Consider the following 72089-nt stretch of genomic DNA (forward strand, 5'->3'; position numbering starts at 1 on the left):
TCATACTCAGGAATAAGGCAGGACATGATAACAATGCATGATTGGATACATGCATGAGGATCAGCTTTTAAGGTTAAACGTGATGCAGAAACTAGGACCAATAAGTAAGACCCTTAGAATATATAGAACTAAATATATATTCATATATGAATATGCATACTTACATATGAATTATGAATATATGTGTGTATATTTAATCCTGTATATTTAATATTTAAATAAACCAGGAAAAATGATAATCACTTTATATGAACATTATATTTTAATAATTGCACATATTTTTAAAGCTATTTCATGCAAAGTATGCATTCCCAGTAAACCAACCAAAGTTTTAATTGCTGTTTTTTATTATGTTACACTTAGCAAATTTAACTAACAATAGGAATGTCAATCAAAGTGTAATTATGGGCTACACAGCACACAGAGGCATGAAATATAATTTCTTTGCTGAAGTTAAAAATTCAAGCAAGTCTGACAAAATTGTAAAGCTATGTCCAATTTTCTTGTATTCCCATAAAATTAGTAGACATTAAGAATTTAATTTTTATTGTTCCCTTTGGTGCTTCGTTGCAGATGTGCGCAAGTTATGAACTTTAGAAAAAGTAGAGTGTGCAGCAGGATCTTAATTAATTCGCCGCATAAATTTTTCTCACTGTGCTCATTTCTTTGCCTACTATCAGCTTCATAAAGGGATCCAGACAAGTTTCACATACTCAATTTTGTTCTTAGGAACATTAACTTCCTTTAATCTAGAACGCTTCACCATTAAAAAAAAAAATACATGTTTATATTACATTGACTCTTTGAAGATATAGACCATTTTCTTCTGTCAACTGGTCCATATTTTGGATGTATTTGTTTTTAAAAATGATTAGATTCAAGTTAAACATCCTTGGTGAGCTACTGCGTAGATGAGATATTGTGTTCTACGTATTACATCACATCAGGTTCAGGACACGCATAATGTCACAGCCTGTCCCATTATTGATGCTAGGAAAGATCACTTTGTTAAAGTAGTTCCTGAAATATCGCTCCCGTATAAACATAGTCCACCCCGCACTCCCCGCCCCCCCCAAACTGCTAGTAATCTGAAGAGTGATATTTTGACATTTTACAAATTTCGTACGTTTTAGTAATCCATTATTTAATTGATGTAACATTCTTCATTGTGTAATTACATGGAAACTGCACAATGGCTATCTTCTAATCTCATTTTTTTTTACATATATCACTTGATATTCTTCTGTTAAGAAGGTGCTGGCATGGCTCAGTCAGTCTAGCGTCCGGCTTTGGCTCAGATTATGATCTCAAAGTATGTGAGTTTGGATCTGCATAAGGCTGGATGCTGTCAGTGCAGATCCCGCTTCAGATCTTCTGTTCCTTTCTCTCTGTCCTTTCCCCACTCACACACACACACTCTCTCCCTCTCAAAAATAAATAAAACATTAAAAATATTTTTTTAAAAAAACAAGAGTTTTCCTTTATTAAATGGAGATGAGCTTTGATTCCAACTAAAAGTAACAGATAAATACTAAACCATTGTCCTTTAAATTAAATTTACTTAAATTTGTCAATGGCATCTTTATATAAATGAGACAAAGTTCTTATGTTTGAAGTAAGGAATTGACTAAAAGTTTCTTTAAATTCTCTTACAGGGTACGTTTTTCATTGTGTAGTTCACAAACTCATGGAGAGTTTTAATGGCAATTTCTCCTAAGGTGACCATATGAGAAAATCACAGTTTTATCAACTGAATCCAGGTAATCCCCACAAAATCTTAGCCTTTTTCATCAACAAGAACTGGAACCTGATGATAAACAATATCCCTTACTCGTAAGAGTATAAAAATACAGCCTTAGTATCAGAAGGTTATTGTTGTGATCACCAATATGTTCCTACTTGTATGACCTTGGATGAGTCATATAAAAGTGCTTTCAGACTAATTTTATATTTGTATAAAATAATGAGGAAATTGTTTTATAGGGATGCTAGTAAAAACATAATTTATGTGCAAGTGATTCTTACTCACTTGTTGGGAGTATAAGGGAAAACTGCTTTGAATATGGTTTGGTAGTATATACTAAAGTTAAATGTGTGCCTACCTTATAACCCTGCAATCAAACTGTTAGGTATATCATCATCAGAAATGCATATATATTCACAATAATATATAGATAAGGATATTGATAATAACACGGTTCATGAAAGTCAGAAACTGAAAATTAACCAAATGCCCAGGAGAAGGAATAATTCATGATATAGTCATTAATGAGAATTATATGATAACAAAAATGAGCTACATATAATTTTACAAAAAAATCACAAATATATTAAATCACAAATAAAATCACAAATATAAAAAATCACAAATATATATATTAAATATAATCACAAATATATAAAGATTATTCTGTGTCAGAAGATTTTTCCTTCAGGAAAAGTGTAGACACAAGGGACACTCTGAATTAGTTATATTTAGCGTTACTCTGCTTCCAGATTGATGGATTTTTAAAATTAATCATAGGCCTGTTTACCTTTTAAAAATTAATTGAACTCTACAAACATTGTCCTTTTTTGTATTCATGTTGTACTTTTAAAGAGTATTACAGATTTTATGCAAAACATCAAAGTGTTTGACATATAGAAGATGCTTGGTAAATGTTCCCTCCCCCCTTTCCTGCAGTAAAGCTGTGGGCACAAAAATCGTAGGCGATCCCTTTGGCCAAAGCTCCATCACTTTTCACAAACACAATTGGCTTCATTTTCCTGTACATTTGTGTTTAAAAGACAAAGTGCAATTTGTCCATGTACTAATTTCCAGGAGAATTGTCTGTGAATAAATCTTGTGAATAATATTAAAGTAGAGAACACTCACTTTAAAACTTAGAAATGACATTTCAAAGTCCCAGGGGAATTACATAGAACCCATTCTGCAGATTACCCATTAATAATGAGATATATAGCCTAAAACAGAGTGGTTTTGAAATACTTTGTGATGCTGTATTGTCAAATGTTAATAGATACATTGTTTTCAGGTTTTAAAGTTTTTAAAACATAGTTGCCCACTATACCATTGTATGGTTACAATTCAAGAATGAAATAAAAAAAAAGATCTGTACTAGTTTAAGTTGAAATCTGCAAATTTATTTGTAAATATGATTAATATAGAGTAATTTACATAATAATTACTTCCCTCCAAAAGGCATGTTTTATGTTTAATAACTGATTTTCTCCAATTACCTACATGTATATGATGAAAATATTTAGAATTGAAAATGTGGATTTTAGTAAACTTAAATTATAAAGTTGTAGTTTATATATAATGTATATCTATATATTTCACTTTTATCCATAGAAATAAAAATCTTTTGACATTTTAATTTTAGTGAGAGTAGGTCTGCATAACTCAACATAACTTGGTTTAAAACTGACATTTTTCCGGGCTCTGGGCTGATGGCTCAGAGCCTGGAGCCTGTTTCTGATTCTGTGTCTCCCTCTCTCTCTGCCCCTCCCCCGTTCATGCTCTGTCTCTCTCTGTCCCAAAAAAATAAATAAACGTTAAAAAAAAAATTAAAAAAAAATTGCTTTTAAGGGGCGCCTGGGTGGCGCAGTCGGTTGAGCGTCCGGCTTCAGCCAGGTCACGATCTCGCGGTCCGTGAGTTCGAGCCCCGCGTCGGGCTCTGGGCTGATGGCTCAGAGCCTGGAGCCTGTTTCTGATTCTGTGTCTCCCTCTCTCTCTGCCCCTCCCCCGTTCATGCTCTGTCTCTCTCTGTCCCAAAAAAATAAATAAACGTTAAAAAAAAAAAATTAAAAAAAAATAAAACTGACATTTTTCTTAACATTGGTGATACAGATGAACACTAGTCATTTCCTCATTGAACTGATTTATTATCGAAGTGAATTAATGTTTTAAAAGATTTATAAGTGCTATGGGCAATATGCAAAGTTATATTTTATGGGAACATGTTTATTTAATTTAGGTTTTTAAGTAATTAATGTTAATTAAAATGGTGATAAGGAAAAATATAGACATTTTTACACATGCCCTTTCATTATCTCTATTAGTGCATGGGTATGCGCATGTAGCTTTGTTACATAAATACAGAATCTACTGTCTACATTATGAAATTTAAAAATCCTTACTGCAACACAGAAAATACATATTTGTATTTCTACATTTTTTAGTGTAAAAAGTAAATCAATTGGAGCATATTTACATTAAATAACAACATGAAAAATAAGATCTCTCAGAATTATATATTTTGTTTTACAAGGCACTAGCCATTTAATTACATTTAATTACAAATATTTGATATTGACCCAATTTTATGCTAATCCCCAAGACATTTAACTTATGAATTGGCAATGCGCATTATTTTATGCTGTTTAAATGTCACAGGATCTGATTTAACTATACGTAAAAGCTGGTCCCTCCTGGAAACAAAATATAGAGTATTAGTGAGAGAAATGTTAATTCCTTCAGAATTCTGCTTTACCATGTTTACCAATCACAGATGCTCAATTTTAAATATTCATCAACACGAAGGTCATACATTATAAATGATTTCTGAGAGAGTTAGATAAAATGTAAGTAGTGAAGTGTTTAATGGTAATAAAGAGGAACTATTGAAAACTATCTTTCAAACAAAGATAATAAGAATTAGAACATGTTACTGAATTTAGCTGAAAGACTACTTGGGGTCAATTCTGGTAGATATTTTATAATCCATTCCTGTTTATTCTACAGCTATTTCTAAATATAAATGAAGGGACTTAATTTACTATAATAATTGAAATTGGAATGATAAAAGTAAAATAGTCTATTAAACTCTGGACATGGTAACTCTACACGCTATATTAATCAATTATTTCTAAAGGTCTCCTTGTGGTGATGATACATATTACTCATTATATCATCTAACTTGTCATAACTATATAATAATTATATACAAAATACATATTTTTATGTATTAATGACAAATACATATTTATGACAAGTGTATATTTTCTATGTCATAACTATATAATAATTTTCAACTACATTTTTAAACGCAGATCTTTTTAAATTCTGACAATCTACTAAGTTCCTGCAAAGTTTCCCCTCATGGTTCCTTTGCTTTTTCATTCCCTTAGACCACACCTTCTATAGTCCCTCTATGTCTCTCCTTTGTTTCCATACTAGACACATTTATCAAGTTTATTAGAGTATTTCACCTGGACTATTGTAATAGAGTCTTGTCTGATCTTCCTTGTTTTATTTTTAATATCTTCCCACAGCAATCATTTCTCCCACAGCAATCAGACTTAACTTATTAAACATAAATCATTCTACCTACCCTCTTAAACCCTTCCAATAACATAGTAGGCAATTTTAATTTTAAAATATGTCTTTATGCTAATTTTTATAGTCTTTATTTATATTAAGTATTTGAGGCAATTCCTCCTACTTCACGAAGCGGGCTCAATATGAAATTGTCGGATCCTCTTTTCCAGGTTTCCTTGCAGTGTGGGAACATGATGTAGGCTCTGGCAATCAGATACAACCGCCCATGGGTTAACTTGGAAGCTATATCACTGTCTATCCACATTACAGTATAAACTCTGTTAGAGACAGGACTTCATCTGGTTTGCTTACTGTTTAATCCCCAGAACCTTGACCAATTTCTGTCTAATGATAAGACTAGAAAAGTTAATAAAGTGCATTCATGAATAATGATAAACATATTCTCTATAAATAAAATTGAATCCTAATTAGAATGGCATATATATTTTAAACTATAGAAATATATCAAAGCCCACCGGATCATTTTCATGTCTTTCAAGTTCGCTTATTATATAAATGTGATGGGAAATTATTTTGCAAGTGCAAACATTACTCAAATTTTATTTATTGAAATTAAAGTGCGTAAAGAATTTTCCCAGGATCTTTTTTAATTTTTAAATTTGCTTTAAAAGTAGCATTTATCTTGTGGCAATATCATTAAAAAACATAGAATTTAAAAGAAACTGAGAAGGGAGATATAAAAACAGTGTGATGTACAAATGATTTTTTAAATGATAATGCAAGGCCCATTAAACAACCTATAATATGATGTGTTATACTCATTTTTGTTAATATTAAAATGTGTTTTCATTTATTCATTTACTTACTTTAATTTTTATTGAGGTACAATTGACATTTAGGTTAGTTTCAGATATACAACACAATGATTCAATATTTGTATATATTGCAAAATAATCACCAAAATCAGCTAGTTAACATCTGTTACTGTACAATTACAAAAAAGCTTTTATTTCATATGAAGACTTTAAAGATATACTCTCTTTAAAATTTTTTTTAATGTTTATTTATTTTTGAGACAGAGAGAGACAGAGCATGAACAGGGGAGGGGCAGAGAGAGAGGAAGACACAGAATCCAAAACAGGCTCCAGGCTCTGAGCAGTCAGCCCAGAGCCCGACGGCAGGGCTCGAACTCACGGACCGCGAGATCATGACCTGAGCCGAAGTCAGACGCTTAACCGACCAAGCCACCCAGGCGCACCAAAGATATGCTCTCTTAGCAACTTTCAAATATGCAATACTGTATTACTAACTATAGTCCCCATGCTGTGCATTACATCCCATGACTTGTTTATTTTATAACAAGGTGTATGCCTTTTGATGTGAAAAGTTCCATTTTCTGAAGCATTGAAGCAAGAATTGAGAAAATTAGTAACCAAGACAAGAAAACTTTGGTGCAGTAAGAATTTAATGTATAAATTTCTAACAAAATTTAAAGGACTTTGAAAAAATTTTCATTTTATTGGTTGCAATGTTACTGGACTTTCTTAAATTTCATGTACCAGGGAGAAAACAAATTCCATTATAGGGTTACTAAATTCCATCACCTTCTCTTTCTCCTTTCCCTCTTCTCTTCCTTTTCTTTCTCGTCTCATTCTTCTCATTCCTCTTCATCTTCTTATGCCTTTTCTCTTTCATATTTTTATTCTTGCTTCTCCTCTTCTTCCTTCTCCTGCATTTTTCTTTTTCTTCCTCCCAAGTTACAGCATTAACAAAAAGCAGTAGCAAAACAAAACTGATTTACAAATGAACTACAGTATCAGGGTGTCAGGGTGGCTCAACCATCTGACTCTTGATTTCAGCTCAGGTCATGACATCAAGGTGGGTTAGGTGGATTCTCTCTCTGCCCCTCCCACACTTGTGCATGCAGCTCTCCCTCTCTCTTTCTCAAAATAAATAAATAAACTTAAAAAAAAAAGAACTACGGTGGCTTAGTTGGTTAAGCTGCTGACTCTTGATCTAGGCTCAGGTCATGATCTCACAGCAAAGCCTCCTTGAGATTCTGTCTCTCCTTCTCTCCGCCCCTCCCCTACTTGTACTCTCTCTCTAAATAAGTAAATTAAAAAAAAAAAATAGAACACATTATCAACGTGGTAATCTCATATTTTAATTTTATTTTTTTAATGTTTATTCTTGGGAGACAGAGCATGAGTGGGGGAGGGGCAGAGAGAGAGAGAGAGAGAGAGAGACAGAGAGAGACAGAGAGAGGGAGACACAGAATCCGAAGCAGGCTCCAGGCTCTGAGTTGTCAGCCCAGAGCCTGACACAGGGCTCAAACCGTTTGAGCCGTGAAATCATGACCTGAGCTGAAATCAGATGTTCAACCAACTGAGCCCCCCAGGTGCCCCATAATCTCATATTTTAATAATAATTGGTCTATTAAAGAATTTTAGAGGTGTGAGTAAAAGTTGAATAATTCGTTAATTTAATAATAATGCTTTTGTAAGATCTATAGTCCTACTAAAATGTCATAAGTAATAAAGGAACAAAAATAAAGACTCAAACAAAATTCGTATTACATAAAATATAAGTAGCACAAAGGTAGCTATTGTATCTGAAAAATAAAGGAAATATATATTTCCTTTATTTATAAAGGATATATTTCCTTTATTTATAAAGGAAATATATATCATATAAATATATAAAGGAAATATATATCATATATATGATAAACTTACTGACATTATGCTTTTGAAGGAAAATAAATTAAAGCAATGCTCCATAATTCTTTGGGTCATATATCCCTTTCAAATTTCTTGAAACTTTGGGTTTTGTCTAAGAAACAAAAATGCATTATACATGAGTTTATTTATTTTTTTTTATCAGTTATACCTCAATACTGTTAAAATTAATCTATCTTGAATGAATTTCTGTGTTTTACTTTTGATCTCTGTATGGACTATATTTTTTGTTTGTTTGTTTTGACTGCTCCCCAAACACAATTTACTAAAGTAGCCAATTAATTAATTCATGTAAAATTATTAGGCAAACATACTAACTTACTAAATAAGATAATATGAATTTACTATACTGTAATTGGCATATTTAATTTGATTTGAGGATATTTAAGGTAAATTAATTGGTCTCTTTTCTGCTGTAACAATACAATGGCTTAATAATGAGCCCTGAATATCTGAGTCCAATCTACTATCAGATTGGACCTAAAAGAAGGTCTTCCAAGCACATGTACAAAAATAAAAAAAGGAGAAAGTATTCGTATCAGTAGGAAAAACAAACTACTCTATAGCCAAAAAGCCTATAAACTGTCAGAGGATAGCATAAAGTATAGAAAGTAAAAGTAACAAAATCGAAAAAAAACCAGGCTTTTCATTAAAACGTACATGATAAACAAAGAGAAATCTTACCACGCGTGTGCAAATTAATTATAAAGCCTTAGAAACAGAAAGTAGGAAAAGGGCATAAAAATAAAAGTTAAAAATTAAAAATTTTCACAAAACTTACAGAAAAAAATGTATTTAACCTCACTATCAGAAAAAAATGGTAAGTGTGCTCCTTTTGCTTTTACAATTTGTAAAGTTTTTAAAATACACAGATTTGAGAGAAAATGGTGAAGATTAGAACTGTCAAATATTAGTAGTGGATGTGAAAACAGATACAACCTCTGCAGAAAACATTTTTTTAATGCAACAAACGGCTACATTTGTTTTAGCTGCTCTAAAAAGAAACATAAAACACTCCTCAGAGAACTAAAAAAGATACAAAATACTGTGACAGGGACAAAATAGAAACACATATTTCTCACATAACAGTCTAGAGATACATAATCTCAAGACAGGTAGTTACTTTTAATTCATAAGATCATTCAGTGACTCATATTCCTTCCATTTTATTTCTTTGCCACCACCACTGAAAAATGTGCTGTCATCTGCATGAACAAATATAGGTCATCACCACATCTGTGCAACAGGAGAAGGAAAAGTTAGATAATCACATGTCTAACATGTTAAGGTCAAGATCTAGTAGACGTAATTATGTCTCACTGTTGCAAACTTAGACACATAACCCATAACTATGTGAAAGTAACATTGGCTAACGAGGAGGTCTCTAGCTAGCTGATTAAGTAGCATAACTTTATTGTTAGTGATAATTTCTTATTTTCAATGAGTTCTATGTAAAAGTTACCACACCCAAAAGCCTTTTTGGTCATAGTTCTTAAACCTGTAGACTATCCTCCTATATTTAATATTGCCTCTGCTTTCTCTCTAATCATCAATTCAATGGTAATAACTTTATGCCTTTGGAAAAGTCTTATTTTCATCTGTGCAGCTGGACGGGCAACCATTGTTTACATAAATAAAAATAATGCAATTCACTTCAAAAAGACTGAGCAACAGAGCTCCTGCTTTTGGTTGTAGAAGAAACTCCTACTGTTAGCAATAAACAATCTTTTTTTTTCTGATACTGAATCCTCAAATTCTGTACTTTCACAAAATTTTTATTGCATGTTGAAGGCAAAACACTTCTTGTATAGGAGAACTCTCTTTCCTTCCAATATGCTTGCAAACTGGCATTCTGTCTACTTCCTGAAGAGTTATAGCCTCCATAAGCTTGTAATTTACTTTCCAAGTTATTCCAGGTAGAATTTCCATCAAACTTTTGCAATGATATAACAAAGATCATAAGTCTTCACGTCCTCATTCATTGTTTCCTTGTTGTCCAATGACAAAATAGCAAGCCATTGACATATTTTCAAGTATGTTCAAGGGATACTTTAATTTCTTTATATGTAATAGCTAGGTGAAAAGTTAAGCTGATATAGCAAAGATACTACAAAATAGAGTTAAATAGTAGCAATTTCATTATACTTTACACAGTGGTCCTATGCTAGGCTGGTGGTAGTGGGCAAGAATCCAGAGCAGAAGATAGTTCTGAAACAATTTCAGTCATGCCACCATTCCAATTTTATCTCTGCTTCCACTAAAATTGCTACTATGATTCAGAAAATGAAAAGAGAGAAAGAGCCCAATCAATGCACTTAGTAATGTAGTCAAGAAACAGAATAATAGAAAACTATAAATAAAAATAAGTGAATGAAGTCTTAGTAGCAAAGAACTCCACCAATTATATACTTACATAGAACCAGTGGATACAAGCTCCAACTTTAATCTGTGGCCAATATCAATCCTACCTCCTCTGGTTTTCATTATATAAGTATTGGTTTCAACTCATTTCTTTCCTCAATTTTATCAAACATTTGATAATTAAAAGATTTACCTTAATATCATATATTTAAAATGACTATTAAAACATGATTTATTGTGGGAGAGATATTTGTTGATAATGATTGGTAATTAAAAATAATGATATTTATTGGTAATTTAATATCCATATGCTCTCCCATATTTCTTAGCATCTTTGTAGATATATTTGTCCGTAGGAGTAGTTATGACCAATAGGAAAATTAGAAATAATTCTGTTCCGTCTATGGAGAAGCATTTAGAGGACTATAATCAGAATTACAAGTTACTCAGCTCTTGTTGTATTGCCCACAAAAGATTGACACTGAGATGACAGAATAACAAGGGAAAATCCAAGCAGTCCTGATCACCGAGTCACCACGTGAACAATGCATACCCTGCAGAGTCATCAGACATACATCAGAATTTGCATTAGTGTAAAATAAATATTTGTTGATGCTTAAGCATTTCTTTGTACCACCACATATTCTTGCATAGTCTAAACATGAGTTGGTACAGGATGTGGGGTACAAAATATGCAACATTGGCCTAACTTGCAAATCGTAGACCATAAGGAACATGATAATAGAGGCTGAATATGACAGAGACTGATGTTATACCAAGGCTGTCGCTTACGAATACTTGGAAGGCGGGTTATTAGTAATGAATACATGGCTTCAGGGGAAGAGATTGGAAACAAGAAATGTAGTAATGTATCCTGCTGACTACCCTGCCTCTTAGCAGTGGAAATTCTGTGATCTTTTTCTGCCCAGATTCTTGTCTTCTCACCTTAAGCTGATAATTAGCAAATAACAACAGAATGCCAATTCACTTCTCTGAAATTCACCCCTCACTGGGATATTGGCTGTATAAGTTCTATTTTCCTGACAAACACAAATATTTGTGTGTGTTTGTGTGTATCGTATATGTACCCCTTCCTTAGTTCCTCATTGTTGGAGCAGCGGTATCCCAAAAGCTCATCCGTCTTAGAACTAGAATCCTCAAAGATAAAACATTTTATAATGTGGTAATCAATCAAATAATCATAATTAAGTAACTAATTTAAATCAAATTTTAAAAACATTTTTCCTGTTTTTTCTTCTAAGAATAGTCTGTGAGCACCACCAAAAACAGTCTGCCAGTAACTTATTAACACTATCTCAAATTTGTAATTTTAAGAAGCCCCCACTGAAAGGAACCAAGCTCCATGACATTGTACTGAGTCCATATTTCAGCAGGATGCTGCTGAAACAACTTTGTGCCAAATTCTAGTATGTTTATGAGAATGGATGCAAGTAGTTGAGATTTATTAGAAGTAGTAGTGGTAGTTATATACAGTGAAAATGGTTTTATAAGATTTTGATTCAGAATAATACACAAAAAGTTCAAAGGTAACAAACGTATCAAATGAAATTTCATATTGAATAAAACTAAATATGATAACTTAGGTTTAGTATTTGTGGATATTAGTAAGAAAGGTGATTACATATTTTTGGCAGATTCTTTATAATGCATATGTGTCTGGAAGGGTGTGGTGGGTCAGTGCGTGAGTAAAATTACCAGAAAATATTAATACATTTAACAAAAATATTAAGGCCTAATCAATAGACCAATAATCATGATTGCCAACTTCAAAAAGTTTGTGTATGAGTGCCAAAATGATAAATTAACCACATGTCCTAAGGAATAAGATCAACTACATGGATTCAATCTCTCACCTTCATGCAAATGAAACACCTAGATACCATATTAATTATCATGAGATTCTGATTAGGAAAAAAAGAAACATCTAATAAGACTGAGATGCATGATCCATATATCATAATGACAGAATAATGAGTTCAGCAATGTTGGTCATGTGAAAGTTAATGTGTATATCATTTCCAAAATATACATTAAGTTTAAAGCATCAAATATGTGTGAAAGTCATGAACTTGAACAGCCACTGAACTAACAATTGAAATTAAAACTTTCTCTGTTGGAAAACTTTGCAATAGAAATTGGTTCCTTGGGAAAAAAAGAAAAAAAAAACTTGTTCCTTGACCTGACATGAATTAATTGATTGACCTCCAGATTATTCATGAAACGGTGTTAAGAAAGGACAGGTATCTTTTCATAAGACCACTAGAACACTTAGAAGATTTAAGAAAATCTGGTAAAATTATTACCACTCTAGAACCAGTAAGGATAGTGTGAAAAATGATTGTGATATTTTATATGTGTTCTATTTCTATGATGGAGTACTATGCTAATGTGTATTAATATGGAGGTATATTCAGGATGTATTAAATAAAAACACTGCTCATATTGTCTTCTTAAAAACCTGATACTTACCTTAAAAAAAAAAAACAGGGGCGCCTGGGTGGCGCAGTCGGTTAAGCGTCCGACTTCAGCTCAGGTCACGATCTCGCGGTCCGTGAGTTCGAGCCCCGCGTCAGGCTCTGGGCCGATGGCTCAGAGCCTGGAGCCTGTTTCCGATTCTGTGTCTCCCTCTCTCTCTGCCCCTCCCCCGTTCATGCTCTGTCTCTCTCTGTCCCAAAAATAAATAAAAAACGTTGAAAAAAAAATTAAAAAAAAAACAAACAGGGAAAGGAAAAGCAACCCATGCTTAATGTAAAAACAATAGAGATTAAATATAGATTATTTTAAATACATATTACAATATAAATTTTAAATGCATTTATTCTTTTCCATATCCTCTTTCAATAAAATTTTCCCTAATGAATATAATCTTTTTATAAAAAGATATATCATTATCAGTTGCTATGTTCTTGATTCCAACTTTCTCCATCCTTCACTTTTTTCACTTTACATTTGACATAATGATTTAAATGATTAGTTTGTTTGTTGTTTCCCAAAGTAATAGTGTTAGATTATCTCTACCTTGTTACCCTCAGAATACTTTCCAAATGGAAAGTGCGGTAGTACTTGCGAGAGAAGTCCATTTTTGGTTGTGTTGATGAACTAATTACTCTTTTTTTCAAAGTTTATTTATTTATTTTGAGAGAGCAAGAACATGCACACGCAAGTGAGGAAGAGGCAGAGAGAGAGGGAGACAGAAAGAACCCAAGAAGGGTCTGCACTGTCGACATGAAGCCCCGACACGGGGCTCAATGTCAGGAACAGTGAGATCATGACCTGAGCTGAAATCAAGAGTCAGACGCTTAACTGATTGAGCCACTCAGGCACCCCAGCACTATCTTTTTAAGTAAGAGTGTAACTTATAGTCTTTCCTTTATACCAAAGCTCTGCAACTGCCACATTGAATCTCAGGTATAGCCCTGAACTGTAATATTTCAATATTTTTTTCACTACCAAAAAATGTAATTTTACATATGACAGGGTATGCAAATGTAATTCTTAAATATGCGTTATTTCAATTTTTTGCCTGACTTGTTATACTGTAACTCTCATGTGTTGTGTTTTAAACACTAAAATTAATATTTTGAATTGCAATTCTCAATCTGTGAGTGTAGTTGCCTACATATCTCAGCTAATGTAAAATAGAATGCAAGAAAGATTAATGAGAAAAGATACTGTAACATTGACCCAATCTCTTTAAGAAAGAAGAATTAATAAGAGAATTATAAGAAATTCTATCATTGGTTGAAAACAGAGATGACCTAGCTTTAAAATGTGAAATTCAAGTTGCACAGGAAAGAGTTATTGTCTAATGTCTTAGTTTGTTTGCTGATATTAAAATACTTTTAAGGTGGTAAACATCCTCAAACTAGGAATGACTTTGTCATGCTATTAAAACTATTAAAGTCACCCCTACATATTGACTTTTTAAAAATTTTTATCAGAGCAAAATGAGATCAGTGGAAATCACTTAGAACATGGATTAATTCTATAACTTAGAGAAGGTTGATTTACAAGTGTATATTGCAGAACTCTTAATCTATGTTTACATTAGTCCCTTAATTACAACTGTGATCTAACAAACTTTTTGGAATACACAAATGTCATTCAATACTGTTTTCAAATACTATACTTTTGTCAAAATTATTCAGTATATTATACCAGAGTGTATAATACAAGAATTTTTAGTCCCTTACATTAAAACTTTGGAAGGAAATGTTTTATCTTACTTAATAAGAGCAAAAATAATTCTGAAGGTAGGACAGAGGGATGAAACTTTAGACAAAGTAGGAAAATTTTCTTTTACATTTTGGCACACGCTTTGTTTTGATTGTAGGTTACTCAATCCATATTTTACTATGAACTGTGAGGGGACAATTTTGTCTAATATGACACCATTTTGTGTCTGCCTGAATATACTTACAAAATAGAGAATACATTTAAATATATCTTGAATGTATAAATACATAATCTATTAAAATTCACCAATTATAGTAGATTGCACCATTATAAGTAGAGAAACCCTCAACTTTTTAGGCAACTGCCTGTTTTCCAAAGTGGCCACACTATTTTGTATTCCTACCAGCAATGATGAGTTTTTGTTTTTTGTTTTTTAATATTTACGTATTTATTTTGAGAGAGAGAGAGAATGCACGTATGAATAGGAGAGAGGCAGAGAGGGAGAGAGAGAATCCCAAGCAGGCTCGTGTAGAGCCTGATGTGGTGCTGTATCTCATCAACTGTGAGATCATGTCCAGAGCCAAAATCAAGCGTTGGATGCTTGGGGCGCCTGGGTGGCTCAGTTAGTTAAGTGACCAACTTCGGCTCAGATCATGATCTTGTGGTTCATGAGTTAGAGCCCTGCATCAGGCTCTGTGCTGACAGCTTCGGATTCTGTGTTTCTGTCTCTCTCTGCACCCTCCTCCCCACTCACACTCTGTCTCTCACTCTCAAGAATAAACATTAAAATAATCTTTTTTTATATATTAAAAAAAGGATTTGGTGCTCTACCGACTGAGCCATGCAGGCACCCCTGATGAATTTTTGTTTCTACATATCTTCACTAGCAGTTGGTATTGTCAGTTTTGAAGTTTTTGGTTTATTTGTTACTATATGGATGTATGAATGTAAAATTTAGCCTTTTTCATAGGTGTATGTAGTAATATCTCATTGTTTTAAGTTTTAATTCCCTGATGACAAATACTGTTAAATATATATATAATATATATTACATAATATACTATATAATATATATATTTAATGTTTATATGTATTTTTGACAGAGAGAGAGAGAGAGAGCGCGCGAGCAAGTGGGGGAGATGCAGAGAGGGGAGGACAGAGAATCCAAAGTGGGCCCTTCAGTGACAGCAGAGAGCCCAATGCATGGTTCAAACTCACAAACAAGGAGATCATGATCTGAGCCAAAGTCAGATGCTTAACCAACTGAGCCACCCAGGTGCCCACTGTTGAATATATTATATATTTGTTATCTGATCTGGATGAGGAGTTTGTTCAGATATTTTGTCCATTTTTAAATTTTGTTCTCAATGTTCTTATTATTGAGTTGTAAAATTTCTTTGTATAATTGGGATAAAAGATATAAGTTGTACATATATTTTCTCTTTGGTTTCTGTTTTCATTTATGTAGTGTCTTTTATGAAGCAGTAATTTTAATTTTAAGAAAATTCAACTCATCAACTTTTTCTTTTATCTATTATGCTTTTGGGGTTCTATCTAAAAACTCACCACCAAATCCAAAGTCACATAGATTTTCTTCTATGTTTTCTTTTAGAAATTTTATAATTTTCAATTTTACATTTAGGTATATGATCTTTTATAGATAATTTTTGAAAGTTTTAAGGTTTGCATCTGGGTTCAGGTTTTGCACATGGACATGAAGTTGTTTGACCATTATTTATTGAATTGGTGATATTTTCTCTATTAGACTCCTTTTGCATTCGTTTCAATTTTCAAGTTCCTACATTGTGTGAGTATATTTCTAATTGAACTAATTGCTTTCAATTCATTTCTTCAAATCTCAAGGTTTCTAAGGACTCTAAAATTTATATCATTTTTCAGTAGGAAACTGAAACACAGGCCAATCCTACTCTTTAAATATGTTTAAGCACTATTTTACAATATTCTGATAACTGACAGGCATACTAGTAAGTTCCTTATTAATAATTTATAAATTTCAATAATAACTGAGCAGTAAATATATTTTATAAATAATAGACTAAAAGCAGGAATGCATTTTTATAGTTTTTTCCAGTTGTTTGAACATGTATTTCATTTACATCAATATTTTATCTATATGAAAGAAGAAAAAAGATAAATAAATGTATAATAACACTTGTATACATCATCTACAACATACCAAACACTAAGTATTTTAGATATTTTTACATATTTTACTTCATTTATTTTTTCTTTTTAGCTCTTTGTGGTGATATCTACTGCAATTTTTATTTAACAGAAAAAATCAATGAGGCAAAGAGCTCAAATAACTTTTCTAATTTCATACATCAAATCAGTGTTGGTTTCATTGTGGCTTCAAAATTTATTCTGACTTATTTTTGTGCTCTGTCCTTTAAAGATTAGTGAAAATGATTAAAAAAAAACTACATTTTTAATGTTCTTTTAACACACTTGCTTTCTCACATTCATTAATTATTCAAAATATAATATCCTCTTTATAAATAGGTCCTAATTTTAATGAATTGAATTCACGTTACAAATAATTATTTAAATGAAATTTTTGGCTGAATTTAGAATATTTTTCTTATGTCAATATTATCTTATCCTTTTGTGATGATGTGCACAAATATGAAACATGTCAACCTTGAAACTTCCTTTTTTTTTCATCTGGTATGTTCATTATGAGATTTCTTACTTTGAGATCTTGCATAACTCTTCTACTTTGTGAGTGTTACTAAAATTAGCTACTATAATCAGTACTTAAGTCTAGTTAACTGCAGTCCACAAACTTTTACTAAAGGTAAAGAGACCAATGTCTCAACCCTACTGAATGTGTTCTTTCATATAGGACTTTAGTAGATGGTATTTTTTTCTGGAAATTCTTTCTTCTTCATTCATATTACTTTTTATTATCAGTTTGCTCCTTTGACTTGCTTTGACACTGGAATGTGATAACGACTGATATTGTACCTGACAGACATTTTAAATATGCTTACATGATTTTACTTGCCCTCTTGCATTTTTTCTAACTTCTGCGTGACAAGCGTATCTCAAGGAACTGATTTTCAGTCTAAGTCTTATAGTGAATTATAAATGAAATAGTAAACATAGTTAAACCACGGATGCATGAGCAAGAAATATATGTGTGCTGTGGAAAGCTAATGAAATTTTCTGATTGTTTATTATGCAACATCTACACAAATATCTGGCTAAATCAAACACAATGAACTATATACTTTTCTGTGACTAATTGATGAAGTGAGGGAATCACTATGTTAGGGAATGTCAGAGCTTCTATTTAAATTGGTGTATTAGCCAAGGTTCTCCAGAGAAACAAAACCGATAGGATATGTGTTTATATATAGATAGATTTATTTTAAGGAATTGCTCATGTGATTACTGAGGTTGGCAGGTAAGAAATCTGCTGGAGAACCAAGGAAGAACCAATAATGCAGTTCAAGTCTGAAGGTCACCTGCTGGCAGAATTCCTTCTTGCTCAGGGGAAATTAGTTTTTGATCTTTTAAGACCTTTCACTTTTGTTGATTTGTATGAGACCTACACACATCCACATTATGGATGGAAATCTGGTTTACTCAAAGTGCACCAATTTAATGATAATCTCATTGGAAAAAAAATCACAGAAACATTCAGAATAATGTCTGAGCAAACATCTAGGCACAGTGGACCAGCCAACTTTACACATAAAATTGTCATACTGGGTAAAGCTGAATCATATAAATTTTAATATTTTATACTTGTCTTCATATTGAGGACCAGTCTTGAAATCTATTAAAACAAAAGAAGAAAGAAAAAAATAGTTCATTGCCCAAATGTAGACAGCAGCTGTGCTTTGTATGACTTTATAGTTTTTTTTTTTTTTTTTAATGTTTAACTATTTATCTTGAGACAGAAAGAGTGTGCATGAGCAGGGGAGGGGCAGAGAGAGAGAGGTAGGAGAAAATCCCAAGGAAGCTCCACACTCAGATGGAGCAGAAATCAAGAGTTGGACACTTAAATGACTCAGCCACCCAGGTGCCCTATGACTTTATACTTTTAATTGAGTGTTTTCAGGATCATTAGTAGTCAATACATAAAATCAACAGATTTTTTAGGTAAATATCTGGGTAACTTGTTTCTCTTGAAAAATCAGATTTGTCACCACATGGCAGCAATTGACTCCCTGCTTTAGATTGTCATTCCCCGTTTGATTTGCCATGTTCTTCACAGCTTATGTGTAACACTGATGTCAGTATCAGTTGCCTTTATTTTCTTACTTGCACTTTTCTTATACTCTGATTTAGATTAAACAATTATTCCATGGAGGTATTTCAGTACTTTGCATTACTTGAGAAATATAAAATCTTACAGATGATAGAATAAATTCATTTTAGAAGAACAGAAGTGTATAAGTTCTTATTAGATTTATTGTCATGGTTTCTGAGACCAAAGAAGGCTCTTTTAATTTTGAAATTTTCTCTGAACTGCTTGAAATATTGCCATTTATAATACTCTTGTTGAATAACACTAGTTTTTCAGTTCCCGAATTGCACTCAGTATCACCTGAAATGATAAATTAAACATAGAACATCAAGCTGCTCTTTAACGCCAAGGCTCATTTAATATAACTGATCACTATGAAAGCAAACAATGAACAATTAAAAAGAGATCCTGTCCATATAATGTATATCGAGTATTTTAATTGTCTTCATTAGGGATGCATGAAAAAGCCAAAATGTGTTTTGGTTGTGGAAAGTAATGATCCAAGATAAAAATATATCAACAGGGGAGAAAAATAGCACATAAAACTATATCTGATTTGTCACCTGGAATTAGAAGCACCTTTCCATGACATAATATTGTCAAACCTTTGATTCAGTTATTAAATGTGCAGATGATTAAAGTACAGGTTGGTCAAAGAAATCCAATTAACAATGTAGATTATTCTTGGAATGAGCTACTACTTTACACATATTGGGAGCAACTTAAAATGCTTCACATCAAGAGAAGTCTTGATGTAAAAGGAAATTGCAGACAGTATGCATTGTAATAATACAAAGCATATCTGTCAAAACTATTTGTTCCATAAAAACTTTAAAAAATGGAATTGTTGAACCATTATATTGTACAACTGAAACTAATATAGTACTACATATTAACTAACTGGAATTAAAATAAAAACTTAAAAACAAACCAACAAAAACAAACGAAAAAACTTTGTTTCAAAACCAGACAATAATTTTAATGTTGGATTTTTCAACTTGTGCACTACTGACATTTTGGTTAAGATAAATTATTTGTTTGTTCATTTGTTTTTAGTGAGAATCTGCCCTGTTCACTGTAGAATGTTTAGTAACACCACTGACCTTAATCCATTAGATGCCAGTAACAATCCTCTAGTTGTGACAAACAAAAATATCTTCAGATATTGTCAATATCCCATAGGGCAACATCACCTCTAGTTTGGAAATATAATTTAATGTTACATCTTCTTAAATATAAAGACACGTCCTATGGCTATTCAAAAATAGCACGAAATATAAGCATGCACAATAAAGATATGTGTCTAAAGGAAATGTGGGCCTAAAGAAATAATTTACCTAAAATTTATAGTTTCAGGGAAGCCTCGGTGACTCAGTTGGTTAAGTGGCCAACTCTTGATTTTGGTTCAGGTCGTAATCTCAGGGTTGTGAGATTAAGCCCCACGTTGGGTTCTGTGCGGGGCATGGAGCCTGCTTAAGATTCTCTCTCTTTCTCTGTACTGCTCACACTCGTGCTTTCTCTCACTCTAAATAAATAAATAAATAAATAAATAAATAAATAAATAAATAAAATTTAAAATCTTAGAACATGGGGTGCCTGGGTGGTTCAGTCAGTTAAGAGTCCAACTTCAGCTCAGGTCATGATCTTGCAGTTTGTGAGTTTGAGCCCTGTGTTGTTTGGGCTCTGTGCTGACATCTCAGACCCTGGAGCCTGCTTCAGTTTCTGTGAGTCCGTCCCTCTGTTCCCCTCTCTGATCATGAACTGTCTTTGTCTCTCTCTCTGTCTCTCAAAAATAAATATTAAAAAAATAATAATAAAATAAAATAAAATCTTAGAACATGGAACACAAAGACTACACTCAAGATAATTAATATATGCATTACTTCACATGGTTACCATTTTCTTCTTTCTTTCTTTCTTTCTTTCTTTCTTTCTTTCTTTCTTTCTTCTTTCTTTCTTCTTTCTCTTTCTCTCTTTCTCCTTTTCTTCCTCCCTTTCTCCTCTCCCTCCTCCTCTTCCTCTTCCTTCTTTTTCTTCCTGTTCACGTGTGCATGGTGAGGACACTTAAGATCTACCCTCTAAGAAAATTACATATACACAATAAAGGGTTGTTAAATATAGTCACCATGCCCTATGTTATATCTCCAAAATTACTCATCATAGTCATTTATAACTGGGACTTTGTAGCCTTTGGTCAACATCTATTTGCCCATCGCTCCAGCCCCTGGTAACCACTACTCTACTCTCTGCTTCTCTGAAACTACTTTAGATTCCAAACATGTAAATGAGATCATTCACTATTCGTCATTATATGCCTGGCTTATTTCACTTAATAGGTTCATCAGTGTTGTCACAAATGGCAGGTCTTGTGAATAATCCTGCAATAAATAGGGGAATGCAGATATCTCTTCAAGATCCTGATTTTATTTCTTTTGAATATATACCTGGAAGTGGGATTGCTGGATCATATGACAGTTTTATTTTTAATTATTAAGGAAATCTCCATACTGTTTTCCATAAAGGTTGCATTAATTTACATTCCCACCTACAATGTATAAAGGTTCTCCTTTCTCCACATCCTCTCCAACACTTCTAATCTCTTGTCTTTTGATAATAGTTGCACTGATGGATGTAAGGTGATAGCTTATTGTCATTTTGATTTGCATTGAAGATTAGTGAAGTTGAGCATGTTTTCATATATGTGGTAGGCATTTGAATATCTCCTTTTGTGAAATGTTTATTCAAGTTTTTTGCCAACTTAAAAATAATTAAGCTTTTTATTTTGAGAGGGACAGAGACAGTGTGAGTGGGGTAGGGGCAGAGAGAGATGGAGAGAGAGAATCCCAGGTAGGCTCCACACCATCAGCACAGAACCCAATGCAGAGCTCGAACCAACAAAACCATGACATCATGACCTGAGCCGAAACGGAGAATCAGACACTTAACTGACTGAGAAACCCAGGAGCTCTTCTTTGCAATTTTTTAATTGGATTATTTTTATTTTTTTTACTATTGAGTTTTATGAGTTCCCATATATATTTTGGATATTCATCTCTCATCAGACATATGGTTTGCAGATTATTTTCTCCCATTCCGTAGGTTGATTTTTCACTCTGTTGTTTTCTTTGCTGTGTGGAAGTTTTTCATTTTGATGTAGTCTCACTTACTCATCCTGCTTTTGTTTCCTGTGTTTTTATGTCATATCCAAAAAATCAATGCCAATACCAATGTCACGAAGTGTTTCTCTATGTTGTCATCTAGTACTTTACAGTTTCAGGCCTTATGCTTCATCTTTAATCCATTTTGAGTTGATTTGTGTGGGTATTCTAAGGTGAGGATTAAAATTCATTCTTTTGCTTGTGGACATCCAATGTTTTCAGCAGCATTTGTTGGAGATATATGCTTTACCTACTTGCATTCTTGGAACTCTCGCCAAATGTCAGCTGACTATTATTTGCATGCATTCATCTTTGGCATCTTCTGTTCCATTTGTCTCTATGTGTGTCTTTATGTTAATACCATACTATTTTAACTATTATAGCCTTGTAATATATATTAGAGTTTTATTTTTGTTTATTTATTTTTAAAATTTTTTTCAATGTTTATTTTTGACAGAGAGACAGAGCATGAGTGGGGGAGGGGCAGAGAGAGAGGGAGGCACAGAATCTGAATCAGGCTCCAATCCAGGCTGTAATATATATTGTAATTTTTAAAATGTGATGCCTCCAACACTGTTCTTGTTCAAGATTGTCTTGGCCATTCATGGATTTCTATAGTTCCATATACATTTTAGAATTATTTTTTATATTTCCATAAGAAATACAATTGAGATTTTGATAGACACTTCATTGAATCTGTACCTCACTGTGTACAGATTGGACATTTTAACAATACATTAAATCTTCCAATCCATGAGCACAAGACATCTTCCCATTTATTTCCTAATTAATTTCTTTTACAAGCATTTCATAGTTTTTGGTCTACAAGTCGTTCACACCTTAGCTGCTTATGTTCAATATTTTTGTCTTTTTTGATGGAATGTAATTATATTGTTTTCCTAATTTCCTTCTTAGGTAGTACATTATTAGTGTATGGAAAGCAACTGATTTTTGTATGTTGACTGTATATTCTGCAACTTTACTGAATGCGTTTATTAGTGCTAACAGTTTTTTGTTGTTTTTTTTTTTGCAATTGATAAAATGAAACTGAAATGATTAAATGATTAAAGGAAAAGACCACCTTTGAAAGTTTTGGATGTGTCTACATACTTCAGGGAGTTGGAGGAGGTCAGAATTTATTAAGAATTACAAGTTGGGAGGCACTTGGGTGGCTCAGTCCACTGAGCGTATCACTTTGGCTCAGGTCATGATTTCACAGTTCATGGGTTTGAGCCCCATGTCAGGCTCTGAGTTATTAGCTCAGAGCCTGGAGCCTGCAGCCTGCTTCAGATTCTGTGTCTTCCTCTCCCTCTTTGCCCCTACCTTCCTTGTGCTCTCTCTCTCTCTCTCTCAAAAATAAATATATAAACATTAAAAAGAAAGAATTTTAAGTTGGGTTCAAAGCACTATTTAAATTTGGGGGCTTGATAAGGACTGAGTAAGAATCACATACAGCAATCCAGAATTGCTGGAAATGGCCAGGAGAGGATTTTGAGAAAAAGTTCAAATAATCTTAGGGTATTAAATTGTTTGTTGAACTTTTCCGATAAAGAGTTAATGGTTTTCCAAGAAGTACCTATAATGAACCATGGAACCATTAGTGGGGCAGAGCAGTTCTGGAAGAGTAAAGAAGTACTAATAATAACAGCAGAATAGCCAACTTATGTTAATGTGGGCATTAAGGTGTGATTTAGATTCTCAGTGTCCATTCTGAGTGTGGGAATACATAGTTTTAAAGCATTAGTTCTCAATTGTCTAATCTAGTTCACAGTGTCATGTTTTTATCTAATAAATGAAGAGTTACACAGTTCACTGCATTATTACTCTTTTAAATACTCTGTTTTTCTATGCTTCTAATTCCCCTGGGCTTTTTCTCTACATTCTCAAAATAGTTTTATTTAACACTAAACTGTGTCTATTTTCCAAATTAGCATTTGTAGCCTATTGCATAAAAGCAATTTGAAGTTTTACAACATGGTTAAATATTCTTAGATCAACAGAACACAATAAAATTTCAGTGATAACGAAATTATCCATTTCTTCTTGGTAACTTATCAAAATGTTTTATCTTATATTTTATAAACAGTTCCTTAATATATGCTTGTTTATTAATGAGTTAATATCATATTTACAGAAAGTGAATTTAAGAGCTGCATTACTTATCTATGATTTGAGGGCAAACATTTAAGAAAAGAGGGCATTAAAACATTTTTTTTTCTATTTTGCTAATTATCTATCTGGAAGAACCAGACGCTCCATTTACCAATACTTCCCTTGCTCTTATTTCCATATCCCATCTCTTAGGTTGTAGAAAATTTAAATTCTTTGACATTTTGGAAGAGGAAGAGTTGAATCAACTGTGAAATGTTTTCAGTGTCCTTGAATTATTAAGCGAAGTATACTGTTTCCTTCAGGTTTGGTGGTGTATCTGATGCACTTGTTAAATTAATTTCCAAATAAATAGACTCCAGATATAATTATGATGCATAAAAAAATCTTTAGTAATGCACAAATGTAGAAAAAGCTCTGGATACACACACACACACACACACGCACACACACACACAACTCTTACTATTTATTTGGCATGTGATCTGTTTTTATACATTTTCCAGTGAGTAAACATCAGCAAGGTGTTTATATGAAGTACTAATTTGCTATTCATCTTACAATAAATTTACCTAGTGGCTCTTAGATGGCTCAATGGGTTGAGTGTCTAACTTCAGCTCAGATCATGATCTCGTGGTTCATGAGTCCAAGACCCACATCAGGCTCCCTGCTGTCAGAGCAGAGCCTGTTTCAGATCCTCTGTCTCTTTTTCTCTATCCTTCTACCTCTTGCACTCTCTTAAAACTAAATAAACATTAAAAAAATAAAAATAAATAACAATAAAATGAATACACTTAATCAGTGTAATCCTACCAAATCCTACAAAACACAGTGGGTTTGTTAGGGCCATATCATGTATTAAAATTATTCTCATAATTCCTCAGAAAAATGCCTCTAGAATTTTACATCTATAGTTAGTAATTATTTTAGACATGGGAAAATACTATTTTGATTTTGAGGAAATATTCAAATTTTGTTAAGAAGGAAGTCTGTACAGGGGCGCCTGGGTGGCGCAGTCGGTTAAGCGTCCGACTTCAGCCAGGTCACGATCTCGCGGTCCGTGAGTTCGAGCCCCGCGTCAGGCTCTGGGCTGATGGCTCAGAGCCTGGAGCCTGTTTCCGATTCTGTGTCTCCCTCTCTCTCTGCCCCTCCCCCGTTCATGCTCTCTCTTTGTCCCAAAAATAAATAAACGTTGGAAAAAAAAAAAAAAAAAGAAGGAAGTCTGTACACATCAGACCAGATGTACTTCACAGATTTATTCAGAACATTTCATCTTAAAGCAGTAGAATATACATTCCTCCTAAGTGCACATGGAACATTCTCCAAAATAGATCACATACACGGTCATAAATCATCCCTCAAAAAGCCCCCAAAAAGATCAATATCATACCATGCATATTTTCAGACCACAATGCTATAAAACTTGAAATCAACCACAAGAAAAAGTTGGAAAGACCACAAATATTTTTTTCTGTATCTATACATCACATCAATAGAAGAAAGGACAAGAACCACAGGATCCTCTCAATAGATGCAGAAAGAGCATTTGACAAAATACAGCATCCTTTCTTGATACAAGTTGTCAAGAAAGTAGAGATAGAAAGAACATATTCCAACATCATAAAGGCCACACACAAATGACCCGCAGTTTGTATCATCCTCAATAGGGAAAAACTGAACTTTTGCCCTAAGGTTAGGAACACTATAGGGATATTAACTCTCACCACTGTTGTTCAACATAGTACTGGAAGTCCTAACCTAAGCAATCAGACAACAAAAAGAAGTAAAAGGCAAACAAATCAGCAAGGAAGGTATCAAACTTGCACTCGTTGCAGAAGACATGATACTCTACATGGAAAACCTGAAAGACTCCACCCCAAATCTGGTAGAACTGATACATGAATTCGGCAAAGTTGCAGGATATAAAATTAATGTACAGAAATCAGTTGCATTTATATACACCAATAATGAAGCAGCAGAAAAAGAAATCAAGGAATGAATCCCATTTACAGTTGCACTCCAAAATCATAAAATACCTAGGAATAAACCTAACTAGAGAGATAAAAGATCAGTACACTGAAAACTATAGAAAACTTATGAAAGAAATTGAAGAAAACACAAAGAATTGGAAAGACATTCCAAGCTCATGGATTGGAAGAACAAATATTGTCAAAATTTCTATACTAACCAGAGCAGTCTACACATTCAGTGCAATCCCAATCAAAATAACACCAGCATTCTTCACAGAGCTAGAACAAATGATTCTAAAATTTGTATGGAACCAGAAAAGATTCGTGAATAGCCAAAGCAATCCTAAAAAGAAAACCAAAGCTGAAGGCATCTTAATTCCAGACTTCAAGATATGTTACAAAGCTGTAATCATTAAGACAGCATGGTACTGGCACCAAAACACACATTAATCAATGGAACAGAATACAAAGCCCAGAAAATGACCCAAGAGTGTACAGCCAACTAATTTTCGACAAAGCAGGAAAGAACACCCAATAGAAAAACGACAGTCTCTTCAGTAAATGGTGTTGGTAAAACTGGACAGCGACATGCAGAAGAATGAACCTGGACCACTTTCTTACACCATACACAAAAATAAACTCAAAATGGATGAAAAACCTAAATGTGAGACAGGAAACCATCAAAATCCTAGAGGAGAAAACAGGCAATAATCTCTTTGACTTCGGCTGTAGCAGTTTCTTATGAGACAAGTCTCCAAAGGCAAGGGAAACAAAAGTAAAAATGAACTATTGGACCCCATCAGGATAAAAAAAAACTTCTGCATAGCAAAGGAAACAATCAACAAAACTAAAAGGCAATCAACAGAATGGGAGAAGATATTTGCAATTGACATAGCAGATAAAGAGTTAGTGTCCTAAATCTATAAACGACATATCAGGCTCAACACCCAAAAAACAAATAATTCAGTGAAGAAATGGGCAAGACACATGGAGAGACATTTTTCCAAAGACATCCAGATGGCTAAAAGACAAATGAAACGATGCTCAACATCACTCATCATCAAGGAAACACAAGCCACAATCACAATGAATACCACCTCACATCTGTCAGGATGACCAGAATTAACAACTCAGGAAACAATAGATGGTGGTGAGGATGCAGAGAAAGGAGAACACTTTTGAATTGTTGGTGGGAATGCAAACTGGTGCAGCCAATCTAGAGAACAGTATGAGGATTCCTCAAAAAAGTAAAAAATAGGGGCGCCTGGGTGGCTCAGTCGGTTGAGTGTCAGACTTCGGCTCAGGTCATGATCTCAGGATCTGTGAGTTCAAGCCCCGCGTCGAGCTCTGTGCTGACAGCTCAGAGCCTGGAGCCTGCTTCAGATTCTGTGTCTCCCTCTCTCTCTGACCCTCCCCCATTCATGCTCTGTCTCTCTCTGTCTCAAAAATAAATAAACATTGAAAAAATTTTAAAAAAGAGTAAAAATAAAGACACTTTATGACCCAGCAATTGCACTACTAGATATTTATTCAAAGGACACAAAAATGCTGATTTGAAGGGGCACATGCATCCCAATGTTTATAGCAGCACTATCAAAAATAGCCAAATTAATAAAAGAGCCCAAAATTTCATCAACTGATGAATGGATAAAGAAGATGTGGTGTGTGTGTGTGTGTGTGTGTGTGTGTGTATCTATCTATCTATATCTATATCATCTATATCTATATCTATATCTATCTATATCTATCTATATTACTTGGAAATATTACTTGGTGATCAAAAAGAATGAAATTTTGCGATTTGCAAAAATGTGGAGGAAACTACGATGTATTATGCTAAGTGAAATAAATCATAGTAAGACAAATATCATATGATTTCACTAATATGTGGAATTTAAGAAACAAAAATGATGAACATAGAGGAAGGGAGCCAAACATAAGATAACAACAGAGAAGGAGGCAAACCATAAGAGAGAAGCAAACCATATTCCCTTAAATACAGAGAACAAACTGGGGCTTTCTGGAAGGCTGTTGGGTGGGGCTGTGGTCTAAATGAATGATGGGCATTAAGGAGGGCACTTGGGATGCCTACTGGGTATTATATGTAAGTGATAAATCACTAAATTCTACTCCTGAAACCCTTATTACATTGTATGTTAACTAACTTGGATTTAATTAAAAGTTAAGTAAATAAATGAATAAACAAGAAGTAAATCTGTAGAAGATGGATAATCAAGCTGCATAATAATATTTTGTTTGAAATAGTGTGAAGTATTTCTAAAAGCAGTTATAGAAGATAAATTTCAAAATTATTTTGCACAAAGTAGCATTATTTAAATAAGCATATACACTTTTGAAGTGAATACCTTAAGGAATACCAAACTTTGGGCTATGCAATTTGAACTGGACACTGCTTCTATATTATTATAAAAATAATTTTAATTTTTGCATATGGATAGTAATGCTTTTCTTGCCATGTTTCTTCATTCATTATTTCAGAAAAGTGCATTTTGTCAAGGAAATAGAAATAAAAATCAGGTTTTTAAAAAATTGTTGCTTTGTTACTAAAAAGTATAAACCAACAGAAAACAATTATCAATTATTTTGTCACATTTTATTAGATATGCACTAATAAATAGATGTTGTTTCTTCAAATACAAAATAAAGTTGTGAAACATTTGATACATAGGAAGTTTGACCAGATTAAGTAGTAAGTCCACTCAAGAAAGAGGATCCCAATCTAGGACACACGTTGGAGTTATTTTAGTCAGGTAGTGACTGCCCGGTACCACGATTAACTAGGTGGATTAGAGCGGGAGAAACATTTAACATCTCTGAACTTTATAGGACATAAAAGGCAAATCCCTCTAATTGTATAGTAATTTAATGCACATTCTTCCCACTTCCTGAAAATCTCTTCAAATATTTATCCCTCTATCAATCTTGTATAGATTGCACTTTCTACAAACTACCTCTACATCTCAGCCTTTCAGGGTTTGGCCTGAGTCTTAGTTTTCATCCTGTTCTTTCTCCAATATTAGACTTCTCTGTTAGCTGAATGTATCTGATCCTCTCAGACACCTCAGAAAGCTTCTCTCCTTATGACAATCAACTTTATACAGTAGTATTAGGAGATGCACAATGGAAGGTAGTATTGTCATAGTAACCACCACCTCACCCATTAGGATGCTGCATTTTCTTTTTTAGTTGTCTGCATTTCTTTACCCTTTCCTACCATAACCAAATCTATTTTTCTCCTCAAAATGTCAATTCCTTAGTTGAAGGATTACCGGTGTTCAGTTTTACAAATTTATGCAATTATAATGCAAAATCCATTTACTTCCCAGTAATTGGAGTACAGCCATCACTGTGGGAATAAAAGCAATGCTTACAGTTCAGAGTAAGGAACAATATCATATCGTGCAGCTTGTGCCAAAAAGGTAGAGCTCTACTTGGCCTCTGTGACACTCTGAGCATCAATGTAGAATTTTAATTGCAGTTTGTCTCTTTTGCAACTAAAAAACATGTTCTAAATACTTTTGAATAGCATTAATTCTGCAACTAAATTAAGGCTCTCACATTATTTATGTTGATATACTAATGTTTCAGCAGGAAAAAAGCAATCTACAGGTAATACTATGTAGCTGTGTAGTATGTGTATCACAGTTATAATTTAAATCAATTCTATTTCCTCGTGGACCTTTTCTTGTTGTTATTCGTGACAACAAACAACACTCATGATATATGTTGTCTGACCTACTTTATCTTCTTACAGCCTCACACTTCTTGCTTCATGATAAGTAATGTACCTAGGCTTGTTAATACCGTTACCACTATCCCAGGGCTAACAATCCCAAATTGGAATCATTTTTCTTAGAGCTCTACAGTTACTTATAACTCATATTTTCAAAAAAAGAAGACATTTCTTGTTTGTTGTGAAAGTTCTTTTCACACAAAAACTAGCATTTTGTGCTAGCCATTGTTTAAAAGCGTATCACTGTGCAGTTTACATAGATAACAAAACAAACTATAACTTTCTCTTTAAAGCCTTTTGCTTAAGACTATTTCCTAAAGGTAAGGTAGTTATCAGTCTACACAATTTACCTACCAACTCTGACATCATTGTTTCACCTAACAGATCCATAGATCTGTATTTTCATTTCTACTTCCTCAACCTCTAAGGCAATTCAGATTTATATCTCTAAACATGTAACTACTGGGGTCAACTAATCAGCTACTAAGAGCAACAGTACTCTCTATATGATCTACCTGGTTTGTTCCCATAATTCTTTTTAAGCATTTTTTAGGTCAATTTCCTAGTTAAGACTCCATTTATTCATTCTAGCACCTACGATGTCTCAAGCTTGTTAATAACCTCTGACTGTTTTTATCAGAATGGTGCCAGTCATTTCAAAGACAAACTCCTAACTCCAGGCAATCCCTTACTTCTCTCCTCAACTTAAATGGCTGCTCTGTCACAGCATACAAATTTATTGCCCTCTTCTTTTGTCTGGTTCATTTCCAATCCTGTAATTTGCATGGCACACAGATATTCTTGGAAATAATTCCTTCTTCCACAGTATAAAGAAGTATATCTAGGTCTGTTGTTTCCTTTATATGGCATAAAATCATCTATATCTCTGTTGTCTTTCCAGAAAAAGAATTTCTTAATAATAAATTGCTTCACAAAATATCATTCTTTTCACCGTGATCATCTTTGTTATCTTGGCTGGCAATTTTTCCCTGCATAAAATGTTATTGACTAGAACTGCATAAAATATTCCAGGAGAAGAGATATGATAATTTTTTAGAAAGAATTAAAATCAACAAATTCTGAATTATTATATGCATGCAAATGAACTTTTAATGTATCATTGTATTTAAATATATGTATATTACATACTCAAGTTGGTTTCCAAATTGTAATAATTATCTTTGTTTCAAATGTAATGAAGTTGAAAATGAGAGTTTAAAGAGAAAGGAAATATTTCAAATGATTACTTTGATTAACTGAATGATATCTTTGTGTATATGGAATCAAAAGAATGACTATTTTAATAAATTAACTCAAGCAGTCATTTGATAGGTAAAATTCATATAAAGCAATTGCTTGTCATCATGTAGCTGTGCTAATTTGCCAGATTATTTAACTGTGTAGGATTTATAGAAATAGAGTCACAACAGATTTATCTATAATCAAAAACACTTGTATATTTCAATCGTTTTGAGAATGTGACTTCAATGGTTTAAATACATTTAAATGTTACACAATAGTTAACTTTACATTTCATCTGAACACTATTCCATGCCTTTTCCCAAGTTAATCCAAATGATGCTTATTAACTCAAATGAGTTATTCCTTTTAACAATAGAATTATTAAACATATTTCAAATAATTAAATGCTAAATACTAGCTGGCACAATCAGTTGATTTCTCTTATCTCCCATAATTTATTCTTGTCCTTTGTCACATTCCAGGAATTAAAGCATCATAATAATTAATCCTGTATATTTTAACTATGATAGTTTTTCTTTCAGATTAAAGATTTACTTTTAGATGAAGTATTATAATATATCGGTATTATTTGTACATGTAAATAAAACTACCCCAAAACAACAGCAAAACAATGAATAAGAGACTCAGTTTATAATTCTTATTTTTCAAGTAAACAGAAAACTGAGTAGATATTAGGAGTTAAATTTTATCTCCAAGATATTTTGTTATTATTGTTATGACTGGTTGTCTACGACTACTGACCTCTTAAATGATATAAAATATGCAGAAATTACTGAGCTCAATTCTACCTTTATGTGCTATTACAGAAATACTAAAGTGATAAAATTGGCCTGCCTGTATGTTCTACTTTCCAGATGTCCTAATTCTCTAGCAGATAGATATAGGGAGCAAGCCTAAGGCAAGCTGGCAGGCTGCAAACATCCCCTACCCCCAGGTGGGATGTGTGTGATATCCCTCAGGCACTCCTGGCTGTCCAAGGACAAAGGACTGATAGAGATCATAGTCCTGCAGGACCTGCGTCTCCATCTATTTACAAATATTTTAGTAAATCACAAGAAAAAGGCAATCTTATCAATAGTCTAATAACCAGAAAGTCATAGACTCAGTTTCCCAGAGCCCCAACATCACCCCTCCACAGTGATATGGGAAACAAAGACAGAAGAAAATGGCAGTTAAAATTAAATTTCCTTATAACCTGCAGCCCATTGACAAATACTTGAGGCAGGCAGAGTAAAATATTTCTCCAGGAACTCCTTAGTGTCTTAAAGTTAATGCTTTGCTAGAGGGAAAAACAACCTTAACTTGACAATAGCTAGGCCTCCATTATCCTGTACATCTTCTTTAACATATGAAAGTCTCATTGGAAACTTCCCCTGGACTTTACCTCCCCCAACTCCCAAGTATATAACCAGTGTCTCCTCATGGTCCTGGGGCAGCTCTTCCTGTCCAAGGGTCCTGTCCCCATGCTTTAATAAAATCACCGTTTTGCACCAAAGACTTCTTCAAGAATTCTTTCTTGGCTGTCTGCTCTGGCCCCACGAACCTCACTATCATCCCAAAAAACCTCATCAGATATTACTGGTACTCCTTACAATTCCTTAATTCTACCCAATGTACAATTGGAATTGGAAGAAAAGTAGCTGTACCTAGAGAGAAGCATTTCATTCTAATTTATTTTATGAGACTAATAAAATCTTGATATCAAAATGAAACAAAAATATTATGAGAAAAGGAAACTACAAACCCAAATATTCATGAATAAAAGAATATATACATATAAATTGATATATAGATATAGATAATTTATAAATTAAGATATTAACAAATTAAGTCTAGCAATATATAACAGACAGTGATAAATTACATCCAACTTATGTATATCTTAGAATATAAACTGAAGCTGAAGCTCAGAGCCTGGATTGGAGCCTGATTCAGATTCTGCGTCTCCCTCTCTCGTTGTCCCCCACCCCCCCATTTCGTGTTCTGTCTCTCTCTCTCAAAAAATAAATAAACATTTAAAAAAAAGAAAAAAAATTAAAAAGTTGTTCAAAGGGTGCTCTATTGGTTAAGTGTCTGACTTTTGATTTCAGCTCAGGTCTGATCTCAGGTTGGTGACATTGAGCCCTGCATCAGGCTCAGCTCTGAGAATGGAGAGTGCTTGATTCTCTCTCTCTCTCTCTCTCTCTCTTCCCTCCTCCCCTCAATAAATATTTAAAAAATAAACAAAAAACAATTTATATAATTTCCATATATACAGATTAAAAACATATGACCATCTTGATAGGTACACAAAAAAGTAATTAACACAATTAAAGATAACACTTAATGAAAGGTTGACAACATTCAACAATTTAAAAATAGAACATAGAAGGACACATTTCTGTCATAAAAGATATCTTTCTAAAAATACCACTACATTCATATTAGAAGTTCAAGATTAGGAACAAGGCTAGATGTTGATTCTTACCACTTTTATTCATCATCATACAATTCTACATATAATCATTGGTGTATTTCTTGAGAATGTGGGGCAACAGAAACTCATCCCAGATGGGGATATAAATTGGTACAGTTATTTTGGAAAAGTGTGTTTTCATAAGAATATTTCTCTGGAATTGAAAAACTGATTTTAAAATATATTTGGCAATAGAAAGAGCTAAGAATAGCTTAGGGTCACTTGAAGATAAAAAATTTACTTAAAATCAATTTCTGTAGTTTGTTTCATGTTGGAGAATGAATTTTGACAGAAGTCCCATGGTAATTCAAAGGGAAAAAAACAATCAGTACAATATGGATAGGATGTATACTAGTAAAACAAAATATAGAACCCAGAAACAGACCTATCGACATAGGGAACAATAGCATGAAGTTGAAGAGGCATTACAAAGAAATATGGACAGGATAGACTTTTTGATGAATGGCACAGGTACACCAGTATAACCACATTAAAAAGGAAGATAAAACAATTGTTTTGTTTTGTTTTATACTTTATCCACAAACCTAAATAAATAAATGAATTCTGAGTCGAATAACTAAACATGAAATAACAAACATGAAGGTTTGATAATAGAATACTGGAAAATATATTCATTATGTTAATAAGGGAAAAAGTATTTAGATAAGACTGAAAAAAAAGTCTTTTCATAATGACAGAGGTCAGGAATGCAATCCAAACTCATAAGTGCATTTGAAACCTCTGTTTCCCACCCATCAATATTAAATTGACCAAAATGAATAATCTGGTCAAGCCCAAAGTCAAGAGGTGAGGAAACGCAATCTGCTATCATGAGGCCATCGCAAGGGTTTAGATATATAATACCTGCTCTGGAGAGAAAAAATCAAGATCAATAATTTGGCCAACCACAACTTGAACACAAGCTAGAAAGAAAACATTGACCTTCATTTATTTCTAACCAGATATTAAACTTCTGCAATAATGAATTTTTCATTCATTTTTAAAAAAATTATGCATATCATGTTTGATAAATCAATGTATTTATTGAACAATGGGGAGCACAACTATAAACTTTCCCTCACACAAACAAAATTTCTCTCTAGTAGAACCAAACAAGACTTTTAGACACTGCCAATTTAATCTGGAGGCATCAGAAAACAAATTGATCCAAATTGGACAGGACAAAAATTCAAGGTTTAAGGTAAAAAATCAAGTGTTGTATATTATTTTCCATCTCATATAGATTCTATTTACAGTCCTTTTTATTTTTTAGGTGTAACTCAACTTCATTCACATGTATTTCTAGTGTTTACAGAAATATATTTCTAATGAAATATCACAATTTTATTATTCAGTGTCTCACATTGTGCTTTGACTCATTGTGTTTTTGTTTTTTATTTTATTTTTTTTAATTGAGATAATCTGCAAAGGGCTTACTTGGGAACTGCACAAAATTTGAAATGTTTCATGAATTTGTATATCATCCTTGCATAGGGGCAATGTTAATCTTCTGTGTGTCTTCCATTATAGTACATTTAGTATTGAAGGGATCACATAAATGTATTATTTTGACATGTGTGGTTTTAGCAATAATTACCATATTTCCACTCAGATATAAAAAAAGTAATTTTTACTAAAACTACAGAATACGTTTATATAATGATATTAGTGCTTTCTCTATAAAATTATCATTTTTTAGTCTATCTTCCATTCACTCAATTACTTTGAAATTGTGAAAATGTACTTTGAAGCAAAGTGATCTGGCAGGATATCTCATGTATATTTGAATGAATATAAGTAAAATATTTACGTGATCTTAACATGGACTTATTATTAAATGAATTATACCAGTTCTCTATTGTTATATAAAACTTTGAAATGAAGTGAGCAAATAAATTATGCAGATGGGAAAATTGAATTGAACTGATTATTAGCTACCCACCTTACCCCTTCGCAATGAAATTCAGAACTCCACATTGGCTGTATACAACTAACATTAAATTAAATATGTCATTGAGTTTTCAACAGCAGCAAAAGTTACAAGTTACTGTGTTTTTATGAGACACCTTAATTTATAAAAGAATATTGTAGATTTCAAATGTTTTCTCTAATGATTGCAGGGTAGTGCAATGGTTATTTAGGCTTCTTTGGAGTATCTTTTTAATAAAGATTAGTTAAAAGAAAGGACTAATAAGAGAAATTCAGGTAGAACATTACATTTCAGACAATTATTTTTTAAAGCTAGAAAAATTATCTATTGCACCTAAACTAATGCTGTTTTTGTATTTATGAAACTTCTAAGAAAAATGTGTGATTTAACAATATCTATCTTTTTATTCTTATTTAAAAAAATATGTTGGATTATTACTACAATTTCTTTTGTTGCTGATACCACTACAAATGCCTTCATGAATGAAGGCAAAAATGAGTAACTATGAAAATATATGGACTGAACATCTACACACACACAAAACATAAACATATACATATTTACACAAATATATATACAGTAGAAAAAGGAAATGTGTTTCATTTTGCACAATTTTTTCTCAGATTTCTAGAAGAAAACTTTGGGAATACAATTTTTTAAATTAGTAATATGCTCTACAGAGTAGGATGCATCAAAATGTCAATATTTTCAACTTTATTAGCCAAAAACCAAAACGAAACCTTGAATTAAATAGTTGACAATTAAAAAGTCATAAGACTATTTGAAAAATACATTTGTCAGAATAAAAATAACAGTATCACATGAAGAACAGGTAAGGATAATAAACCAATTAAATGCATAAATATATACCATGTAAAATTATCATTTTAGATATGTATTTTTAATTTTAATTTTGTAATGTTTATTTTTTAAGTAGAGATAGAGCATGAGTGGGGGGGGGGGCAGAGAGAGAGAGAGAGATAAAGAGAGAGAGAGAGGGAGACACAGAATCCAAAGCAGGCTCCAGGATCCGAGCTGTCAGCACAGAACCCAACACGGGGCTTCGTAAGATCGTAACCTGAGCTGATGTCTGACACTTAACCAACTGAGCCAGCCAGGTGCCCCAGATACATATTTTTAGAGTAAGATAATGTATATAGAAACTTTTTCAGAAATATTTAAAATTTTTATTCTGTTTTAAAGATAATTTCTAAGTGTTTATTTATTTATTTTGAGAGAGAGGGTGGCAGAGAGAAAGGTAGAGAGAGAATTCCAAGCAGGCTTTGTGCTCACAGCACACATCTCACAAACCATGAGCTCATGACCTGAGCCAAAATCAAGAGTTAGTCGCTTACTGGAGTGAGCCATCCAGGTGCTCCTATTAAGATAATTTTTTAGAAAAGTTTAGGTTCATAGCAAAATTATGGGGAGTTAAAGAGATTTCCCATATACCTCCTGCCTTCACAATAGCTAGCCTTCTCCGTTATCAACATCCCCCACCAGTTTTGTACATTTGTTACAGCTGATGACCCTAAACTGACAGACCATAATCACCCAAAGTCCAAAATTTATATTATGGTTCCCTTTTGGTTTTAACATTCTATGGATTGATGAATATATAATGATATGTATTAATCATTATGGTAATATACAGAGTATTTTTACTGCACCAAATAACCTTTTCCTCTACCTATTATTTATCCCTCTACTTCCCCAACCCAAATCTGGCAACTCCTAGTATTTTTACTGTCTCCACAGTTTTGCCTTTTTCAGTATGTCATGTAGTTGGAATCACAGTCAGTAGTTTTTCCAGATTGATTATCTTCATTTTGTAATAGGTATTTAGGGTTCTTCCATCACTTTTCCTGGTCTCATAGCTCATATCCTTTTGCACTTGAATAATATTCCATTATCTAGATGAACCACAGTTTATTATCTCTTTATCTACTGAAGGACATTTTGGCTGTTCCTAATTTGGGAATTATGAAAAAGATGCTATAAACATCTGTGTGCAGATTTCTATGTGAATGTAAATTCTTAACACCATTTAATAAATACCAAGCCTCCTTCTAACAACCATATGAGTGAACTTTGAAGCAGATCTTTTTAAGACTTTCAACAGCCATTTGAGTCTGGAAATGGATTCACCACAGAGAAACTTCAAGGTGACTGTGTGTCCAGCTAACAAACTAATGATAGAGATTTTGATCCAGAACCATCTAGATAAAATAATTCTTTGATTCTTCTCCTACAGATATTATGGGAGAAAAAAGTTTATTAATTTAAACCATTAATTTTAGAATAAATTGTTACATAGCAATAGATAACTAATGTGTATGATATTTTCAAAAACTTAGTCAACTCATATTTTTTTGAGCACCGACTGAATGCCAGATATTGTCCAAAGCACTACAGATACAATTGTCAAGAAGAGATAGGATGACTGATTTCATTGTGCTAATTTCCTTTTTTTCTTGATTAGTATTTCTTGCCCTGTTTCAATTTTCTTTTAAATAAAATTTTAACTATATACCTTAGTAATTGAGGGTAATTATTAAGTATTTAATGTGAGACATATTTCACATTAAACTCATTTCTTCATCATAACAATATTTTGAAATAGAAATTTGTGCCAATTACTAAGCTGTTATTTCATATAAACACCAAATTTACCCTTCTATATCCTGTGATTCAAGGGCTAGACTATGCAAGCTGGTTTAAACTTTAAAGTCTGGTTATCTATGAAATTTTGCCAATTTGGAGTATTTTAGAGAAACTAGAAGGCAGGAGGGAGTAGCAAGGGATATGTTTCTTCCTGTTTTCTTACACTTCTACTCAATGTTGCCTTGGCCGCACTCCGGGCTGGTAAGGAGAGGTGACTCTACTCTCTAGCTTTGTTTGTTACTCCCAGAAACAGCCTTATTCTTACTCTTTAAAGGTGCCAACATCAGAAACACATCCTTAAAGGTCTGGGTTTTAGAGCCACAGGGTCCTTTTCCAAATGTCTAGGTTCTTACAACTCCAATTCACACTCCATTTTTTCTACAGGTCTGATCATGATTCTTCTAGTAGTTACTGTTTACATATTACTTTAATGTTTAATATTCAATATTTCTTTCAGTTATGCAAAACCTGAAAGCAATTCTTAACATTAAATTCTCTCTCTTAAAATGCTTAGTGTGGTTTCTGTGTTCTAAGTGTGCCCTAGATACTATAGCATTTTTTTTTTCTCATATTGCTGAGGGCCATAGAATCTCTGAGTGGAAGTGCTGAGTTGAAACTTATATGTTGTGGCCAAAGAGCTCTTTCACTTAACAAGTAATCTCTTTTGTTATGAGTTGTTACACATAGTTTTTTCAAAATTATTAGTCTTAGATATTCTAAATTAAAAAATAATAATCTGCTTTACGGGTGCCTGGGTGGCTCAGTCGGTTGAGCATCCGACTCTTGATTTTGGCCCAGGTTATGATCCCAGGGTCATGGGATACAGCCCTGCATTGGGCTCTGTGCTAAGCATGGAGCCTGCTTAGGATTCTCTCTCTGTCTCCCTCTGCCCCTCTACTCTGCTCATTCTCTCTCTCTTAAACGAAGAATAATAATCTGCTTTAGATCTGAGATAAATCAAACTTCTAAGAAGCATACATTTTACCCAATATCACGTATTACTATTAATTTTGAGGACACAAGCATTTGTGAAGTAAAGGCAAAATAGAAATAAGTCGGTAACAGCCAACTCAGCCTCCCCATTCCTTTCATACCACATTTGTATAAGATGTGAACTAGCATTTATATATGAGGATAACAAACGATACTTCACAAAAAAGAAATATTTCATTTAAGAAACTTCTTCCATTTTATACCTAATAATTTCATTATTTAATACTTTGCAAAGAGCTAACAAAGAAATCTATACATTACAGATCTGTTTAGCATAATAATTCTAAAGAAAATAGATACATTCTATGACAAATATTCCTTAGGTAGGGGCTCATTTATAAATACCATTAATGCTTTTACAGTGAAGTCTGTCAATAGCATGTTTTTAAGGGAGTTTTATTGGACCTTTTCTCCCCTCCACCACCCTGGTCTGTCTCTAGAAAAAATAAAAACATACATTTCAGGTCCACTATTAAACCTTTTGTTCTCCAGCTGATAGTTGCTTAGATATTTTTCTTATCTTTGTGTTATGCCTGTTTTTTATAATTTTAAGTGTATAGGATTTGGAGTATTATACTTTCAGTGCAGCATGATTCTTGCTTTGTCTCAGAATTTAAGTTGTGCTCATTCAAACTGTTGTTATAAATTGTTACTATTGGGATTTTTGTTAACCTTTATAGTTTTTATTTTAAAATATGTGTGAGATATACATATTTGTATGTATTAATGTGTGTTATTAATATATATAGTTTATATATTTAGTTAGTGATAAGAAACTTAATATTATATAATTACTAATATACAGTTATTGATACATATTAATATATAGTTAGTGATAAGAAAACATAGAGTTTAATTGGATTTAGACAGAATATTGCTCATGGCATTGAAGAGAATATGAACTTTATGTTCACACTCGATTCCTTTGTCCTTCAAGTGTGGGAATAACGCAGAACGTGCCTAGGTAGATGCTGAGTACATGGTGATCTGTGTCACAGTTGAGATATACTCAGGTTAGTGAACTTTGATCTTACCAGGGACCACTGATGAACTTGTCCACACTTTGGACTATGAGAAACATTTTATCCTTTCTTTTTTTCCCCCTGGAATATAAGCAAAACTTCTTCAGAAGAAGAAAAGATAATTTGACCTGCACTATCTCCACATGTAAATAAATCTGTTTGCATCACTTGTGTGGCTATGTTGGTTAGACATGCAACTCTTGGTTTCAGCTCAGGTTGTGATCCCAGGGCTGTGAGATCAAGCCCCGCGTTGGGCTCCATGCTTCACGTGTGCTCTCTCTCTCAAAATAAAAATAGAATACAAAATTAAAAACAATATATCTGTCCACATGGGGACACTCTGTCTAGCTTTTATATCTGTTAATGCATAGAACTGTAAAGGTGCCAGAGACATGAAGAAGGATCTCCCAGTGGAGATACAAGCTTATGATATGTAATGCGAAAAATAGAGGCATTCCTTTCTTCTGGATCATCTTTTACCATGAAATTTAGTCTACAAATATAACAATGTGCTTGAATATAATGATCAAGATAAATCTTCCTTTCTTTTCAGATCATACAATGGGGATCAGTTTAATCCTAGACTTCATATCAAATAATACGAGACTCATAGAAAGCATGATAAGCGTACTCAGCAAAGGTCAGCAAAAAGAAAATCTTCATCCTGTATCCACATATCTCATTGATTAAGAAATTTGTTAAATAACACTATTCAGAAAATGACTGGCTTTGATATTTGCCTTTGATATAGAAAGAAAAATACTTCACGATAATAAAATGACACTTGGAGATCAACTTGATGGCTTCCTATGGATTTACGTATCTTCTGTAGCTTCTTGCTTACCAGTAAAATTTCTTTATCTATGTTATAAAATAACTCACATAACAACAGAATTTATGTTGGACAAATAGCATATTTTCTTTAGATTTTATAATTCTAGCATTTTCTTCAAAAGGCAATAAAATATTAAAGTAAAATATGCAAATATATCCAGAGTCCTCCACATCTATGGCATCCCCTAGCAATGGTGTGATTGGACTTCCTGAAATGGAAATCCCAGATGTTATCAGATACAACAAGCCCCATTTCTGAATTCTTTAAGAAAAATCTGAATGGTAAGGACCAGCACACACATAACATGGTTGGTGTCCCTGAATAAGAAATAAAGCATAATGAATTAAATTGTAAGGTAACAGAGAGAAACCACATTAAGAATGGGCTAACATTAGCTTTGGAACATTTACTGAAAAATACAAAACTAAAGCATACATTCATATCTCATTTCTTGAACTTTTCCCCCTTTCTTATGACATTACATTTCTGGAAAGAAAATAAAAGTGGCTCTGCTTTCCAGCTATAAGAATAATGAGTACAGGGGATTTAATGTGCAACATGAAGACTATAGTTAACAGTGCTGAATTATATACAGTAAAGTTGTTAAGAGAGTAAATCCTAAGAGTTACCATCATAAGTAGAATTTCTTTTTTTTGTTTCTTTTTTCCTTTTCTTTGTATTGTATATTTTTAGGAGATGATGGATGTTAGCTGAACCTATTGCGATAATCATTTAAAAATATGTGTAAATTAACCCATCACGCTGTACAGCTTTAAACTTACACCAAGATATATGTTGGTTATTTCTCAATAAAACTGGAAAAATGATTCTGCTTTACTTGAATAAAGTTGGAAATATCTTAATTTTAAAATTCTTACTCTTAAAACTATTCTTGAATGATGAATCACCTGGTCTGATTATTGACTATTTTCAAATTTTATAAGTATTTACTTGTAATAGCATAGAGAATTCAGTGAGAGCAATGACGGAGTCTAATCTGGAGGACTGAGCAAATGGCAATGGTGATCTTCACTCATTCTGGTACACATTGTCCTTCTGCTCCCCCCCAATGGCTGTGGTAGATACTAGCTACCAGTAATTTTCCCTGTTCTAAATGGAATCAGATAATTTCTGTAAGTGTTGGCGCAGTGACATCTGGCTTATACTAAAGATATTAATTAAATATTCATTTTTTTCCTCATTCCACTCTGTTTTCTCTCAAGAATCTGAAATACAGTGTTTTTTATTTCTTGAATGCACAAACTATTATAGATTAGAGATGTCCATATACGAATATTATCAGACTTGGTCTTATATAGGACTTGTGAATCTTCAGGTAACATTAGACACTTCTCCCAAGCACCTTAAAATATTGATTTCTTTAAATCAGCTTTAATTTGTGTATAATTTACGTGAACAAAAAGCGCCAATTTTAAGTGTACAGTATCCAGTTACCCATTAATAACATATAGAGATACAATTAATTTTCCCTAATTACCTTGTTTCTTGAGACCTTGCTAAACTCATTGACCTTGCTACTAGATCATTATAGATCTGTTAGGAGTTTTCTAGATAGACAGTCATGATAATTGCAAATATATATATGATTTCTTTTATTTTCCCACCTTTTGGCAGTTTTTTCTTTTTTCTTATTTTTGTCAAGGAATAACTGACATGCAACATTATATTAGTTTCAAGTGTACAATATAATTATCTGACATTTGTATACATTGCAAAATGATCACCACAATAGTCTAGTTAACATCTGTCATCATACATAGTTACAATATTTTTTCTTGGGATAAGGACTTTTAAGAGCTACTCCCTTAGCAACTTTCAAATATGCAACACAATATTCTTAACTATAGTTACTATGTTGTATATGACATAAACGTAACTGGAAGTCTGCACTTTATTTTTTCCTTTTCTTGGCCTTATTGCAGTGTTGAATTCTGAATAAATACGTTAAAAGCAGAATTCCTTGTACTGTTTCAGACGTCAAGGGAACAACAACAAAAAAACCATTTAGGTAAACATGAATGCTTGCTGCCTTGTGTTTTGTTTAGTTTTTGCACATACACTTAAATATTTCTGCATCTCTAAAGACAAAAATATGTCTTTTCTTAGTCTCTTAATCTGGTTTTCTGTTATTGTGCTAGCAAATTGACCCAGGCTTCACCTTAAAACAACACAATTTTGTGTTAAAACAACACATTTTTATTTTCTTATTGTCCTGGCAGTTGAAAGTCTGAACTGGATCTCACTGTGTTAAAACCAAAGTGTATTCAGGCCTTTTTCCTCCTGGCAGCTCTATTGTTTCTTTGTACCTCCCAGCTTTTACAGACTACTTTTATTAACTTGGCTCTTGGCCTTTTTCTCCATCTTTAAAAGCAGCAACTGATTGAGTCTTTCTTATGCTGTATACTCTGACATTCTTATTCTGTAGTTACATCTCCCTTACTTCTTTCTTATAAGGATACTTGTTTTTAAATTTAGGGGACACGTGGATAATTCAGTATAATCTTCCCATCTCATGATGCCTCACTTAATCACATCTGCAAAATTTCTTTGACCATATAAGTAAACATATTCACAGATTCTATGGATTCGGAAACTTATTTTTGGTGGGAAATTCAGCCTATCATACAATAAGCCAACCTTGCATTCCTGGGAAAAATGGTACTTGGTCATGACGAATTTTGCATCTTGGATATTATTGACTTGTTATACTATAAAGTCAAAGTAAGGACTTTTTTGTCTATGTTCATGAAGGATATTAGTCTATAGTTTCTTTTGTTGTAATGACCATCTTGTTTTAGTATTAGGATAATGTTGTCCTTATATAAATGAGTTAAGGACTATTCCATCCCTTTCTAATTTCTGGAACCGTTTTTGTAGAGTAACTATTATTTCTTAATATATATTTGCTAAAATTCAGGACTATAAAAAAATATAGTATGGAGTGTCTGGGTGGCTCAGTCAGTTGAGCATCAACTCTAGATTTTAGCTCAGCTCATGATCCCAAGGTCATGGGATCGAACCCAAGTCAGGCTCTGTACTGAGCACAGAGCCTGCTTGAGATTCTCTTTCTCTCCCTCTACCCTTCTCCCTTACTCATGCTCGCTCTCTCACAAATAAAAATAAAAATAAATAAATAGTATAGTACATGACCAGGTATGGATTGTACTAGGAATGCAGAATTTATTCATTATTCAAAATTCAGTCAAACAATGAAAATCACTATTTTAGACAGAGAAAAACTTTTATTTCAATAGACAGATGCAGTAAAATCACTTTAAAATTCAATACCTATTCATAATCATAGAAAAAAACCTTAGCCAATTAGAAATTAAAAAGAACATTCTCAAAAGGTGAGTGGGTAAAAATATTGTATATTATACAATGGAATAAGTCTGCTTCTCACAAAAACATTGATTTTTCAAAAGCATTGTGTTGAGTGTAAAAGCATATATAAACAATATATGCTGCATAATTCTATTTATATGAAGCTGATGGATAAGCAAAATCTGATGGAAATGAAAACAATATTAGTCTCTGGAAGATGGTAACTTGAAGGGAACATGATTAAACTTTCTGAGGAAGGAGCATGTTCTATATCTTGATTGTATTTTTGCTTACAGACTTGTTTAAATTTGCCAAAATTCATCAAATTTTACACTGACAGTTACTGTAATAAATTTAGCTGAATAAAAGAAAATTAGCATGTAAATAAGAGTTGACAAACAAAAAATAACAGCAACTATCTGTGTGAAATGTTGTCCTATCTACCAGCATGTTAGATGTAACACAGATTAAATTTTCAACTGTTCTTATAGCATGCATTAGTATTTCTCATGTGCATGCATTTATATCATGCATTTATAAGTGAACTTCTTAAAATGCAATTAAAGGATGAAATAAATCTATTTTATACAGATCACCAGTAGCTCTTTTTGTTATAGAGATATTAAGAAAGGAGAAGAGCTCTAATAAGAACATCTTGTTCCCATTTTCTCTAATATGCAGCTCTGTTATAAATAGGTTTCCACAGAAACACCTACTGCTTATCCAAGTTTGAGCCAAGAAAATCTCAAATGTAATTTTTTTTTAAATGCAACTGAAACATTGTGATTGAAAAGTTTTCTTTCATCAATTTTTTTTCAATGTTCTTTTAATTTATCCAATTCCTCTGAATCTTCACTAACAGTATCTGTATTTTGGGAAGGCTCCCCAGTGTTCAGTTCTCTCAAATCTTACTTTTTTATTCTCTTAACTTCATACCTCAACTAAATCTTTAAAATGGCCTTTTAAGTACAGTGTCATTTTGCCCTGACATATATTCTGATGAAAGTATTGTGATCCTAAACTGAATTGTACTAAAAGCATTTCTATACTAAGCTGCTGAATTTCCCTGTTGCTTTTTCAACAATTTTGCTGTTATTGTTAATTAGTTGAAAAGGAACATAGATATGTGTGTGATTGGTCTTATCTAAGTCTTAGTTTTTTTATTCATGAGATATTATATGACAAGTAATTCAACATGTTCTACCTAATAATATAAAATGGAATAATATCATAGGAGTTGCAGGCACATTATTATCCACACAATTTTACCAATTAGAAACTTGAAAATAACATAAACATCTCCCTCACCAGTTCCCAAATTCAGTTAGCCACAAAGATTGCTTAATTCTATGTCCTAGATCTTTCTAATAGCCATCAGATCATTGAGATATACTTGAGTTCTAATTATCTCTGTCTTTGTGTTTAATGTCTTCAAATCAAATCCAAACTTTTCATATCTCCCCATAGCCTTCTACTATACAACAAATTTCCCTGCATCCTCAAAGTCTTTGGTGATTGTTTCTTTTTATTTTCCTTTAACTGAATCACTTTGCCGCTAAGTTGCTCAAATGATAATTAGGAACTAATAATCTTGTAGAGCTAGAGCAGATTGTAACGTGATTTACTGTTATAATAACAGTAGGTATGGAAAGAGTCTGCTGGTAATTAACAGATGTTGATAACATATATGAAAGCCTAACAAGTCAGGTTCTTTTGCAAAGTGTCAGACTGATGACTTGCTAATTGGAGAAAGAGTATTAATCCAATGACTTGTGTACTATGTGAAACATTTAAATACGCTATTTAGGTATGGCTAGCTTTTGTCTGTAAAACTGCAAACATCCAGCTTTAAAAAACGTGTATATATAACTTATAGTGTTCAGAGTCTTTATTTAAAAATGAATAGACTAGGGGTGCCTGGGTGGCTCGGTCGGTTAAGCGTCCAACTTCGGCTCAGGTCATGATCTCACGGTTCGTGGGTTCAAGGCCCACGTCGGGCTCTATGCTGACAGCTCAAAGCCTGGAGCCTGTTTCAGATTCTGTGTCTCCCTCTTTCTCTGCCCCTCCCCTGCTCATGCTCTGTCTCTCTCTGTCTCAAAAATAAATAAACATTAAAAAATTTTAAAAAAAATAAATAAAAATGAATAGACTAACTACTGTGTTATATTACTCTACAGTATTCTATGTGTATTACTTTATAGTACTTACAAGCAACATAATTTTTTTAATGGCAGTTGAAGAATGACTATTGCACGGTCTCGTAGATACAAGGTTGTAAGTTCCTTTATTATTTTTTTTGATAAATACAAAAAATACAAAATAGCTACTTCAACTTCAGTCTATCAATATAAGGCAACTATATAAAGCAATTCAGAAAGAGAGACAGAGAGAGAGATAGCACACCCAACGTGTGCTTTTAGAGAGGAAATTAAAAAAAAAAACACATCTACCTATCCCATCACAGCCCCTATCTTCAATTCACAGTCTTTTTGTTTGGTTAATGCTTTGTGAAAAATAGTGGGAGTGAACAAAAAATAGCATCTCTAAGAAGTGCATTACATCTGTCTCTGGCTAAGAGTTCTAACGTGTTCCCTAGAAGCCAGTGGTTCCCAAACCGGCCTGCCCCGTGCTGTTGCTTGCTAAGCTGTCCTGAAAATAGAAATGCTCATCCTGGTTCCAGAAAAATTAAATCACCAATAATGTTGGTGATGATATATTGATAATTTTAAAGCTTCACAAATTATTCTACTGTGTATCCAGGATGAGAAAACTGGTCTACAATATCCTTCCCTCCCTTCTCCCTGCCCTTTAGGACAATAGCTACTGCTCATGGGACTCTTCCCTAATCTGATTTATTTGAAACTGACTTACATGAAACATATTGATTTTTTTTCTTCAAAGGCCTGATCATAAGACTAGAAGTTTAATTATTTGTAGCTCAGTTACTACATCAGTCTTATGCAGACAGAGTTCGGTAAGGAAACAAATACTTCAGCTAAGTCATGTTGGCCTATAGGAAGCTGTTTTGATCTATCCTATATTTTGAACAAACTGTGAACACAATTTAATATCACACATATTATTACTTTCCTCCCCCAGCCCTCAAGGAAAGGAAATCATAATATAGTCTGTCAAAATTCTTTTCGATCACACTGATAATTATGCTAACTTTTCTTATGTTCAGGGTGAAATAATCACAGATAAATCATTAAAAAGTTTGCATAAGATAATTTCTAATTTAAAATAGGAATGATACTAATCATACTCACTAATATAGAAACCTATATTAAATTATACCATATTTTAAGGATATATATTTTAATTAAAATAGCTCTGAACTTTTGATACTGCCTATTAAAACAATCCACCTGGGGGCACCTGTGTGGCTCAGTAGGTTGGACGTCCAACTTTGGCTCAGGCCTGATCTCATGTGTTGGCTGGTGAGTTTGAGCCCCACGTCAGGCTCTGTGCTGACAGCTTGGAGCCTGGAGCCTGCTTCAAATTCTGTGTCTCCCTCTCTCTCTGCCCCTCCCCTGCTCAGGCTCTGTCTCTTTCTCTCAAAAATAAATAAACATTAACAAAATTTGAAAAATAATAAACAATACACCTGGTATCTGACTTTATCAAGTAATGGAAGTTATCAAAGCCATCCATGTAGCAATCTTTAAGTTCTTATAAAGCCACTTATTCATAATTAATTTTTGTAATTATTTTCCTTATATCTTTTTCCTCCTTATTCTCCTTATTTTCTCTCTATATTCCTCCAGCTATTCAGGAAAGATAATTAACATCATTCTCTGTTCTAGGCATTAGACTTATAATAGGGCTTTTCTCATGATGATAGCTGCCCACAGATTCAACCATGTAAGGCAAAAAAAATGTTATTTTCATAATTTGGTAGGTATATTAAAAGAGAAAAGGTTAGGGGCGCCTGGGTGGCGCAGTCGGTTAAGCGTCCGACTTCAGCCAGGTCACGATCTCGCGGTTCGTGAGTTCGAGCCCCGCGTCAGGCTCTGGGCTGATGGCTCGGAGCCTGGAGCCTGTTTCCGATTCTGTGTCTCCCTCTCTCTCTGCCCCTCCCCCGTTCATGCTCTGTCTCTCTCTGTCCCAAAAATAAATAAAAAAAAAAAAAAAAGAGAGAGAAAAGGTTAGTGCATTATGGTATGATAGGATGAGATTGGCAAGAAAGTTTGAGGATGTTGGGAAGGCCTATCTGCTGAACCAACCTTGAGCTACATCTTTAATGATAAATAGGCATTCAGATTTTATTTTTAAAAAATTTTTTTTCAATATATGAAATTTATCGTCAAATTGGTTTCCATTCAACACCCAGTGCTCATCCCAAAAGGTGCCCTCCTCAATACCCATCACCCACCCTCCCCTCCCTCCCACCCCCCCATCAACCCTCAGTTTGTTTTCAGTTTTTAAGAGTCTCTTATGCTTTGGCTCTCTTCCACTCTAACTTCTTTTTTTTTTTCCTTCCCCTCCCCCATGGGGTTTCTGTTAAGTTTCTCAGGATCCACATAAGAGTGAAACCATATGGTATCTGTCTTTCTCTGTGTGGCTTATTTCACTTAGCATCACACTCTCCAGTTCCATCCACGTTGCTACAAAGGGCCATGTTTCGTTCTTTCTCATTGCCATGTAGTACTCCATTGTGTATATAAACCACAGTTTCTTTACCCATTCATCAGTTGATGGACATTTAGGCTCTTTCCATAATTTGGCTATCGCTGAGAGTGCTGCTATAAACATTGGGGTACAAGTGCCCTTATGCAACAGTACTCCTGTATCCCTTGGGTCAATTCCTAGCAGTGCTATTGCTGGGTCATAGGGTAGGTCTATTTTTAATTTTCTGAGGAATCTCCACACTGTTTTCCAGAGTGGCTGCACCAGTTTGCATTCCCACCAACAGTGCAAGAGGGTTCCCGTTTCTCCACATCCTCTCCAGCATCTATAGTCTCCTGATTTGTTCATTTTGGCCACTCTGGCATGAGGCGATATCTGAGTGTGGTTTTGATTTGTATTTCCCTGATAAGGAGCGACGTTGAGCATGTTTGGCATTCAGATTTTAGTAGTTGATGACATGTACCAGTTTTCACAACTTGGAAAAACAACTATTACAGAAATATCTATTAGGATTATGGCAATAATAGGAGCCTCCAGGTTAAGAAGTTTCTTATGTATAATTGATAGAGTACTTAAAAATTATTCTACAGTAAAATATTTTGGTGTAGTACAATAAGCTTTTAATGTGTATTAACTATCAAGCACAGCAACAGGCACATGAAAAGATGTTCTGCATTATTAATCATCAGAGAAATGGTGATTGATATCACTTCATGCCTGCCAGAATGGTTATTATCAGAAAGACAAGAAGTAACAAAGGTGGGCCAGAATGTGGATAAAAGAGAATCTTCATACACTGTTGGTAGAAGGTAAATTGGTGCAACCACTGGAAACAGGTTAGAAATTCAACAAAATAAAAATAATAAAAAGAGATAATAAAAATATGATTCAACAATTCCACTTCTGAGTGTGTCTACCTGAAGAAAAGAAAAACAGAAATATGAAAAGATATATGCACCCCTGTGTTTATTGCCTTGTTTATAATAGCCAAGATATGACCACAACTTAGATGTCCGTTGATAGCTGAATGGACAAAGAAGATGTAGTATGTACCATAAAAAAAGAGCAAAGTTTTGCTATTTGTGAAAACATGGGTGGACCGTGAAGGTATTTTGCAAAGTGAAATAATTCAACAGAGAAAGACATATACCACATGATGTTAGCTCCAAATGAAATCTAAAAAACAAAACAAACAAAACAAAATAAAATTCAGAATCATAAATACATAGAACAGAGTAGGTTGCCAGAGAGGATGGAAGTTGAGGGGGGCTGATGGATAAACGGGATCAAGAGATACAAACTTAAAGTCATAAAATAAATAAATCAGGGGGATGAAATGTACAGCATGGGGAATACAGTCATAAAATTGTATTAACTTCGTATGGTGATGGAGTGTAACTGGACGTATTGTGGTGTTTGGTTTGCAAAGCATACAAATATTGAATCACTACATGGTATACCTGAAATAATATAATGTACACCAATCACACTTCAATTTTTTTAAACGGGGGGGGGGGGGGTAAAAACATGGGTTTTGAAGATCGCAATTGAAGGAAATGGAAAGGAAATTGTATTTTTGAGTTTTTAGTATATAGCCTACACTTTTAAACACAATATCTCCTTTTTATTTTCTAAATGCTTTTCTAATGTGTACTATTGAATCCATTTTACAGATGTGGAAGCAGAGCATATGTGAAGTTCGAAAACTTGGCAAATCACAAAGGGATGTCTGATTTAGACCCAAATCTTTTTCTTCTAAACCAGATTTTGTTTGCCTGTTTTCCTTCTTATCTCTAAAATCACTCAGGATGCCGAAAGCAGCAGATATTTTCACACAGTCTGTGTTTGTCAGTTGAGGACACATATTTCTCTTACATACTTTACACTTTTAAATTGTTCTTATTAGAAAAAGGGATAGATGCTATGTTGCCTGTGAAGTTTCATTTTCACATTTGTCTGGGCTGAAAGAAGACCGACTAGTGACAGAGCAAAAGAGAGGGAAAGAGTGACAGAGCACAGGCAGTGAGGAATGTGATTAGGATAATTTCATCAAGAGATTTTAAGAGGTCAAATATTTTGGCAATTATCATAGCAATTTCCAAAGCAGCTCTAAGTGCCCTTTTATGAAAACATATTTGAGCCACAGTTAGAGAGAATATTCATCTCCAGGAGAGGATATCTGAGGAAATTGCATTAGGAGATAGCTTCTGGGTTGGAAGTATGCTGAAATAAGAATCAATTTGAAGTTGTCTCTCTTAAGTCTATTACTACATAAAATTTGCACATATGCAAACCAAAAAGAGATTATGTTGGTTTTTTTTTTTTTTTTTAATAATTCCTTACCTTTGGTAAAATGTAAGAACAAGAGTTCCTAGGGGCTCATGGATACATCAATAAATGTGATCCTTATTGAATAAAATGATACCTTCTTATAAGTGAAGAAAATCAATAGAAAGAAATTTATTAAAATACTAAGTGTAGAGGCACCTGGGTGGCTCAGGTGGTTAAGTTTCCAACTCTTGATTTCAGCTCAGGTCATGATCTCATGGTTTGTGAGATTGAGCCCCAAATTGGGCTCTGTGCTGACAGTGTGGAGACTGCTTGGGATTCTCTCTCTCTCTCTCTCTCTCTCTCTGCCCCATTCCCTGTGCTCTCTCTCTCAAAATAAATTAATAAACACTTAAAAAATACTAAGTGTGGGCAACAACTCTGACTGGTAGAATGACAGGTGATCCTCCTTTCTTCTTTATATTTTTCTGTATTGCTCAAAACTTTGCCCTGACCATTATTTGTGGTGGTGTTTTTAGTACAGTTCATAACTGTAACAGGAGCTGAAAAAAAAAAAAAAAAAAAAACTCAAGCTTCACGCTCCTCAAACTGTACCATGCCAGAGCAGACCACATGGGAATTCTAGCACAGTCATTTCACTCTCACAAATTAGATGTTTTTCTTTCTAGAAATCTGGGTTTTCCCACTAGTGATTACCCATTATTTATCAAAACATGCATGTTGATAACTCGTCCTTTCCCAGAGATGTTTCCCCAAATACATTCTTCCCCAGAGTGTCCCCCCTCTCATCATATGCTATCCTGCAGTACAAATGGTTTTTTTCTTAGTGCATCAGGCTAGCTCTGAGGTTGGCATCCTCGATTCTGTCTACAATCATCTGATATTCCCTACTCTTTAGCAACATGAACTATTTCAATCACACAAATTTCAATGTAGATTCTCCCTGACTTTCCACTTCTTTGTTAGTTGCTTCCTCTATGTGTCCCTACATTATATTGTCCTTCTCTGGTGACAGTACTCACTGTATTTTGAAAAAAATTTTAAGGTTAGTGTCTCCTCTAACCAGATTTCCATGAAAAGTTCTATAAGTGTGTACACTATTCATCCATCCAATGTGTCTTTGTACGTATATATACACATACATATGTATGTGTGTGTGTAAATATGTATATATATATAGATAGATGATAGGCAGATAGATAGATAGATAGATAGATAGATATAGGATAAGTAGTTTAATGAGTTATCAGAAAACTTTCAATTGTTACCATGAAGAATTGTGACTCGCAAGGGACATAAGATTGCTGTGCAGTTTCTGGTGTGATGTCCATGCATTTCCAGTGCCTCTACTCTTCATGGTATCTAAACATTTCTAACACCTGGAATACAGATTCTAGAGAAAGGAAACTTCACAAGGCAATTAAAGTTAATTAATAAAAAGTGAAAGGACAGGCAATGGAGCATCGACTAGAAGGTGCATTTGGAAGGAAAGGTACTGAAAGAAACCATTAGGAAGCAAATCAAATAGTTGAGGGGTTGGAAGGTACTAACCACAGGCTTCATACAGATAAAATACTTATCAAATTGATGCAATAATTATTGATCATTTGAATCATTTAGTCTCCCAATATCAACTCCCTTGTTCCCCTTGATGTTCTCTCACAATTGCCCTCCAAAATCCAACCTCTGAATCAACCAAAAATCTTCTCCATTTTTATTTCCAGAATTTAGTGAACTTCTAGTGTAAAAGGACATATTTAAGTGCTTTATATAGTTATTTTCATGAGTTCCAAATTCATGACTGGACAATAACCTGTTATATTTTTCCAGTCTTTCGGATGATCTCTAGAATTATTCAAGGATTTCACCAGTCCAACTCTGATCTCACTGTTAGCAAATGATCTTGAGTTTTACTTCAGAAGAAAATATAAATCCTTTTACTTTTTTACTTAAAAATTCCTTTTACTTAACTTAGAAAGATGAACCTTCTTGTCTTAATTTCCTTTCACACTCGCTGAAAGAAAAAATGTTCTTCTTCCTATCCAAGGATAATCCACACATGTTTGGAATCATATTTCCTCATTTATCCCTTGAGGCTAGGTTTTATCAAGTTACTTAACTCTCTCTCATAGATATTTTCTCATGTTCTTTTCTTTATTTCCTATGAGCATCAAATCTCATGTCTTCAATGTGAAACATTAAAATTTTAAAATAGAACTACGTCTTTGTCTTCACTTTCCCCTTTTACCATCTTATTGCTTCTCTTGATGTGTCACACTGCTTGCAGTCTTCTTTAGTTACAATTCACGTTTTCTCATTTTATATGTATGCCCTCACCTCCCAAATTCCCTGCCCCCATCTCTCCAAAGAAACAATTGGGGTCATCAGTAACAACGTAGCTATCTAAAATTTTGTTATGACTCCATCTCATAATGTTAAACATCTATTCATCTAGCAAAATTCATCTTTTCATTTCTTTGAACACTCTCCTTATATACTTCTTACCTCTATAAAAATGTTTCCCATGGGGCACCTGGGTGGCTCAGCCAGTTGAGCAGATTCTTGATTTCAGCTGGGTTCATGATCCCAGGGTTGTGGGATTGAACCCCAGGTTGGATTCCATGCTCAGCTTGGGATTCTCTCTCTCTCTTCCTCTGCTCCTCTCCCAGCTTGTGCTAGGTGTCTCTCTAAATAACAATAACAATAACAATAATAACAATAATAATAATAATAATAATAAAATTAAATTAAATGCAAATGTTTCCCAGTTTCTTTCATGGATTCCCTTTCTCCATCTTAAATACTGCTGATGACTCTCCTTTGTTTTTATCTTTGTAGTCCATGTTAGTCTATGATTATTTTAGAATCTGAATATGTTTTTCATCTCTGACATTCACTGTTTACCAACAATTTACAACAGTTCCATGTGATAGAATTTATTTAAAAATATTTAAAAAACCAGGAAAGATAACGATACTTTCGCCATTTTGAGAGAGTGAGAGACACAGAGAGACTGTAAGTGATAGTTCCCATGAAAATGAAGAGGCAAGGCTTTGTAGTTTAACAGACTTTGGTTCTTAAAGCAGAACAGCTCTGCTACTTATTAGCAATATAAATGGACACAAGTATTTAAGTTTGTTAAATGTATCTGTTATTGAAAATGAGTTTGAGGGGCGCCTGGGTGGCGCAGTTGGTTGAGCGTCCGACTTCAGCCAGGTCACGATCTCGCGGTCCGTGAGTTCGAGCCCCGCGTCAGGCCCTGGGCTGATGGCTCGGAGCCTGGAGCCTGTTTCCGATTCTGTGTCTCCCTCTCTCTCTGCCCATCCCCCGTTCATGCTCTGTCTCTCTCTGTCCCAAAAACAAATAAAAAACGTTGAAAAAAAAATTAAAAAAAAAAAAAAAAGAAAATGAGTTTGATATCTAAATCATAGAATAAGTATGATAATTAAATGAGATAATGTATTTACAGCAATTGGCTAAAGGCCTGGAGCACAGAGCATGGCTGATAAATTTAGATATTAGTATTACAATTGGTATTTGTTATTTTTTATATGTCTATTATTTGGTGAAAGACTTCTGTGTTCCTACCTGGATAAGAATAACATTTAACCTTAAACTGCAGAGAGATAGGGATAAAAATTAATGGCTGAATGAAATAACATTAGCTTATTCAAAAGTATGTATTTAACCTACACGTCACACATTGTGTACTGTGATACATAGCATTGAATATAAATGATAAAAAGTATGCAGCATGTTTATTAATTAATAGGCAAATTTTGAAAATGCTACATGGGAGTCACTTCACCAGAATCTTGGAATCTACCCATTTCAGAACACATATTTTTTCTCATTGTTTTATTCTGTAATATGAGAATTGTATAACTTTAATGAATTTTATTAAATCAGTTTCATACTCATAGGCATTTAAATAATTCCACTTTTAAAACATATTTCAAATAAAATTGTAAGGGAAAGCCTATAACATACCTTTGGAAAATTATGTGTCATCTATTTAGGGAGTAGAATTGAAGGGTAAAGTGATTTATATTACAAAAAAAGTTTTCTTGATGGATAATCCCAATGACAGTATTGATTACATGTTCTCCCAAATGACAGTACAATTACATGTTAACCAATAGTATGTGAGGGTATTGGCTTCTTAAATGTGTGTATTTATTCTTTAAAGTTATTTATTTTGAGTGACAGAGAGAACAAGCAGGGAGGGGCAAAGAGAAGTGGGTAGGGAGAGAGAATTCTAATCAGGCTCTGTGCTTTCAGTGCAGACCCCAACATGGGTCTCAAACCCACAAACTTTGAGATCATGACCTGAGCTGAAACCAAGAGTCAGACATTTAACCTAATGAGTCCCAGGAGTCCCTGACTTCTTAACTTTAACTGATACTTACTATAACATTCTGATAGTCACTTAGGTGTTATAATTTTCCAATATGATTAAAATTGTATCATCACTGTTTTTATTTACATATCTTGAAATATAAGAGAGGTTAATCTTTTTTTTTTCATTGTTACTGGTCATCGGTATTCTATTTCTGATCAATCTTTTTTTTCCTATACTGTAATATCTCTTTATTAAGGAAATCAGCCTTTTTGAAATGTGTTGAAAATATTTCACTGGATTTTCATCTTCCTTTTGCTATTTGTGGTAACTTATATTAAATGGCTAGTCTAGTTTGGGCATAGTCAAAATAATCAATATTTTCTTTTATGGCTTCCTGGTTTTGAAACCTGATGGGTTTTGTTTAAAAAGCTCTTCCCATTCCAAGTTTATAAAATATTCATTCACCATTCTTCATTACATGGTTTAACTTTTTAATGTTTTAATTATTTTGCCTATGGAACTTTGCTTGAGTTTTAAAAATTAAGTAAAGAGGCATTCTATTTTTCTTCAAGTGCTAACAAGTTATTACAGACATCTTGTTAAATAACCTATCCATTTCTTAGTAATTTAAAATACTTATTATTTTTAACATATAAAAATTCCAAACGTAATTACAATAATATTTCAGAATCTAATATATTGCATTTATCTATCTGGGTATTCTTACCTAAGATCATATTTTAATACATGTAGTTTTATGCTGGTTCTTTAAAAATAAAAAAAATGGCAAAAAGTTCTTCATTTTATTTTTTATAGTGGCTCTGGTATTTTTGCATGTTGTAGGGTTTTTTTTCAAATTAAATATAGAATGCTTTTGTTATTCTTTTTTTTTTTTTTAATTTTTTTTTCAACGTTTATTTATTTTTGGGACAGAGAGAGACAGAGCATGAACGGGGGAGGGGCAGAGTGAGAGGGAGACACAGAATCGGAAACAGGCTCCAGGCTCTGAGCCATCAGCCCAGAGCTGACGCGGGGCTCGAACTCACGGACCGCGAGATCGTGACCTGGCTGAAGTCGGACGCTTAACGGACTGTGCCACCCAGGCGCCCCTACTTTTGTTATTCTTAATGGAATGATGTTGAGCTAATATATTACAGAAATAATAAACATCTTGATAATAGTTTTAAAGTTTCCTCATAAAAGCTTTCCATATTTATGTTTATCAAAGTTTGTTTTATATTTTTACTATTATTATAAGTAGAATATTCTATATTATTTTATTATTTTAAAAAGTACAGGGGCGCCTGGGTGGCGCAGTCGGTTAAGCGTCCGACTTCAGCCAGGTCACGATCTCGCGGTCCGTGAGTTCGAGCCCCGCGTCGGGCTCTGGGCTGACGGCTCAGAGCCTGGAGCCTGTTTCCGATTCTGTGTCTCCCTCTCTCTCTGCCCCTCCCCCGTTCATGCTCTGTCTCTCTCTGTCCCAAAAATAAATAAAATATGTTGAAAAAAAAATTTTAAAAAGATATGTATGGATTATGTGTATCTACTTTATACACACCCTAGTCAATTCCTTTTTTTCCTAAAAGTAACAAAACACCTTCCTATCTAATAAAAACTACAAAATTATAACTCAAGTTTTTATTTATTTATTTATTTAGTTAGTTAGTTAGTTAGTTAGTTATTAAGTTCACTTATTTATTTTGGCTGTCTCAATAGAGAGTGTTCAAGCCTGAGTGGGGAGGGGCAGAGACTAAGGGATAAGAGAATCTCAACCAGGCTTGTTGCTGTCAGTACAGAGCCCAATGCAGGGCTCAATCCCACAAACGGTGAGATCTTGATCTGAGCAGAAATCAAGAGTGTGAGGCTTAAGCAACTCAGCCACCCAGGCGCCCCTATAACTATAGTTTTAAAAATAGCCATTTGACTTTAAAGAAAATAATTGCATTGCATCCTGAATGCTCAGAAACTTGCTAAACTTAGAGGAAAACAAAAAAAAAGTTACATTAATCTATATGTATTTAAAATCTGAAGAAAGATATTCCAATTTCATAAACCAAGTTCCTAGGAAATTCAATTGGATAACTCATTCAAAAAACCCCTTGTCCTGAATTTTAATTTCAAACATGATGAAAGGTGTGTGCTGACCTTCCTCTTCCCCATGTATTTTTTCTGTTTTTGATATTTTTGGACAAATCTAAGTTTGTGGAATGTCATTCTAAATCAACACAGACACTAAAATGTGGCTGATCCTAGAATCTTACTCTAGAAGTCTATTGTTTTCTTATTATCATTAAATAAGTTATATATTCAAATGATTTTGCTACAAATAATATGAATCAGGGAACTACATCATTGGAATAAAATTTTGTGCTAAAATCCCTAACTTGGTAAGTTGAAGATACTGAGATACAAAGGTATTAAATGTCTTATCTAAGATCACATGGCAAATCCAAAGCTAATTAGATTTTATTAAAAACTTTATATAAAAATTCATATTATAATTTAAAGTTCCTCAAATGCCATCTTAATTTAAAATACTCTGGTTAGATTTTGGTGCTCATAAAAGTATAACTTTTAAAAATGTACTTTTTTTAGGAATGTTGGTAGAGTGATTATCATAAGTAATGATGTCAGAGTGATTACAAAATGTAACTCTGTCAAAGGAGTAATAATTTTTATTTATATGAACATAGGTAAATGTCTTTCAATTGTTGTACAAAGTTTCATAACAGATTCCAAGTTACATTCATGTCATAATCCAGATGATAGAAATTAGAATTAATATGGAAGGGTGTATGTGAAACACTGTAATGTTTTCTTCCAAGATTAAAATAATTTATTCTTTTCTTTTATGTGTATTATCTGAATCAAATTCAATGGGGAGCATTTTGCCAAGATGTCCTTTTGTGAATTTAATTCTCATTATCCTGAAGGCATGTCTTAATAATAACAAAACAGTCTTTCTGTCTTATTTTTGGTAACATCTTTCAACTGTCTAATTAGTTTTCTGATATTACAGAGAAATAGAAAATTTATGTAGGACAAACATTTGTTGCTATTGTTTAGAAACAAATAATCTCTATTATATCCTTTTCAAGCTCACAAAGATGTATAATGTCTGCAACTTTTACACTTTTGAATTATTACAGCACATCAAGTATGGCAGGTACAAATAAAAACATTTATATTCATATTTACCCATAAATATATGTTTATATATACTTCTGTATACAGCTTATTTCAAGGAGAAATTTCTAAATTTTGTCAAGTTAGTTGATTGATATTTGTGAGGTTTATTTCTTAATACATTGTTTTGATGTTTTTAACTTCTTATTTTCAAAGCATATAGAAATGTGAATGCTGTTTAACCTCATATATTCCTTTCTTTATAGGTGGTTTAATGTTTTTAAGGATTAAAGACATCATAGCCAAATATTTTTTAATTTCAAATTTTTTCTGTTTTTCCAGTATGTATGTATATATGCATGCATGTATGTATTTATCTATCTGTCTCTTCCAAATTTTTATTTATTTATTTCTGGAATTTCATTTTATGTTTTCTTTCAACTTTTTTTTTTTCAGTATAGGTACTTGCTTTATTCTTTTCTTTTCTTTTCAAATTTTTCTTTAAACTCTAGTTAGTTAGGGGTGCCTGGGTGACTGAGTTGGTTAAACATCTGACTTTGGCTCAGGTCATGATCTCACAGTTTGCGAGCTCAAACCCCACGTGGGGCTCACAGCTGTCAGTATAGAACCCACTTCAGTATATATATCACATCTTCTTTATCCATTCATTAGTAGATGAACACTGGGGTGTTTCTATAATTTGGCTGTTGTAAATAATAATGCTTTAAACATCAGGCTCCATGTATTCCTTTGAATTAGTATTTCTGTTTTTCTTGGTAAATACCTAGTAGTGAAATTGCTGGATCCAGTGGTAGTTTGCATTGCCACCAACAGTGGAAGAGGGTTCCCCTTTCTCCACATCCTTGCCAACTTCAGTTGTTTCTTATGTTGTTGAGTTTAGCCCTTCTGACAGGTGTGAGTGATATCTCATTATATTTTGATTTTTATTTCCCTGATGATGAGTGATGTTGAGCACATTTTCATGTGTGTGTTGACCATCTGTGTGTCTTTGGAAAAATGTCTATTCATGTCTTCTGCTCATTTTTTTAATTGGGTTATTCAATTTTTGGGTGTTGAGTTTTATAAGTTCTTTATATATGTTGGACACTAACCCTTTGTCAGATATGTCATTTGCAAATATCTATTCTTATTCCATAGGTTTCCATTTAGTTTTGTTGATTGTTTCCTTCGCTATGTAGAAGCTTTTATTTGGACAAAGTCCCAATCATTTATTTTTGTTTTTGTTTCCCTTACTTCAGAGACATATGTAGAAAGAAGTTGCTATGGCTGATGTCAAAGAGGTTACTGCCTGTGTTCTCCTCCAGGATTTTGATGGTTTCAGGTCTCACATACAGGTCTTTCATCCATTTTGAATTTATTTTTGTGTACGGTGTAAGAAATGGGTCCAGTTTCATTCTTTTGCATGTTGCTGTCAGTTTTCCTAACACCATTTGTTGGAGATACTTTTATATTTATTTATTTTTTCCTTTGGATAGTCTTACCTGTATTGTCAAAGATTAGTTGACGATTGAGTTCTGGATTTATTTCTGGGTTTTTTATTCTGTTCCATTGATCTATGTGTCTTTCTGTGCCAGTACCATACTGTTTTGATCACTATAGCTTTTTAATATTCAAAAACTAGAAAAGTAAAGAAAACTTTTAAACTTATTTTATGAGGCCAGCAGTGCCCTCATACCAAAGCAAATAAAGACTCTTCTAAAAAAGAACTACAGGTCAATATCAATGATGAACATGGATGTAAAAATTCTCAATAAAATACTAGCAAGCCAAATTCAACAATACATTAAATAAATCATTTATCACAATCAAGTGTGATTTATTTCTGGGTTGCAAGGGTGGTTCAGTATTAGCAAATCAATCAACATGATACACCATATTAATAAAGAAAAGATAAGAACCATATAACCCTCTCATTAGATGTAGAAAAAGCGTTTGACAATACAGGTAGGAATATCCAATGGAAAAAAAAACAGTCTCTTCAACAAATGGTGTCAGGAAAACTAGACAGCAACATGCAAAAGAATGGAACTGAACTCGATTCTTACACCATACACAAAAAATGAATTCAAAATGGATAAAAGACCTGAATGTGGAATCTGAAACCATCAAAATCCTAGAGGAGAAGACAAGCAGTAACCTCTTTGACATCAGCCATAGCAACTTCTTTCTACATATATCTCCGAGGTAAGGGAAACAAAAACAAAAATAAATGATTGGGACTTCGTCCAAATAAAAAGCTTCTACACAGTGAAGGAAACAATCAACAAAACTAAATGGAAACCTATGGAATAAGAAAAGATATTTGCAAATGACATATTTGACAAAGGGTTAGTGTCCAACACATATAAAGAACTTATAAAACTCAACACCCATAAAATGAACAACCCAATAAAAAAAAAATGGGCAGAAGACATGAATAGACTTTTTCCAAAAAAAAAAAAAAATTGAAGTTAAATTTAAAAAGTGATTTTAGCACAACTGAAACCATATTAAGTCACTGGCTATTAATAAGATACATTAAGAATTGTAGTCTAGGAACAAGAGAAATTCAATAAAAATGTCGATGTTTCATGGCAATAACATGTTTACAGGGTATACTAATCATTATGTGCACCTATCCCATTTGGGGAGGATTATTCTAAATCCAATACTGTACATTTAACAATGTCCTGAGTTTATATTCTAAAAATAATATTTTGATATAAAAGCAAGTTATAGTAGGTTTATAGGCAAAAATTTAGATTCAGCTATTTACTATGTAATGTATTATCCATGGCTTATTAGTAAAAATTCTAAGTTTTTTAAAGAGATTGTGTAATTACGCATATTTGTAGAGAAAAGCAAATTGACTTGACTCACTTGCCAAGACACGTAGTTTATTGTTGGATTTTTAAAGGAAGACTGATGATACTCTTTAATGCTGTTATGATGAAAATAGTTGGATATGGTATCTTAGCACCTGTTAGACCCTGCAGTAAGAAAAAATAGCATTCTGATATATGATTTCACACATAAAATAAGATATTTTGATAGCTTAGTGCTATTATTCAGTTAACACAATATGTGGAGTGAGGGAAAGTCTCTTGGTGCTCTATTTTCTCTGGGTTGAGAAAGCTTCTTGAACACACAATGACTCTAGAAATATTTATCTGATTCTCATTTCTTTACCATAAGCATAGTGTGTGAGTATACAAATGTTTGTGTTCATCCTGTCTAATCCGGACATGCCATACTTTTCTGAGTTGGACTATAATTTGATCCTTTGTGTCAGAATCTGATAGAAAAATTAAGATACCCTATAAAAGAACTCAGTGAAATGTTATTCTCTCCAAATATTATACCAGGAAGTATCTGGAAACCACCCCTACTTGTTTGGCCTGCTGCCAAAAAATGGAAATCTTTAGAGTCCAAAATGCTCAGGACTCCAGAACAGGGGCATCTCCCTTGGAAAGGAGGTAGACAATAGGGCATCTCTTCTAGAAAAGGAGTGGTAGTTTGACTCCTTTTATTCTTTTTTTTTTTTTTTTGAAGTTTTTTTTTTTCAACGTTTATTTATTTTTGGGACAGAGAGAGACAGAGCATGAACGGGGGAGGGGCAGAGAGAGAGGGAGACACAGAATCGGAAACAGGCTCCAGGTTCTGAGCAGTCAGCACAGAGCCCGACGCGGGGCTCGAACTCACAGACCGCGAGATTGTGACCTGGCTGAAGTCGGACGCTTAACCGAGTGCGCCACCCAGGCGCCCCGACTCCTTTTATTCTTTTACCTGAAGCAGAATTTGTGAGTCCCTCGTGACATCCAATTATAATTTTCTTTAACCTTTTTGGGGGGATACAAACAAATAATTTTTCCCTATAATTCACTTTGAATACTTTTTCAGGAAAAAAATTAAGGAGACTTCTCTGAACAAAAATGCACCCATCAGGGAATATGTAAATAGCACATGTTCTCCTCCATGTTAACATACACCCATCATTTTTTGGAAAAAATATGGAAATTTAATATAAATATATATCTTATATAGATATTTAAGAATCTCTGCTTTGTACTCTGGCCTCTTAGCTCTTTGATATCCCATTTCTTCAGAATCCTTCAACCATGTAAACCATTTGTGCAGGATTCTGTATTTGTTTATTTTATTCTTTTGCATTTTATCCTGTCCTTCTATTATCCTAGGAGTGTGGATGTGTGTATTCATCTATGCTTTGTATCTTTCTTAACATTCATAAATTTATTCTATATAAGATATTCGAACTATAAACAAGACAAGTAATTAAAGGTTGCTTTAATTTGAAATCATGCCTCTAGCCACTAAATTTGTCTTCATGGCAATCTCAAGAGGCAGCTAAATATTAATATACTTATTTTATAACTGCAAAGTTGAGAAATAGAGATGTTTAGTAGTTTGTGCTCAGTCACACAGGTAACGAGTTGCCTGAAGCACCCATGTAGAAGGAAGGCCAACCTCTTAGCCATTAGACAGTGTAGAACAGATTTTCTTCTCTGTTCTTTTGGGGCTGTGATGAGGAGTAATACTCAGTACTGACTCTTGCCCTGCACTTCCTCAGATCCCTTAAATTTGTCTCCCACTTTCCTTCTCAGGAAACAAATGTCAGAAAAAATTATGTAAGATAAATGCAGGAAATGGGCCCGAATGGTCACAGTCTGACATGGCTCACTAATATGTGTTAACAATTAAAACAGAGCATACAATTTTCTTTTTGTTCTTTCTTTTTTTTGTAGTGAGAATTTTAAAAATCTATTCCCTTAACAACTTTCAAATATATAATATGATGATGGATGTGTTAACTACATGTATCATTTTGCAATATATGGATTCATTTTGCAATATATGGATATATTAAATTACATCGTGTACCTTAAAGATACACAATGTTATGTGAGTTATATCCAAATAAAACTGGAATAAAATTTGTAGAAAGATATCGGCAAATGCTAGTTACATTTATTTATAATATTCATAAAGTTTGTAGAAAACTTTCAATAGCTCATGTTTTTAAAGTAAGCCCCAATTCTTAAATTTATAAAGAGGAAAAAATGGAATGTGTGGAATTTCAGAAAGAAGGCAATGACATAAAATCACTAAATGATTGAAGTATAGAAGTGGTGTAATTACCATAGTAATTCATTTTATTTTATTTTGAATAGATAACTTTATAAGAGAAATTGTTTCATATGGTGGAAAAAGACATGTAGATAATTGCTCTTTGGATAAAAACAGTAATCTTGTAGAAAAATTCTTCTTTTTAATATTTAAGTTTTGTGTAGTCATGTAATGGTACACTAACATAAAGATTTAAGAACCAAAGATGTATCTCTTAGGAAACTTTATAAAGCTCATTTGAAAAATTGTGTGAAGTAAACTGAACAAGTAAGAAGATGAAACTAAGAAAAGATTTGCCCCATTTAATCCTCACTTACAGACTTATAGACTGTTGAAGCATTGACTATTTATGGACTAGTTTATTATAATGGTGCTATATCAAAATTTCTATAATACATACCTATTACTTTACTTGACAACCCAAGCAAAAAAAATCACATTGGTTTAAAATCACATGTTAGCTTGTATATCTTAACCGAAAATGTATTCATTACACATAAAGGTGCTCTTAAATTTTATATCTATATAGATCAGGAAACTATGGTTCTCTGTATTATCTGTAGACATCAAATTTGAATTAATTTTTTAGTTGAAAATAGTTGGAAATTAGTTGAAGTAGCAAGAATATGCAAAATATGCTTGTGGGGTTGTTTATTAATATTGATTTTAAAGAACTAGACGGATCATTTGCATACTTTGGTTTGATGTCTTTGTGAAGCTCTTAATAGGACTTTTTCTCCACTACCTACTTTACTTTTTTTCTTACTAATAGGTCAACAGATTTTAGGTGTTTATTGTAATAATAATATCTGAATTTTTCAATCTCCTTCTTACCTGTTAGCATTCCAGATTCTCATGCAAAAATGTGAAATTTATAAAACAGCTATCTGGAAGTAGGAAAAGAAGGAAACAAAACAAGAATACAGATTGCTAGCAAATACTAGGCTTCTTGTTCTCAAGTGTTTTTTTTTTTTTTTTTGTAATTTAAAGTACTAATAACAAAAACAACAGTGATATCCACCATTTATGGAGCTCTGAGTGCAAAGCATTTTAAAGGCATTATCTCATCCTCTCAGACAAGATATGAAGTTACTATGGTTAAATGTTGTTATTTGGCTTAAAGGGAACAAGTTCCTTGTCAAAGATCACATAGTTAACAAGTAACAGTCAGGCAAGTATCCCCATCATGCAACAGCCCAAACTACAGTTTTCCCATGATAGCATGCCGAATCTCATTTTATTATTTTTAATTTCATTAATAAAATGGAATCCTTTTTTAAATTTATTTTTTTATTTTTTTAGAGACAGAGATAGAGAGAGACAAAGCATGAGCAGGGGAGGGGCAGAGACAGAAGGAGAACAGGATCCGAAACTGGCTCCAGGCTCTGAGCTGTCAGCACAGCCCGATGTGGGGCTCAAACCCACCAACCGTGAGATCATGACTTGAGCTGAAGTCGGATGCTCAGCCAACTGAGCCACCCAGGTGCCCCAAAATGGAATCCTTCTACAAATAAGGAACTAAACTTTTAGAAAACATATCGATTATAAGTTATAATCAACTTATATCAACATATCAATTGAAGTTAGAATTTCAATCGAAGTTTCCTTGATAATAAAGAATAGCGTCTTTCCATAGAAATGCCAGTGCTCTAGGAAAATAGGGGGAGAGGATCGTGTCTATGAGACATTGACCATTAGGCAATGGGTAGCCATCAGCAGACCTAAAATATGTGATGCAAAATGGAAGTAAAATGATAGTAATATAAAATGAGCTTTGATTTAAAAAAAATTAAAAAAAAAAAAGGGGGGGCGCCTGGGTGGCTCAGTCGGTTGAGCTTCCTACTTCGGCTCAGGTCATGATCTCACAGTTTGTGAGTTGTAGCCCCGCATCGGGCTCTGTACTGACAGCTCAGAGCCTGGAGCCTGCTTCGGATTCTGTATCTTCCTCTCTCTCTGACCCTCCCCCGCTCACACTCTGTCTCTCTCTCCTTGAAAAATAAATAAACATTAAAAAAAAATAAAAGGGAGAGAGAGGGAAGATGGCGGCGTAGGAGGACGCTGGGCTCACCGCGTGTCCTGCTGATCACTTAGATTCCACCTACCCTGCCTAAATAACCCAGAAAACCACCAGAGGATTAGCAGAACGGAGTCGCCTGAGCCAAGCGCAGACTAGAGGCCCACGGAAGAGGGTAGGAAGGGCGGCGAGGCGGTGCGCGCTCCACGGACTGGCGGGAGGGAGCCGGGGCGGAGGGGCGGCTCGCCGGCCAAGCAGAGCCCCCGAGTCTGGCTTGCAAAAAGCGGAGGGGCCTGACGGACTGTGTTCCGACAGCAAGCGCGACTTAGCGGCTGGGAGGTCATAAGTTAACAGCTCTGCTCAGAAGGCGGGAAGGCTGGAGGACAAAGGAAAGGAGAGCTGCTGAGACCCCTGACGACAGAGCTCAGTTTGGTGGGGAACAAAGGCGCTCGCCAGCGCCATCTCCCCCGCCCATCCCCCAGCCAAAATCCCAAAGAGAACCGGTTCCTGCCAGGGAACTTGCTCGCTCCGCGCAAACACCCAACTCTGCGCTTCTGCGGAGCCAAACCTCGGCAGCGGATCTGACTCCCTCCTGCTGCCACAGGGCCCCTCCTGAAGTGGATCACCTAAGGAGAAGCAAGCTAAGCCTGCCCCTCCTGCCCCTGTGCACCTTGCCTACCCACCCCAGCTAAGACGCCAGATCCCCAGCATCACAAGCCTGGCAGTGTGCAAGTAGCCCAGACAGGCCACCCCACCCCACAGTGAATCCCACCCCTAGGAGAAGGGAAGAGAAGGCACACACCAGTCTGACTGTGGACACAGCGGTCTGCTGGGGGCAGACATCAGGTCTGACTGCGGCTCCGCCCACCAACTCCAGTTATACACCACAGCACAGGGGAAGTGCCCTGCAGGTCCTCACCACGCCAGGGACTATCCAAAATGACCAAGCGGAAGAATTCCCCTCAGAAGAATCTCCAGGAAATAACAACAGCTAATGAGCTGATCAAAAAGGATTTAAATAATATAACAGAAAGTGAATTTAGAATAATAGTCATCAAATTAATCGCTGGGCTTGAAAACAGTATAGCTGACAGCAGAGAATCTCTTGCTACAGAGATCAAGGGACTAAGGAACAGTCACGAGGAGCTGAAAAACGCTTTAAACGAAATGCATAACAAAATGGAAACCACCACGGCTCGGATTGAAGAGGCAGAGGAGAGAATAGGTGAACTAGAAGATAAAGTTATGGAAAGAGAGGAAGCTGAGAAAAAGAGAGAGAAAAAAATCCAAGAGTATGAGGGGAAAATTAGAGAACTAAGTGATACACTAAAAAGAAATAATATACGCATAATTGGTATCCCAGAGGAGGAAGAGAGAGGGAAAGGTGCTGAAGGGGTACTTGAAGAAATAATAGCTGAGAACTTCCCTGAACTGGGGAAGGAAAAAGGCATTGAAATCCAAGAGGCACACAGAACTCCCTTCAGACGTAACTTGAATCGATCTTCTGCACGACATATCATAGTGAAACTGCCAAAATACAAGGATAAAGAGAAAATTCTGAAAGCAGCAAGGGGTAAACGTGCCCTCACATATAAAGGGAGACCTATAAGACTCGTGACTGATCTCTCTTTTGAAACTTGGCAGGCCAGAAAGAATTGGCACGAGATTTTCAGTGTGCTAGACAGAAAAAATATGCAGCCGAGAATCCTTTATCCAGCAAGTCTGTCATTTAGAATAGAAGGAGAGATAAAGGTCTTCCCAAACAAACAAAAACTGAAGGAATTTGTCACCACTAAACCGGCCCTACAAGAGATCCTAAGGGGGACCCTGTGAGACAAAGTACCAGAGACATCACTACAAGCATAAAACATACAGACATCACAATGACTCTAAACCCATATCTTTCTATAATAACACTGAATGTAAATGGATTAAATGCGCCAACCAAAAGACATAGGGTATCAGAATGGATAAAAAAACAAGACCCATCTATTTGCTGTCTACAAGAGACTCATTTTAGACCTGAGGACACCTTTAGATTGAGAGTGAGGGGATGGAGAACTATTTATCATGCTACTGGAAGCCAAAAGAAAGCTGGAGTAGCCATACTTATATCAGACAAACTAGACTTTCAATTAAAGGCTGTAACAAGAGATGAAGAAGGACATTATATAATAGTGACAGGGTCTATCCATCAGGAAGAGCTAACAATTATAAATGTCTATGCGCCGAATACCGGAGCGCCCTAATATATATAACAATTACTCATTAACATAAGCAACCTTATTGATAAGAATGTGGTCATTGCAGGGGACTTTAACACCCCACTTACAGAAATGGATAGATCATCTAGACACACGGTCAATAAAGAAACAAGGGCCCTGAATGAGACATTGGATCAGATGGACTTGACAGATCTATTTAGAACTCTGCATCCCAAAGCAACAGAATATACTTTCTTCTCGAGTGCACATGGAACATTCTCCAAGATAGATCATATACTGGGTCAAAAAACAGCCCTTCATAAGTTTACAAGAATTGAAATCATACCATGCATACTTTCAGACCACAATGCTATGAAGCTTGAAATCAACCACAGAAAAAAGTCTGGAAAACCTCCAAAAGCATGGAGGTTAAAGAACACCCTACTAACGAATGAATGGGTCAACCAGGCAATTAGAGAAGAAATTAAACAATATATGGAAACAAACGAAAATGAAAATACAACAATCCAAACGCTTTGGGACGCAGCGAAGGCAGTCCTGAGAGGAAAATACATTGCAATCCAGGCCTATCTCAAGAAACAAGAAAAATCCCAAATACAAAATCTAACAGCACACCTAAAGGAACTAGAAGCAGAACAGCAAAGGCAGCCTAAACCCAGCAGAAGAAGAGAGATAATAAATTTCAGAGCAGAAATAAACAATATAGAATCTAAAAAAACGGTAGAGCAGATCAACGAAACCAAGAGTTGGTTTTTTGAAAAAATAAACAAAATCGACAAACCTCTAGCCAGGCTTCTCAAAAAGAAAAGGGAGATGACCCAAATAGATAAAATCATGAATGAAAATGGAATTATTACAACCAATCCCTCAGAGATACAAACAATTATCAGGGAATACTATGAAAAATTATATGCCAACAAATTGGACAACCTGGAAGAAATGTACAAATTCCTGAACACCCACACTCTTCCAAAACTCAATCAGGAGGAAATAGAAAGCTTGAACAGACCCATCACCAGCGAAGAAATTGAATCGGTTATCAAAAATCTCCCAACAAATGAGAGTCCAGCACCAGATGGCTTCCCAGGGGAGTTCTACCAGACGTTTAAAGCAGAGATAATACCTATCCTTCTCAAGCTATTCCAAGAAATAGAAAGGGAAGGAAAACTTCCAGACTCATTCTATGAAGCCAGTATTACTTTGATTCCTAAACCAGACAGAGACCCAGTAAAAAAAGAGAACTACAGGCCAATATCCCCGATGAATATGGATGCAAAAATTCTCAATAAGATACTAGCAAATCGAATTCAACGGCATATAAAAAGAATTATTCACCATGATCAAGTGGGATTCATTCCTGGGATGCAGGGCTGGTTCAACATTCGCAAATCAATCAACGTGATACATCACATTAACAAAAAAAAAGAGAAAAACCATATGATCCTGTCAATCGATGCAGAAAAGGCCTTTGACAAAATCCAGCACCCTTTCTTAATAAAAACTCTTGAGAAAGTCGGGATAGAAGGAACATACTTAAAGATCATAAAAGCCATTTATGAAAAGCCCACAGCTAACATCATCCTCAACGGGGAAAAACTGAGAGCTTTTTCCCTGAGATCAGGAACACGACAGGGATGCCCACTGTCACCGCTGTTGTTTAACATAGTGCTGGAAGTTCTAGCATCAGCAATCAGACAAAAAAAGGAAATCAAAGGCATCAAAATTGGCAAAGATGAAGTCAAGCTTTCGCTTTTTGCAGATGACATAATATTATACATGGAAAATCCGATAGACTCCACCAAGAGTCTGCTAGAACTGATACATGAATTCAGCAAAGTTGCAGGATACAAAATCAATGTACAGAAATCAGTTGCATTCTTATACACTAACAATGAAGCAACAGAAAGACAAATAAAGAAACTGATCCCATTCACAATTGCACCAAGAAGCATAAAATACCTAGGAATAAATCTAACCAAAGATGTAAAGGATCTGTATGCTGAAAACTATAGAAAGCTTATGAAGGTCATTGAAGAAGATTTAAAGAAATGGAAAGACATTCCCTGCTCATGGATTGGAAGAATAAATATTGTCAAAATGTCAATACTACCCAAAGCTATCTACACATTCAATGCAATCCCAATCAAAATTGCACCAGCATTCTTCTCGAAACTAGAACAAGCAATCCTAAAATTCATATGGAACCACAAAAGGCCCGGAATAGCCAAAGTAATTTTGAAGAAGAAGACCAAAGCAGGAGGCATCACAATCCCAGACTTTAGCCTCTACTACAAAGCTGTCATCATCAAGACAGCATGGTATTGGCACAAAAACAGACACATAGACCAATGGAATAGAATAGAAACCCCAGAACTAGACCCACAAACGTATGGCCAACTCATCTTTGACAAAGCAGGAAAGAACATCCAATGGAAAAAAGACAGTCTCTTTAACAAATGGTGCTGGGAGAACTGGACAGCAACATGCAGAAGGTTGAAACTAGACCACTTTCTCACACCATTCACAAAAATAAATTCAAAATGGATAAAGGACCTGAATGTGAGACAGGAAACCATCAAAACCTTAGAGGAGAAAGCAGGAAAAGACCTCTCTGACCTCAGCCGTAGCAATCTCTTACTCGACACATCCCCAAAGGCAAGGGAATTAAAAGCAAAAGTGAATTCCTGGGACCTTATGAAGATAAAAAGCTTCTGCACAGCAAAGGAAACAACCAACAAAACTAAAAGGCAACCAACGGAATGGGAAAAGATATTTGCAAATGACATATCGGACAAAGGGCTAGTATCTAAAATGTATAAAGAGCTCACCAAACTCCACACCCGAAAAGCAAATAACCCAGTGAAGAAATGGGCAGAAAACATGAATAGACACTTCTCTAAAGAAGACATCCGGATGGCCAACAGGCACATGAAAAGATGTTCAGCGTCGCTCCTTATCAGGGGAATACAAATCAAAACCACACTCAGGTATCACCTCACACCAGTCAGAGTGGCCAAAATGAACAAATCAGGAGACTATAGATGCTGGAGAGGATGTGGAGAAACGGGAACCCTCTTGCACTGTTGGTGGGAATGCAACTTGGTGCAGCTGCTCTGGAAAGCAGTGTGGAGGTTCCTCAGAAAATTAAAAATAGACCTACCCTATGACCCAGCAATAGCACTGCTAGGAATTTATCCAAGGGACACAGGAGTACTGATGCATAGGGGCACTTGTACCTCAATGTTCATAGCAGCACTCTCAACAATAGCGAAATTATGGAAAGAGCCTAAATGTCCATCAACTGATGAATGGATAAAGAAATTGTGGTTTATATACACAATGGAATACTACGTGGCAATGAGAAAAAATGAAATATGGCCTTTTGTAGCAACGTGGATGGAACTGGAGAGTGTGATGCTAAGTGAAATAAGCCATACAGAGAAAGACAGATACCATATGGTTTCACTCTTATGTGGATCCTGAGAAACTTAACAGGAACCCATGGGGGAGGGGAAGGAAAAAAAAAAAAAGAGGTGAGAGTGGGAGAGAGCCAAAGCATAAGAGACTGTTGAGAACTGAGAACAAACTAAGGGTTGATGGGGGTGGGAGGGAGGAGAGAGTGGGTGATGGGTATTGAGGAGGGCACCTTTTGGGATGAGCACTGGGTGTTGTATGGAAACCAATTTGACAATAAATTTCATATATAAATTAAAAAAAAATAAAAAAATAAAAAAAAATAAAAGAAAAAGCACCATATTCTACCCGAGGACTCTGAATTCCACAAGCCCAGCTTTATTCTTCTTGCCTTTCGTCCCTTCCTTTCCCTCAGCTTCCTGAAGTGTCTGTCTTCACATGGCTCATGCTTTTTTCACATGGACAAAGTCATTTTCTAAGCTTGTTTGAATTTTTGCCCTTGTTCAAGGAACTTGTCTTCTCAGAGCCTAAATACCTGATCTTTTCAT

General features: G+C 34.2%; 1 non-coding gene across 1 annotated transcript; it reads right to left on the reverse strand.

Moving 5' to 3' along the window:
* Nucleotides 1-35017: 35017 nt before the first annotated feature.
* Nucleotides 35018-35122, reverse strand: LOC112864858 (U6 spliceosomal RNA). The gene has a single exon (XR_003224016.2). It is a non-coding gene; the product is annotated as a U6 spliceosomal RNA (small nuclear RNA).
* Nucleotides 35123-72089: the final 36967 nt, after the last annotated feature.

This window comes from Puma concolor, chromosome E4, assembly GCF_028749965.1.
Source record: "Puma concolor isolate L17-30 chromosome E4, mPumCon1.1.hap2, whole genome shotgun sequence".
In the NCBI taxonomy this organism is placed as follows: Eukaryota; Metazoa; Chordata; class Mammalia; order Carnivora; family Felidae; genus Puma; species Puma concolor.